At 40.5% G+C, this 72,089-nt stretch overlaps 1 protein-coding gene and 1 pseudogene across 1 annotated transcript; both read left to right on the top strand.

The window, feature by feature from the left end:
* The first annotated feature begins 4,521 nt into the window (after positions 1 to 4,521).
* On the top strand, positions 4,522 to 36,349 carry LOC137272061 (leucine-rich repeat-containing protein 74A-like). Its single transcript, XM_067804430.1, has 13 exons — positions 4,522 to 4,550; positions 6,567 to 6,949; positions 8,004 to 8,188; positions 8,874 to 8,981; positions 11,610 to 11,703; positions 12,352 to 12,401; positions 13,690 to 13,771; positions 16,310 to 16,395; positions 19,089 to 19,283; positions 21,255 to 21,350; positions 27,196 to 27,465; positions 33,156 to 33,241; positions 35,529 to 36,349. The coding sequence occupies exons 1-13, from the start codon at positions 4,522 to 4,524 to the stop codon at positions 35,950 to 35,952; spliced, it is 2,088 nt and encodes a 695-aa protein (XP_067660531.1). The 3' UTR covers positions 35,953 to 36,349.
* Positions 36,350 to 46,316: 9,967 nt separating this feature from the next.
* On the top strand, positions 46,317 to 58,345 carry LOC137272062 (uncharacterized; annotated as a pseudogene).
* Positions 58,346 to 72,089: the final 13,744 nt, after the last annotated feature.

Genomic DNA, 72,089 nt, shown 5'->3' on the forward strand with positions numbered 1-72,089 from the left:
CCACTGCCATATATCTAGAATACTGATGAATGCGCCGTTAATCCACAAAGAAAGACAGAAGAATTGAAACGTTTCAGGCTTTTATATTCACCCCACGTAGTTCGAAACTGTCACATTCCTCTGAAAGAGCTTGTGATATATTGTTTTCATTTCCAGATAAAGACACTCACACGGGTTTCTTTTCTCTAACGCGCTCATGTATGCACCCGGCTTTCAGCGTATCACGAAACCCATTTACGTACTCAAAGGTTAAGACTCTATTCCGCTACGCTCGTGTTTGATAACCATTCCACTGACTTGAGGAACATTTAATAGACGCGCTATTAGATTAAGGTTTAACTATAAGTTGTTGTCAGAACACCTTGAAGTTGTTACAATATCTGAATGACCAGGAAAGTGTCAGTTTAGAGTGGCTGGGTTATGACAAGTATTTGCGTGGACAATTTTCTGAGGTCAATGAAATGTCAAAGAGGTCAACCAGCAGAGTGATTACTAGGAATTTTTATTTGGTAAACAAAATATTGTGAGCGCACATTATAAGTATTTAAAATTGAAAGAAACACTTTGATGCAACGAGAGAAAACAGACCGTCGGGCAACAAGATAACACGTTCAATTTAACATTTTGCGCTTGTTTTATCAATATCTAACCCACTGTATGAGCTATTAACCCCACGATATATATGAAATGTAATCTTGAAACGGAAATGGGAGGGGGAACGGCCTAAAGAACATTACGATGATGGATGGAGGGGTGGAATGTTCGTGCCCATATTTATTTGCATAATATCTACATCAGTCACGTTGGGTGAGTGAGTTTAGTTTTACGCCGCATTCAGCAATATTCCAACTATGGCGGCGGTCTTTAAATAATCGAGTCTGGACCAGACAATCCAGTGATCAACAGCGTGTACATCGATCTGCGCAATTGAGTCACGTTGGGAATCAGCGAGCATTGTATTAGACATTATATATTTCTATAGTCTATTAAAGAATGCACTGATGTATCTTTAGGGGTAAGAAAAATGAAATGTAGTTCTGACTCAACCATCCAGACTTAGAAAAGAACGGACTGATATAGATCTTCGACATTAACGCAGTTTAGGTTCGAATCCATGATCAGGTTTCTAGACTGCAAAACGAATGCTGGCGTCAGAGGTGATTGCTTCCAACCACTGCCCGCATGCCAATGTACTAGCAAAAAGATGCCCTTTTCTGGTATCCCCAGCCGTGATATTGCTGGAATATTGCTAGGAGCAGCTCAAACCTAAGCTCACGTGTGGTTGGATGTTTGGTTGGTTGTTTAATGCCGCACTCCCCGACATTCCAGCTCTATGCCTGCGTTCTGTATATATTCGAGTCTGGACAAGACAATCCAGTGATCAACAGCATGAACATCGATCTACGCTATGGATGCAATAACATGTGTCAACTAGGTCAGCGAACCTGACCAACCCACCCCTCTTAAGACAAGCATAGTTTGCTGGTGGCCAGTTCTAACCTAGAATGTCACAGGTCCTCGCGTCTTGTGAAAATAGCAATGATTTAAAGGCGGCATAATGTGACCAGTTTATTCGAACTCAAAACGAAATATATCGGTCGCAAACGATTCAAATATGTGAACAACTGTGACCCTAAGCTTCTAAGAGTACATTACTGACTTTCCATTCCAAATCTGACTAAAGTTCAGTACTTTAAGGGTCAGTGCGGGCAACACAGCTATACCACCAATGTTCCACGTGATCAATACCCATAAAGGTCTTGACGATACAAAGGCCATGAGCTAAAATACGATTATACCTCGGCATTAAACTCTCCATACCAATCGCACAATGATTCTTCATCTAAATAATGCATTAACATTTTGTCCTCCACCAACACTATGTGGACTTCTGGGGCGTGAATGGAATAGAGTAACATTATTCGGCACGTGTGTCCATCACGACCTTGACCCTTGTCTTCTTTGTATGTTTAACTTTCGCAGACAAGCATGTGTTTACATTAAGCTACCTCAGCTACAAATATCAGTATTAAGATTTATTACACACAAACTTCATATTGGTCGGTTGGTTTGTTGTTTAACGCCTCACTCGGCAATTGTCCAGCAATATGGTGGCGGAGTGTAAGTAACAGAGTCTGACCAGACAACCCAGTGATCAACAACATGAGCACAGATCTACAAAGTTAATATCGACATACGATCTCCTCTCCAGTCAAACCTAACATCGCTTAGAATCAAGGTAATCAATTTAATGTATCGCCCTTTCAGGGCCAGCTTGATGATCACGATAACCACATTTCTGTGACGCTCAAAGTATACAACCTGCCAAATAAAACTGTTCAGATCAGTGATATATTAGTTGATGATTCCAAGTTTGTAGGGGGAGGATGCTCGCATGACTGGATTATTTACAGATCGCGGACATAAAACAACTGAAGGATATTACTGAGTATGGCTTTAGGAAAACGGAGCAAAGGGCTTGATCGGTGTTTGGGCCATAGATTGTTAAACGATGTTTCAGACAATTGTCAGATTGTGAGATATTGGTCTGATCATAAATTTCCACGGTATTCAGACGTAGCAAAGTTCGACTGACAGTAAAGTCCGAAGTTCGAAGCCACCGGTATGTCGCTAAGACATTCCCATAATGTTACAGTACAGTCTGCATTAGTAGTATGCAGAGTGGGTCTGGATCACTTTAAAAAAATCCAACTGAAAAACTTCATTTGTAAATAAAGTTATCCAGAATCCCCATTCTGTATACTACTGCATTTGTAAACAAAGCCATTTTCGAAGCTCTCTTTGCCCTAAGATAGTCGTAAGTTAATGTTAATGTATGGCACTTAAGATTATCTTCGCTCTGCGAGAGCTCCGAAAATCTATGCACTGATGTATTTATAAAGAGAACTATATTTCATCGTGAACAGTGAGTCAGTTGACAAATAAAGCTATATTTTTACCTGGAAAATACATGCCGACCTGGGAATAAATGACTGAGTGTGCATTTATGCTGATATATATTTAAGCAACATGACTGGAGACACAAGAAATAGGAGCCACGCAGTGTAGTTACGTGGTAGGTGTGTGTGCATGTACGTCTGCGCGCGAGCGCGCGTGTATGTGTGCATTGATGGACTGATGGACGGGGGTGGGGGAATGGAATGGACAGGGCGTCTGTGGCAATTTACAGTTATAAAAAAGGCAGAATGCATTTGTAAAACAACTTCAGTTCTAGCCTTCGGCACTACCACCTTTGGTAATACCGCTGGGCACTGTAGAACCATACTATAACTCCTGACAGCCTTGATAAAAATTGTAGCTGAACTAGCAGTTCATCGTTGGGAGCTGGAACTTAACCATCGTACAGGACATATTCTGACACTATCCATTAATCCAAAGTGACTGTTTCATGATAAACACGAGGAGGCCGATTAGTTAAGGGGTTACGTGTGATCCCCGGACGCCGACCCACTGCAGGTGACTAGCCACGACGAGGAGCACAGATTTGTGCGGATATTGTCTCGTGTCTCTCGAGTGGGGAGTCATTTGTCACCTGTCAGTGCAGTGTCCTTTCCGTTTGACGTTGTCTTTGTTTGGTGGTTTATTACTTCCCTTGTCTCTCGCAGAAAGCGACCAAAGCTAAGACCGGGACACAGTGCGTGATATTCCTTGTGCACACATATAAAAGAGGGATTGACGAAATGTTTGTGAACTTGCAATGACGTATACTGTCTGTAAACGCAATATCGGGTGTTTTGATCAATATCTGCAGTGGGCGATGCATATACGAAACCACGAGGGCATTCTGCTGATTATCTTGACTTTCCTTTGCACGTATTTATGACGTATACAGTTCACCTTTTTGCGAGCACCTGATGCCATCACTCACTGATAGTAATACTTAATACAGATTCATCGAAATATAAATCGTGCAATAGACTGCTAGGGGCAGAATAGTTTTTATTGCAACGGACTCTTTTCATTCTCACCCTACAGTTTAAACTTAAAAGCCAGCATTTCATGGGCCATTTAACGTGTCACATTTTTACATGACAAACATAAGTACATGTATATAACATATAGAAAGCCGTGGTGTAAAACGCTGGTCGTGGCTAAAGTATATGCATGAGAAACGTGGTCACGTTGAAGTCGACACTCACTTGTAACTAGCAATATCTCCTGAATGAAATATTGTGAATCGTCTTTTCCCTTTACCTAAATATAGATCATCTTTATGTCTCGGAATGAAAGGTCGCCCTCAGTTGACAGCCCTGCTTTGTTGAAGGTGAGGCGTCACACAGAATTTCTGTACGCTCAAGGGGTGTACTATTTGTCACAAACAACAACTTTTGTGTGCACTCAATGATACATTTTGTATACATATGATGGCACACCGTGTCATGAATTTACCAGAGGTGGAATTCTGCAGGCTTAAGAGGCCTTGGTGACAGTACGGTGGTCACACTAACATGTGTTGAGGATATAGTTCGCTCTAGTGGGAATACATACTCTTGTACCAAAATGTGGTCTGGAAGAAGAAAAATTGTCAGGTAGGTGAAATTATAGCATTAAACGCCTTTAAAGAATATCAAACAAAAATTTATGAATGCAGAGATAGCGTTTAAATGCCTGTCTGCACGTGTCACCGGAACCATGCATTCTGACTATTCTTCATACGTTTATACCGACTCGCAAAAATAGTAAACATTTTCGTCAAGAATATTATCAATCACCATATTCTTAATCTGTCTGATTACTGCATATTTTGAACGTTGTCGGTTTTGATTCTGAACATTGTCTGTTTTGACTGATAAATATGTGGTATTATGCCGTGCTCAGGCTAAACTTAGAGACAAAATATTTGAAGCAATGTCATATGAAAATTTGAAGCACTTGTTTATGTGAAGCAACAAAATAACAATTTACCGCTACACCGAATTTGAATGACAATACAAAGTGTTCCTGAAAGTAATATTCAATACATAACCTCATTATTCCTTTTTGCCTAATTTATAATTTTGTAATGTAGCCATGCCAAAATGGCAGTTTCCTTTCTACTGAGAAAAATGGGTGTAGAGTGAATGTTGTTTTCCACTGCAATCAACGGTGTTCAGAGTCTATCAAGGAGTTCTGTAGAGCGCAAAAACTTGATCAACAAAGACACAGCGCCTTACCCAAAAGTGGTCAAGTGAGGACTGTTTTATATAGAGTCTATATTCTTCCCAAATTACGAGTGGTTGAGTCAGTGTGGCTTTACTCGGCTTTTAGCAATATTCCAGCAATATCATGACTGTGGACACCACAGACAGGCTTATTGCACCGATATGGCGACTCGATTCCTAGGTCTTCAGCGTGACTACCCAGCACTTTACCCACTAGGCTACGGTGGCTACCCAACCTCACTCCAACATTTCGAGAACGGACAACATAGACTGGTTCCACACACAGTACACATGGGGAAATCCACCCGGAGTCTTGATGAATGAGTTCGTTAACGCCCGACCCCGAGTTAGAATTGGTCTTCAGCAACCCACTGTGTTGCTACCAAAGGGACTAGGGGGGTCAGGCTCGCTGACTAGGCTGATACATGTCATTGTATCCCATTTGCGTAGGACGATACACATACAGTTCATCACTGGAATTTGTGATGCAGACTCGATTATTTACGTTGCCATATAGGTAGAATATTGCTGAATGTGGCGTTAAAACAAACCAGCCAAGCTTTAAAGCCCATTGTACACTACCACCCAGGAAGACAAACTCATCCCAACAAATGAATCAATCACCCCTTGCTTTGAAAGTTTTTTCTCTGTCCCACGTCACAACGTTCCTTAGGGGATTTTTTCGTTACTAATGAAATTTGACGGCACCTTGGAGAAGACATAAGGCATAGTTATTACACAGTAGCGGCAACGAAACATTACCATAAAGGTTGTTAAATGTCTCACGAAACGTTCAATCATTCCACAACAGAATGACAGGAAACAATCCAAGAATACCGAAGTCATGGACCCGTATGTTCCTTTTGGGTGAGTGAGTGAGGTTAGTTTTGCATTCAGCAATATTCCACTTCTAAGGCGATAATCTGTAAATATATAATCGAGTCTGGACAATCCAGTGATCAATAGCATGAGAGCATGAGCATCGATCTACGTAAACGGGAACCGATGACATGTGGCAAACAAGTCAGCTAGCCTGACCATCCGGTCCCGTTAGTCACCTTTTTCGACAAGCATGGGCTACTGAAGATCAATTCTAACCCGGATCTGAACGGGTAATGTTCCTTTTGAATGAAAGTTGATGTGAAGGGAAAAAGGGTTTAACGTGGTACTGAAAAATGCTGTTCCTCCATGTGGGTGAGCGTTTAGTAACCGAAAGAAATACGTCCGATAATGAACTCGACGTAAAAGTGTGGGATTTACCGTGTTCGTGGCGCTGATACCGCTGAATGGTAGGAACCTCCGACAGAGTGACCCCAATCGGAACAGAAACATAACCTAAATCAACAAGATGGCATTACCATAACTGCAGCGTGTAGCTTTGATTTAATCGCTTTACCATTACAGGCGGAAGGCCCTGAAAGACGGTGCCAACCTGACGGCCATTTCGGAGGAGCCTGGTAAGGGCCAGGAATCTCCTAAGTCCATCCTGAAGGACCCTGACCGGAACATGGACAGCCCGACATCTGAGGCTTCCTTGGCCGAGACGGTTGCCCGGATGATGGATCGGGAGAAGACGTTCTTGACGGAGCTTGGCGAGGAGAAACCGACGAGCAGACGAGGCAGTGACTTTGACGGATCGGGAAGTAGCGATGACGACGACTTTGCTGATGACGTCAGTGACTTCGACGAAAACCACAACAGTGACTTTAGGCGGCGTGGTCGTAGGAAATCAACACCATTTGAGTTTGATATAGACGCTGATTTTAATTTCGATCAAGACGACGAAGGTTTGATATATTTTCTGATTTAACCTAGAAAAAAATCGCTTTATGTCAATGTTATACTTTGCCAACCACTTCAATGAAAGGCTGTATTATATGGTTTTATGATTAGCTGGTATTGCAATTACAACGTACATAGTAAACAAGCATTTTTATTGTTGCTATCATGTCATGGGACTGTTAATTATCTTAACTCATGAACGAATACAGTAATATTCTATACGTTATAAGGTCGTCAATAGTGAATACATTTAGGTGGTTATCATTATTGCGTATAGCTCAATCTCAACCCTAGGTTGGTTTTGGCTTTGCTTGTTTAGTCAGGATGAGATTGCGATAATCTTCAAAGATGCTGTGTGCGAATGGCTGAACTTAATGTTTTCATTGGTTTGTTTGGTTTAGTTCAACGCTTAACGCCATACTCAGCAATATTCCGGGTTACTGAAGACCAGTTTTAACTCGAATATTCACGGGTGCCTTAAGAGTATTCAGAAAAAAAATGGAGGGACATATCATCTGAATTTTAACGAAGGACGAGAAATGTTGAACGTGAATCGGTTTCTCTCAAGAACATTAGGTATGGAACATGTAGGCAAGAACCACATATTCCCGTGGACTGCACTCCCCATGTTGTACAGTAGTTACAGTACAGTAGTGTTGCAAAATTGTTTCAATCTGTGCGCTTCATAAAAAAACCCAACAAAACACGAAGCTTTCCGCCAGAACACGGTGTCATCGCGTATTTCCAGTGAGTGACCTTTCCGAGCAGGTTCTAACAACTCAACAGCATTAAGAAAACATCAGTTTATCTTATCCTTCCTACGTACACATGCTTCCAAATGAATGTCAAAGAAATAATTAGGCCGAAGTTATGAATTATAGGAACAAGCCCAACTAAAAGCTCACGGTAACATAAGGTAGAAAACTGAAGAATCTGCATATTCTTCAGCTGGTGCTCGATTCATCGCACGCGGTTTAATCGGGTTATGTTCTTATTCTCCACAAATCCTACAGATATCCGGGCATAATTCAAAGATCTCACCGCTTTGCGATATTTCAGAGGATATTCGACGTCGCTCGAAGAAAAGGAAGATTACCACCGATATCGTGTACTCAAAGGCGTGTGAGAATTGTCGCCTGCCGCCCTGTGGGGCCTTCAGAGACCAGGTGACTAAGGTCTCCGTCTGTCTCCGGGGTATGCATCTTGGACCCAAGGAGATCAAACCCATAGCTATAGCGTTAGTGGTAAGTACATATCGATTCCATGGCCGGGAGGTCATATAAATGTTCGTCCTGCAAACTATGTACCCTCCACACCTCCTCCTCCCTGAATATCATTTGTTCAAGTGTCGACAGCCGCGTTAATAAGGTTTTACGCCAATTTTAGCAACATCACACCTAGGACTACTTGAAATAAGCTTCACACACTGTACCCATGTTGGGAATCGAACCCTGACTTTTGGGGAAACAGGTGGACGCTTTACAACAAGACTAAACCAGTCCTAAATAAAACACGCACGTACAGCTAGTAACAGGTAAGACTGGTATCCAACGTGGGGTTTCATGGGGCGTTCAACATAATTTCCACAGAACCTCGACAAAGTCTGTCCAACCGACCCCCACCTTCACAGGTTGTTCCAAAAGCATAAAAACAAGACTACCATGTATTTAATCATTGGAACAATGTTTCTAAATAATTTTGGAACTGCATATATACAAGTTAAAAGCTTATTATAAACTTTGAAGACAAAAATTATGCAAATTTCTTTTAGAAATATTGTACTCAACACAAAAGGTTATGGACCATCCCTATGCTCAATATCTAAGTGTAATAAAGTATGAACTATTAAGAACTGTATTATTGAAACTTCAGGTTGTCCTGAACTTTTTTTTGGTTGAGTATACATCATGCATGCTTTCTACTTGCCAGAAAGACCGGACTATAGTGGAACTTGACCTGTCGGACAACAATATGGGTCCTATAGGGGTCATGTATATAGCGGAGATGATGCAAGCCAACAGATACCTTCTTGAACTGGTCAGTGGCAATAAGTGTGTGGGCTTGTTTAATTTCGCGTCGCTTTTTCATAATCAACCAATATCACTCTTTAACCACTAGGCTACCCTTGCTCAGTTGAGTAGGTCATTGGAACATACCCAGAGTTCTAAGCGAATTGGGTTGGTGACGCTTTGAGCAGGACTTCGGCCCTCTAACAGCATGACAGTTTCATGAGGAGTGAGTGAGTGAGTTTAGTTTTACACCGCACTCAGCAATATTCAAGTCATATTGCGGAGCTTCATGTGGAAGAAAAGCCAGAGTGTCATGGAGATTGTGTAGGATCACAGTACATCGCCTTGAGACTGTAGGTTTCACCGACCTGGTAAATGCCACTACATCTGCAGCACTTGGAGCTCCTTACGCATCAAACACAGAGATTAAGGGGAATACCGATATAACCCACTTACTCCAGGTCCCACTGAAACCGCCCACATTAACAAAAAGTTTTTATACGAAACACAGAAACACGTAATGCTAACGTCTGATTTATCTATTACCATGGTTGAACTAACGAGACTTGCACATAATCAGACACTTGGCACGCCAATGAACGTGAACTTGATTTTTTCTCATTTTAGTTTAGAATCGGTCTTGATCCACACATGCTTGTCGTTTCAAATGAGTTAGTTGACGACTGCGTGAATCGAGGCTCATGTCAGTCACTGGATTGTCGAGACTGGATTACCGCCAAGAACATTACCAACTCCACCGTTATAAAGTATGTCATGATAATTGGTGTTTTGATTGCCCAGAGTGAGTGAGTAAGGTTTTAGTGAGTTTAGTGATTTTAGACGTATCGTAGCAATATCAAGACGGGGACACCAGAAATGGGGTTGCAAACATGTATCCATATTTGGAATTGAGCCGGGTCTTATGTGTGACGAGAGGACGCGTTAACCACTAGGCTACCCTACTGCCCCGCGGCTGTGTCGAACCGGCATTACCCGACGTACTGACGCACATCCAGGTCAGAATGGACACAGCAATGTTTAATCCTGCACTTCACTGCACGTTGATATTTAAGACACCGTTGCTTAAACAAACAAGCTGTCGGAGTCTCTTCAAAGTTATGGCAGACTGAAAACCTCTTCTGATTATGGATCAATCGGTTGGCATTCACGGCCCTCCACATTCAACCGTCAGTGCCATTTGATGTTTTGTTTTTGGTTTTGTTCATTGTAGATATTGATTTTTCCGAGCTTTGACAATACACCCTCTCCTTGTTCAATGTTTAGACTGCGTAGATGCTGCGTTTTAAGCGTATTTTCTGCATTAATATCTCATTTCGGTTTATGCCTTTCCTGGCTGTTGAATTTCTTTGATTCCAGCTGATTTATTGTCAATATCAAATTTGACATTTTTCATCTGAATTTTGAAATATTAGTGCAGGTTCTTCATTTCCCAGACATTTTATTTTTACAATCTAAACACGTTTTTATGAAATATCGAGTTTATGGACGATATGGTTACACGTTTTATCCTCAGAATATTACAGCTGAGAAGTTTGTCTGTTTACCTGTAGTCTTTTCAGCAAGCCACTTTAAAAGTTACTGAATGTAAATAAACGGGCAAGGTTCATGGCACGTGTGTGAAGGTGCTGACACCTCTACGGTAGTGTGGTGAACTGTATTCATGGATTTGCCATGAGACAAAATATTGTCGATGATATTTTCCCCTCTTTGCCAAAGACAGCCACGTTTTCGTCGACTGAGCATCGTCTTTGTAAACAAATATGACATTGGCTGGTGAACGAATGAGGTGTTTATCTCGCTTTCAGCAATATTCAGCTACACTCGAAGCATCCCTGCTACCAAAGTATACACAGGGGATCAACGTCGGGTATTCGGTTTGAGGAGTCATCACACAATAAGTTGGCAGCCATGACATCCGCAATATAACAAAGAAATACAACCCCCAAAACCCCTCCCATTAAAACAGAGAAGTCCCCCAAAACAAACGAAGATATCTAAGCTGAGAGACAGAAAAGTGAGATTTGCTAAAAATATACACGAGTAATGTTGTTAATAACTATTATTATATTTATTTAATATGATATTTTAAGGTAATTCTGCCCATACACAGATGGACATGAAACATCCGTAAGATGACACCATATCTCCCCTGTTATACACCTGGCTAAACTATAGGCTGGGACGGGTAACCTGGATGCACGGGACGGGTGGGTAACGAGTTGGATCCGGGTCCCAGTCTCAATACGTGAACCTGTTGTGATCATATGACCAATAGGTTAAACAATGCAATATGTTATTCTTTAATGATTCAAAGGTTGTATTGTCTTTGATGATTTAGACATAATTTACATTCTTTTTAAATTTAATACATGGTTAAGATATTGAAAAATGTTAGCCTCCCAGCTAAAGAATTTATCGCCTTTTCTTCCAATTTTGAATTAACATAACGGGTATCCGGGTAGGGTAGGGTAATAGGGTAGAACATTTGAACCCGTCTGAGCCCTACTAGCTACCGTCTTGAAGCCATTATTGTTGCAGCAGGTTTCGCTAGTTTCGTTGTTAGTTTCGTTAGATGTTCGATGTTCGATTTATCTCTATAAATATTGAGCATTATCGACTGTGGTTTTATTTACAGAATCTGTCGCAGACTAATCCCCGTCGGAGCGGCCTGAACGCTCTGGCAGAGACACTGAGATTAAACAACTGTATACGGGTTCTTAAACTAGAAGGTAAGGTGACAGATACTGAAGCTGAACATACAAAATAAATTGTTTAACAATCGTATTTAAGTGTTACAAGTTTAATAACACTTACAGAAATTAGAATGATGGAGAGAACAAATTAAACTCGAACCGATTCAATGTTGGTATGGAAGGGGGGGGGGGGGGGGCGTCACTGAAATAATATACGATATATTAGCGCTATATGGAGGCGGTCTGTAAATAGTCGAGTGTGGAACAGATATGTGATCAACATCATGAGCATCGATCTCCGCAATTGGGAACCGATGGCATGTGTCAACTAAGTCAGCGAGCCTGACCACCCGATCCCGATAGTAGATGTATATATCCTGCATGGCCGAAGATGCTCTTTTTTTCATGTTTGTGAAATTGTGCACTTATGTGATGGTTTAAGAAACTATCATTTGTAGTAACAATGTAACGATAATGCCTTACTTGTCAAGTGCAGTATCTGAAAGAACCCGGATATCTCACGCAACAATCTCATCACGTGAGGCACATGTGACAACAAAGTAATAACGAACCAGTGATGCACTCACGATATTGTCTCACAGGGACATTGTTAATTAAAGTAACAAGAACAAATTGACAAAACCTACAATAAGAAATATTAATACTGACAATGTTTTTCTACAGAAAACGACATCGACCATACAGATGCATCTCACATCGCCAGCATTATCAAGGTAGGCGCTTATAAGTCTAAGGGGGGTAACTCCCCAATGACGAGCACACATCGTGTATAACTTTCAAAGCTGCAGGCCATTGTAAGTTTGCGGTTTCTGGAGGCTCTTTCTCATGAAATCACGTGACATACCCGTTTTTACAAAGTTTGTATGTTATAATCTTGTAATTAGCTTTGTGGTACTTCAGACCATCAAATGGGTGAACGAATAGTGATTTAGTCTGAGTTTGAAGCTGAACCTCGTTCTGTTCATCCTAATTTTCGAAGGAAGGTTGGGTGAACAGTTTACCGTCTCCTTCACGACTATATTATACAGTATTTCAACATGGTTAGGATGAGTTTGGTATTACGCGCTTTTAGAATATTGCCTTTTAGAATATTGCAGCAATATCACGACAGGATTGTCGAGATTGGCTTTACAGAGCTGGAATGCCGCCAAGAGCATTACCAACTCCACCACCATAAAGTAAATCATGTTACTCGATGATCTGGTTGCCAAGAGTGAGTGGGTGAGTGAGTATGGTTTTACGCCGCTTTTGACAATATTCCAGCAGCATCACGGAGGGGGACACCAGACATGGGTTTCATACATTGTACCAAAGTAGGGAATCGAAACCGCATCTTCGGTGTGACGAGCGAAAACTTCAACCAGCAGGCTACCACGTCGCCCCTTGCAAACGTTACTGGCTTCTTACGCTGAAACCAGGAGTGGAGTCGAACCAATTCCTGCGGCATGAGCGCTAGGCTACCCCAACGACCCCCGAAATAAAACACACGTTCACTTTTTCAGCTGCTTATTAAAAATCGGTAGCATGAAACTAAAATTTGGTGACAAAATCAAAAAGTTAATTTACTTTCTACATAAACATACTTTGAATTAATTTCCATTTGTAATTTTGTTTTTATCTAGAGTGGGTCGATCTTAAAACCAATATACTTTCTAATATAAAAAACCCACAATGAACCCTGCTGTCATTGGCAAAATCCCCTTCTTTCATTCTTTCTCCCCTCTCTGTTTACCCCCGGTTACCTGGTATGTAACGACATTGACTTAATCGTCATTTACATGGGGGAGCTATTATCCTCTTTCCGTCTGACATTTAACCCAGATGGGTAATTTCTTTTTTCCACTTAATTTTAATAATAAGACCTTTAGGTAAATATAAACCAGACCACATTCGTCTTAAATAAAGCTAACGTACTGCTGTGCTAGACGTTTCTGCATAATCAACAACTCAACCCCAGCAGGTGCCCTTTGAGTCTCGCTATGTGTCTGTGTTCTATTCCAGTCGTGCCCTAAGCTTCAGGAATTATACCTGGGACACAACAGACTTGGGGCAACGGGAGGGAAAGTCATCGCAGAAGCTCTGAGTAAGTTCCTGACCTTCAAGTCAAGCTCAGTAATTATTATAATATTCCAAAAAGGATTTTGCACTGATCAAAGCAGTATTCAGTATCACTGTTTGTTGTTGAAAGCCGTACTCCGCAATATTCAAGCATTATTGGCGGCTTTCTGTAAATAATGGTATCTGTACCAGACAATCCTGTGATTAACAATGTATCGTCGATCTTCTAAATTGGGATACGATGACAAGTCAGCGAGCCTGATCACCCGATCCCGTTAGCATGGTTTGCTTAAGACCAATTCTAACTCGGTTCTTCACTGTTTTTTTTTCTGTTGTCATTATTTCAGTTGTTTTCGGGTTTCCATGCTTCTCTTTTCCTCTAAATACGGCACATGTCGGGATACTAGGATAGACCTGAGGCTCCTTTCACGAAACAACCTTTACTAAGGTTACCCTTAACTGCTGTTCTTTAACATTACACTAAAGTTACCGTAATGACTTACTATCACCTTAAAGTTTTGTGAAGGTGGTCCTGTGTGCCGTTGTACAAACCGATCTTAGCGCTAAGGTGATCGAAATTCCCATACCTTAACAAAGTGAGTGAGTTTAGTTTTACGCCACACTCAGCAATATTCCAGCTATACGGTCTGTAAATAATCGAGTCTATACCAGACAATCCAATGATCAACATCATGAGCATCGATCTGAGAAATTCGGAGCCGATGATGTGTCAACCAAGTCAGCGACCCTGACCATCAGATCCCGTGGCAAGCATGGGTTGCTGAAGTCCTTTTCTACCCTGGACCTTCACGGCTCACCTTAACATAGAGTTACGACTGCCGTAGCGCTGTCTTGTACAATGACACCCAGGTCAATAAGTAGTTATGTTTTGTCATTTACAGGCTACAACACAGATCAGATTGTCAGTGTAGCAGGGCATATATTCTCCAAAGGAGTCTTTTTCCATGTGTAGATACATATTAGCAAACAATTCCAATTTTCACAAGTACGTTCTTTCCTCTGTCAGTTTCGGGAATATTTTCTTGTTTGAAAACGCTTTCCTCCGGACACCCAGAATCATGTATCGTTTTAATCACGTCCGTTGACTCGGTTGACATTAAGTTATTCGTATCGCAGTAGCCCACATCGATGCCCAATTCAACCACGGCATTGCCTGGTCCAAATGACAGACGAACCAATACTGCTGGAGTACCGCCCGAACTCGAAATGAAAACATCCATAGATCGAACTTCATATCATATTCCAGCGGGTTATATGTGTTCACTTGATGGGCAATATTAAAAACCCGAATCACTAATGTCGCCCGAAGACTAATGGTAACTCTCATATAATGTGTGCAAAAGAGATTCACTTCAACAACGCAAATCGGGATTTCACATAATATGAATTTAACAGGCGCTTCAAGCAGTAACTGATTTTGCACGGAAATCGTTTAATTGTCCATTTTATTAAGAAAAGCCCAAGACTTCAAAATACATATTACGTGGGATCACAGCCCTAGGCTGATTCCATTATTCGTAATTATTTTATGACTTCACTGACTATGATCAGCGCCATTTTAAAAGATTTGATTGGTGTTATCGAAGTTTTCAAAGACGGGAAACGACAAACTAGATTTCGAAACGGAAGCTAACTTTTGCAACTGTGAATGTAGCAATTCTTCGCTAGTCAGCCTTTTCTCTATTGTCTGGGTTTTATGTCGCTTCAAGCAATATTGCTGCGATATTACGACGAGAAAACCAGGAAACAGCTTCTTGTACTGTAGCAGTGTGAAATATTTTCAGTAATATTCTAAGGTTCAGGAAGGTTTCAACACACATATAAACTGTACTTTTACTTATTTTTAATGTTTGTTCGTTGATGTTGGTTCATTTCATAACACCGCACTCAGCAACATATGATGGTGGTTGCCGGTCTGTAAATGTTCGAGTCCATATCAGAAAATCCACAGAATTACATCAGCATCGATCTACACAGTCAGGATACGATGGCATGCGTCAACCAAGTCAACAAGCCTGACCACCCAATCCCGTTATTCGCATCTACGACAAGCATGGGTTGCTGAAGACAACTGTAACCCGGGTCTTCACGAGTTGTGTTCCTTGCAATGTTTCAGTCTTGTCAATGGTCCCTTTTAGTCGAGCTTGATGTGACATTCCGATAACCACAGCCTTCGAACGTTTGACCCTACTTGTAAATTCAAAGAAGTAGTTATGTTTTGTTTGCAATAAGTAATTTCTTTGAGGGGACGTTAAGGGTTCCGCTTCTACGTTATAACCAAGGAAGTATTTACAGTAAAGTACCAAACTAAAATCAATAACAATTAATTGCGTGGACCAATGTTCAAAATCAGAAACTCCTCACAGTGTCCAAGTGACAGATTTCTAATCATGCTGACAAGTTTTGCCTCTTGCAAAGTCATCGAACTGAGCACTCACCACTCAAAACGACAAACTCATTCGGTCCAGAAATTGTTTTTCTCCTCTAAACACAGCCTTAGTTATTTCCCATCCTTCTAACCATCTTTCTCTCAATCCGGCAGCCACAAGCACCGGGCTCCGTACACTGGACCTGCAGTGGAATCACTTGAGACGTGAGAGTGCTGTGGAGCTTAGCAAGGCTTTGGCGGTAAGCGGCCTCTCATCTTCTGGAACAGGGGCCTCGCTTTCTGTTTCCGTCACCCTTACCCCCTTAAAGCTGTTTGCCCTCCATGTTAGAAAACACTCCTGGGTCAGAGTCTCTCGACATTGGACCAACTGTCTGCTCTAAGGGGATTTTCTGGAGAACGCCACTGGAATGGGTGTTTGATTTTTAAATACATTTTATTTGTTGAACCTCAGACAGCATTGATTGCAACCTCAATTAACCCTGTTAGCTAGACTGGTAGGCAATTGCGTGATTATTCCCATGTATTACGTGATTAAGTGTATTTCAGGGTATACAGCTCGAATGAACTGATTGAACGTTCAATATCTGAGGAAGCAGTCCAGATTTTACCGTTGTGTGAACATCAATCAGGCGATGAACACTTCAGCAGATGGGGGTCGACTAGTAAAATATACTCCGCAAACAAGCCGCGTCTGAAATTTGCAGTGAGGAGTGAAACTATTTAATTACCAAATGTAGAGTTGCTTAGCGTCTCTGGCAATGCGGAACGGGCTTTTCCAGAAACGTTTTCAGAGTGTGGTCGTTTTTATTGAAATAATACCCAAATCAAGAATTTTGAAATGCCACTTTCCCCAGTTCAAAGTATGATTATTTTCCTCAAACCAAGACACGATACGGCTGATGTAAATCAATGCAGTGGTTTCGATAAATGAAGTCTCATCTAATGCAGCTTTGAACAGCATTCCAATAACACCCCTACGTGCACTCTACCGCTTATGATCGTAATCACGCCAAGGATCATAGCCACAGCCAATACCAGGTCGTTGGATCATGGTACTAGTGAGTGAATGAGTTAAGTTTTACGCCGCTGTTAGCAATATTCAAGCAATGTTTAAGCAATGTCACTGCTTGGCCTTGACACATTGCACCCTTGTGGGGAATCGAACCCGGTCTTCAGTGTGACGAGCGAACACTTTAGCCACTAGGCTACACCACCGCCCCGGATCCTGGTACTAAGGGACTCTGCTCTGCGGAAAAATTGCCTCAGCAGCAATACTGGAGCAACTATAAACTTCCCTATAGTTGGTTGAAAATTCTTTCCTGTCTTCTGTATTTTGCTTGTCCACAATTAAATTGCCTGCAGTGGTTCTGTATCAGTTTACCAGTACACATCTAGAAAAGCTGGAAGTGGCAAGATGAATGCCACTGAAGTTGTTACCTAGTATTTTGATTCTGAAAGTTAATATCTCTTACCTAATATAATATGATCTATATTATATTAGATACATATATTTGTTCATACAAACATTTCCATCATTTACATGTTAATGCCTTGCATCACCCGTTACAAACACTTGCAAAGGCACGCCAATTGTCCCCCTGTAAAGACAGAAACAGACATGCACGTGTTGTGTGTCTTGGTGTCAACAAGCAATGATGCTGGTTAGTTGGCCTGTCGGACAAGCATCACTGCGGTTGTCCGACCTCTAAGGTGTCCCTGAAGATCCGGATTAGAATCGATCTTCAGTACCGAATGCTTGTCGTAAGAGGCGACTAACGGGATCTGGTGGTCAGGCCGCGGACTTGTCATTGTATCCCAGTTACGAAGAACGATAATATGCTGTCGACACGAGTTATCTTATTCCAGCTGCGCAGATCGAAGCTCCTGCTGTTGATCACTGGACTGTCTGGTCCAGATTCGATTATTTACAGGCCGTCGCTATAGGGTTGGAATAGTGTTGAGTGCGGCGTAAAACTAAACTCACCTACACCGACCACTAGGGGCCTGACACCCCATAATTCAAGTGGAATTCCTTTCAAACCGACCTTAAACCGAACTGGCCCATGCACCCGCATTGGAATAAACGCTGACGCTTTGATCTGTACTAGTGATAGAGTGAGTTTACTTTTACTCACCGTCTGGAAATATTCCAGCAAGATCAAGGCGGGGCCACCACAAATGGGCCTCACGTATTGTACCTATGTGGGGAATCGAGCCCCAAAACACCCGACCCCCACCCCACCCGTGGACTGTGGCGTGACAAGGCTAATCTACCGCCTCTGATTTGTATGAAAGCGTTCCTGTGGTGTTGATCATGTTTTACAGGGGAACAAATGACGCGCCTTGGCATGTGTTTATACCAGTAATAAATGTGAAAATGTACTCTTGAATATGTAACATATATATATATAGATATATATATATATATAGATATATATGTAACACACACATATCTATCTCTCTCTCTATATATATATCGTGTGTATGTGTGTGTGTGTGTGTGTGTGTGTGTGTGTGTGTGTGTGTGAGGTATATGTAAGTTATAATGTTGGACAGCATAACATGAATCACGATTCATGTGATTTTGAGCAAGCATTGGGAAAATACAAAAGTCTGAAGTCAACTACTGAAGTCAAGAGACACTGTTCAAACAAAGACAGGAAGGTGTATTGTTGCCCTGTGGATCTAAGGCAAATCTGTTTGCAGAGTAACGTCCCTTAGTACCAGCATTCAGTGATATTACCCTTTGTTTACAGGAGTGAACGGGTGTAATTTTACGTCGCTTTTAGCAATATTCCAGCAATGTCATGGCGGGGGACACCAGAAATCAGTGTCACGCACTGTCCCTATGTGGGGAATCGAACCCGGGTCTTCGGCGTGATGAACAAACTCATTAACCACTAGGCTATCCCATCGCCCACTTTCTTTACAGAAAAACCAAGGCTTGAAATTGCTGAACGTGGCATGGAATGGTTTTGCCAAGGAGGGATGTCTAGCGTTAGCCAAGGCCCTGAAGGTCAATACGTCACTACAGGAGCTGGATCTTACGTGCAATAGAATCGACTACCAGTCCCTCAGCTTCCTGGCTCACGGGCTGGTGCTCAACAAGGGTCTCCAAACAGTCAAGGTACTACCATTATACTCCTCACTTTATCATCCGCAATTACATCAATCTATGAATACGTATGGTCTGTACCACGATCGCGTGTAAGGTCATGAATTTTGAGACATTTCTATACCTCTTATTTATTGCGGATGTAGAAATTGCCTATGATTTTGTGCAATAATTCATAGCCGATTTTCTTAATTGCGCGAGGATTTTTTTCGAACAAACTGGTGTGCAAAATTTTTATTTGTTGGTCAATGGCGTTGAAGAGAAGTCTAATAAGCGAAACTGTTTCTGAGTGGGATAACCATGTCAATCTGGTACTTCAGAACACTCACAATATGAAACAATAACAAAGCACACTCTTATGTGCATGCACATTTTACGCAATTATTGTGAAGGCAACGCATGTACCAATTTCACCTCCCAGATGTATACCTTTCACACCGAATGCGTATGGTGGAGAGCGACACCAGCTTCACTCACTGTACTTATGTGGGGAATCGAACCGGGGTCTTCGGCATAAAGAGCGAACTGTTCAACCTCTACTGAACACAATACCTAAACGTCATTCTCTTCATACTGAAGTAAAGTTTTAACTTTGAATATTACAAAACCCGATCTGCGGTGATCTCAATGAAGATCTTAGCAACAATGGGTCCGTTATTGCAGTCATTGTGGTGGGGCCAAAAAGACATATTGCCATGTTTTAACACTACTCCATTAGACCCTGTGTTATTATCGAGGGTAAAACGCGGCATTTGTCAGTATTTCATTAACGTCAGGGCATAATGTGCGAAGAGAGGCCAAACAGGTCGTACACGTGAGGCAAATTCCTCACGTGCACGGGTATGTCAACAGTGGCATACTGCGGTTCTGAAACTCGAACTCGACAATTACTTGTCTGAGAGTCAGAGACGCCGCTTAGCGAAATACGAAATATATACTGATAATATTTGCACATAAGTACTCACGTGTATGTTAGTTGCAGCATTATGGCGGGCTGCGTGGAGTCGTCTGTTTCACTTCTCCGAACGAGAGTCCCCATGTTTTATGACACTTGACACCTGCTACGCTCACGGACTTCATGCGTTCTCAGTGTGCTATAAATAACATGAACCTTGACCTTGGACGTACTTACGTCGTTCTAATACAATGTATATTTTAGCTGTTATTCATGAGATAGATTTGACATACTTTTTCTGTATTTATTTTTTTTTCATATGCACAATGGAGTGTACTCGATTTAGAGCAGGAAATCAGAGAAGTGAGTGAGTGAGTTGAGCTGAGTTTTATGCTGCTTTTAGCAATATTCCAACAATATCACCGCGAGGGAAACCAGAAATGACTGCAATCGAACTCTGGTCATTGGCGTCATGAACGAGTGCACTAACCACAAGGCTAAACCACCAGCCCGGATACCAATCAGTGTTAACCCAGAAACCTGTTTTTTACGCAAAAAAACACGCAAACAATATTTTGCGAGCGTGTTTTGGACGCATCGATTCTGATCAACTTAATTCTAAAAATTAACTTAAAATATAAAGATATAAAAAAAAATACATTTTGAAATGATTTTGAATTGTAATGAAAACACTCGTACAAAACCTACCGCGAACACTGCCAGTTAAGAGTTCGCAAAACTCGTTTTTCAATATTATTGAATCAGCTCCGGGATATCTACTTTTGAATACATTTCAGACGTACAGTAAGGCCGGATGTTACAACAAGTGTAAGTGACATGAAAATTATGTTTGAACGAATATTACACTAGAGCTTTCAGTGGTGCACTACTTGAGTTTGAAGGAAAAGTACCCCACGTTCTAGTGAAGGCACACCAAGCTCAAGTACTACAATACATGAGTGAATGGCGCAAGTTCAGCGGTAAGGGACAGTGTTACAATGACCTTTTTGTGATATTTGAAAAGTTGCGAGGGTTTTCATATAACTAATGTTTCATGTCGTAAAATTTATTTTTGTGTTATCCCCTAGCTGGGACACAACCCCATGACGACAGAGGGCGCTAACCAATTGCTGAAAGCGATAGCAGACTGCAAGGAGTCGACCTTGAGGGAGCTGTCTCTGGAAGTACGTGTTTTAATATTCATAATAATAGATGATATAGTGTGTGTTTTTTCGGATGTCAACCACTAGTGTGTATGAAGTAGGCCTTGTCACAGGTCGTGATGTTGCTGAAAAGTGATGACTGTGCCATAAAACAATACTTACTCAGTCTTTATTTGTGAGACGGGTGGATGGTTAAAGCAGTGACTTGACAAATGACCAACCATGAACATCCAGGTTAGAATTGGTCTTCAGCAACCCATGCTTGCTGTAAACGGGATCGGGTGGTCAGGCTCGGTTGACACATGTCATCGTATCCCAGTCGTAGATCGTAGATCGATGCCAATACTGTTGATCACTGGACTGTCTGGTTCAGACTCGATTATTTACAGACAGTCGCCATAGTTGGAATATTCACAGGAATGGTTGGTTAGGGATATGCTGACGACACAATGTGTTTCTCCGTTGTTCATTTGCAAGTACTATATTGATCAGCAAGATGATAATACCAGACCACAAGGTGTCGAGGTTGTATCAGATTTTCAAGAATGCACATAGACACTGGGCAGTGTCTCCAGCAGAGATTCTCTGTGATATTTAAGGGCGGAAGGTTTTCGTCTAAAACCCAGCGTCAGCCAGCATGGCCCAGCGTGGGATCGCTCTTAAGGCGGAATGTATATTAATCCGTACATCATAGGGACTAAACTTGACTATCCAGATCCAGTTTTCCAGCGTCCGTCTAGACGGTGTAATTAGCCACTTGCCTCAGTCAAAGACATGGTCTCTGTGTAATAAAGGAAATAATTCTTTGACAACGAGATGCACACATCATAATATTTGAGCTTTAAACAGCGTTAAACAAGGCTTTGAATCAAGATGCTCTACCACTCGACCCTGGTCCCAACCTTTAGTATTCTGTTCCGGCAATATCTTTAGCTTCATCGTCAGCCTCGATATACCAGATCATCATTTTTGTCGTTCAGCATGCTTACGAGCAATGAAACGTGAACCACCTTCTTACTCTTTAACTCATTGTTATGACTTCACGAAATCATATTGTCAGACATTTAGTTCAGTGCTATATGAAACTTTTTAATATAGTTCAGGCTAACCTGTCCATCTACCGGGGCGTGGGGTAGCCTAGTGGTTAAAGCGTTCGCTCGTCACGAGGAACACCCGATTTAGATTCTCCACGTGGGCACACCGTGTGAAGCCCATTTTCGGTGTTCCCCTCCGTGACATTGCTAGAATACTTCTAGGTAAATCCGTACTCACTTACTATCTAGTCCATCTGCCCATCAATATATCAAGACTGTTGTATACACTGCATGGAATGGACACATTTAAAGTTAAGTCTGTTAAGTTCACCACTGCAAGGAATGGATACATTTAAAGTTAAGTCTGTTAAGTTCACCACTGCAAGGAATGGATACATTTAAAGTTAAGTCTGTTAAGTTCACCACTGCAAGGAATGGACACATTTAAAGTTAAGTCTGTTAAGTTCACCACTGCATGGAATGGACACATTTAAAGTTAAGTCTGTTAAGTTCACCACTGCATGGAATGGACACATTTAAAGTTAAGTCTGTTAAGTTCACCACTGCATGGAATGGACACATTTAAAGTTAAGTCTGTTAAGTTCACCACTGCATGGAATGGATACATTTAAAGTTAAGTCTGTTAAGTTCACCACTGCATGGAATGGATACATTTAAAGTTAAGTCTGTTAAGTTCACCACTGCATGGAATGGATACATTTAAAGTTAAGTCTGTTAAGTTCACCACTGCAAGGAATGGATACATTTAAAGTTAAGTCTGTTAAGTTCACCACTGCAAGGAATGGATACATTTAAAGTTAAGTCTGTTAAGTTCACCACTGCATGGAATGGATACATTTAAAGTTAAGTCTGTTAAGTTCACCACTGCATGGAATGGACACATTTAAAGTTAAGTCTGTTAAGTTCACCACTGCATGGAATGGACACATTTAAAGTTAAGTCTGTTAAGTTCACCACTGCATGGAATGGACACATTTAAAGTTAAGTCTGTTAAGTTCACCACTGCATGGAATGGATACATTTAAAGTTAAGTCTGTTAAGTTCACCACTGCATGGAATGGATACATTTAAAGTTAAGTCTGTTAAGTTCACCACTGCATGGAATGGATACATTTAAAGTTAAGTCTGTTAAGTTCACCACTGCGTGGAATGGATACATTTAAAGTTAAGTCTGTTAAGTTCACCACTGCATGGAATGGATACATTTAAAGTTAAGTCTGTTAAGTTCACCACTGCATGGAATGGATACATTTAAAGTTAAGTCTGTTAAGTTCACCACTGCATGGAATGGATACATTTAAAGTTAAGTCTGTTAAGTTCACCACTGCATGGAATGGATACATTTAAAGTTAAGTCTGTTAAGTTCACCACTGCATGGAATGGATACATTTAAAGTTAAGTCAGTTAAGTTCACCACTGCATGGAATGGACACATTTAAAGTTGAGTCTGTTAAGTTCACCACTGCATGGAATGGACACATTTAAAGTTAAGTCTGTTAAGTTCACCACTGCATGGAATGGACACATTTAAAGTTAAGTCTGTTAAGTTCACCACTGCATGGAATGGACACATTTAAAGTTAAGTCTGTTAAGTTCACCACTGCATGGAATGGATACATTTAAAGTTAAGTCTGTTAAGTTCACCACTGCATGGAATGGACACATTTAAAGTTAAGTCTGTTAAGTTCACCACTGCATGGAATGGATACATTTAAAGTTAAGTCTGTTAAGTTCACCACTGCATGGAATGGACACATTTAAAGTTAAGTCTGTTAAGTTCACCACTGCAAGGAAACTTGAATACATACGTGTTCGGGGAAAACGTCGTCTTTCGATATTCATGTGTGGGGTACGTAAACTCATTTCATTAAAGACATATTTCCACTTACATTTTCTGCAACTGGCATGTTTTAAATTATGAACACATTTCAAGATCCGGTGCTTGAGAGGTTGCATGTCAAACATACAAATCAGTTGTAAGATCCGATGCTTGAGAGATTACACGTCAAACATACAAATCAGTTGTAAGATACGATGCTTGACAGATTACTCGTCAAACATAAAAAAATCAGTTGTAAGATACGATGCTTGACAGATTACACGCCAAACATAAACATTAGTTGGAAGCTGTCTCTTCTTGAGCGCCCTAGAATGCATCACCGTTATTGAACGATACGACTTTCACACACTTCAACAAATCATCATTTTTTATTAATTCTAAAGGTCAGATGGAACAGGCTAAAAATTTAGTCACCAGTCTTTATTTGGAGAATAAATCACATGCAAACCAAAGCCTAAGATATTTTTATCGGTGTAGATCGAAAGTCAGCTGAGAAGCAGAAATCTCAGATGGACAATGGCTTCTTTGAGTTTCAACATTTTGTCGATGATTAAAATGTGAAGTTATTCAAGAAGGGTCTTTTCTTTCAAATTTCCGCAATAATCGGTCATTACAAATACCCCAGACCTGTAGGGGCTTCGTTGAAATCAGGTATCCGTTACTGTTAAATGCTTTCAAATGTGCACATCGTCAACGGGATCAAGCTGCGTGGGGGTAACTACAGAGAATATTGTTTTCATGATAACCTACTTTACAAAATGCTCTGTTTCACAGTTAACTATCGATCAGCTCTATCTGAGGATCGTGAATTAAAATACTTTGACTAAATGGTCGACAGCTTGCTCCATGAATTCCGTCGTTGCGACACTGTCCGGCCTTTACACGAACAACTGGTATCTTCACTCAGTGATTCATAAAGGGACAATTAGGATAAAACCGGAAGGTTGCAAATTGAATGAAATCGGTTTTATGAAGAAATTTTTCACTTTACTGTTTGTCTTTAGTTACGACTGAATGATGCAACTATGCAATTGAAGAATTGAACTAACATTCATGGCACGATTGACCTTATTTTTGTAAATGAAAATGTTGTATCTGGTAAATGTACTGTCAGTTCAACTTTGTGAGTTTGTCTATTTTTCGAAACATAAAATGTTTAAGGAAAGTAGCTGTTGTTGTCATGGTGTTCAGCTGATGAGCACTGCGAATTTCTCTTTGCTCTGCTTCATCTTCGAAGAAAGAGTACCAAGACAAAATGGTTATGCTTCATTTTCAAACTTGACTGCCCGAGTTTGTATATTTTTTATTGAAAATCATTGATGTTTCCAAACTTGATAGATGAAGGGTAAGAGGTGCAAATGTGCCATTAGATGACAGTATTTCACGAAATAAAAATGGATGGTCCTTCACAATATTGGAGAATGAATGTCATTGTCGGTGTACCAGCACATTGGATAAGCGTTGAGGGGAGCATGAGAGAATAAGAATGGTAATAAATTATCAATTTATCTCCCTTCATTCAGATACATGCGTGCCGAGTTGCCTTTGGCAAAATGCTAAGTGCTCTATTTGCGTTTTCTTGCTCCCACGATGCACTGGAGCCAGATTCTCTTCCAATGTGTTTACCGGAAGTACATAAAACCTGTGCCTCGGTGTCCTACACTCACAGGTAATCGTTGTAAAGGTTTTAATATTCACGTCATGTGTTAAAAAGCGAACTTAAATTTCACATTAATGGTCTCGATTAACTGTCACACATATTTTTATTTGAACCGAATGCAATTTATTGCTGCTAGATAATATAATATTGTTTTTTATTTATTTTTTTAATGTGTGTGTGTGAGTGTATGTATGTGTGTGTGTGACTTATCCGTTGGAGGGTCCTATAGGATAAATCAAAGCCTCTCAGCCTAACGCTGAGTGGGGGAGTAAGACTATCCTCACTGTCAGGTACCTCTAAATGCCGTTAAAGGGGGCTTGGAGCATACTCGATATTGTTGGACTTTGGACTTTCTATGAACAAATGTCGCGAGACTCTTCTCGTTAGTCAAATGCATTGTGGAATATATTATAGGAAATATTGTACTTTATATAAAAATATATGTATACTCACCGCCTCAATCTGTATCTAATATACAATAGAACTCGTACAATCGGATTAAATAGCAAAATGAAACAAGTCCAGTCAGTAATTCACCGTCCCCATCCTGTCACTGCTGTCAAGCAAGCCACTGATTACATACACATACACGATTTTCGCCTCGCTTAATATACATAGCTAATATATACCGTTTATTACTCGATAACACGGGAAAGTGTCAGTTTCTGGACACGGTGTATATAAGTTAGCTGGTATTGGCTAGTTATGTATTGCCAGGGCTCATCTTGACATACGGAACCGTGCCTTTAGGTATAGTTTCCCATTACAAATTTATTAGAAAGTCATCTCCTTGTAAAGCATTCATTCTCACCTTAAGGTACACGAAATATTGGTTAATGTCAGTTCGATCCCTCCCCAGATTTGTCCTAGTATCTTATCCACTACATGTTATTGTGTGGCGCTTTTATTGCAGGTGTCAGGATCAGTTATCAGCACTTCCCTGGTCTCCAGTTCGAATCCTATATTCACACCGATTTTGATTTTTGATGTGTCAACATAAAACCCGTGTTATGTATTCTCAAATGTGGTAAACGTTCAGAACGTACGCCTTAGTGACCTTTCTCCCCTCAGTGTTAGAATCTGACTGATTGTCACTGTTGTTTAACTCATTAACTCACTCTATCACAAGCAGGGCGGTGGTGAAGGTGTGTGGTTAGAGTGTTCACTTGTCACGCCGAAGGTCCGGGTTCGCATTCATCAAGTCGCTCAATGTATGGAACCTGTTTCTGATTTTTGCTAAAGGCGGTGTAAAAGTAAACCCAATCACTTTGCCACTCCCTCCCTCCCTAACTTACCTGTTTACTCTTCCAGGATATTGCTGTCGATGGTGAGTTCATAGAAACCATGAAGGCCATCCAGGATACCCGGAACCTCAAGGTCATTCACGGTCACGAGATGAAGCTGGCCACTGGCTCTGTGTCACGTGACCATGACGGAACCAGTCTTCAGCGATGGGAACCCACGCTGGTTTTGTTTGAGTACATGAAAATGGACAACCTTCGTTTGATTGACATGTTCAAAAGTTTCGACGTTAAGAAGAGAGACAAGTTGTCCCGCTCAAACATTAAAGATGGCATCAATGTAAGTATTGGTAAAAGTTAAGAGATGGAATTGTGTCATTGGTTCGAGGAGGAATTGGGTCCCAATCCTGATTCGCTCGGACCATATTTCTAGGAGTTTCAGATCCATACACTTGCTCAAGGGATTTACCAACGCAGTACAAGACTGAGACCTGCATCACTTAAGGCATGTCTCCCACTTTAAGCTGACACCGGGTGGCATAACGGAATACCGTTCCAAGTTTCATGAAGCCCAACTCAGCCACTAACTGACTCACCGACTCACTAACTCGCCCATTAGGTTACTCACTCACTCAGTATTCTGATGTTGATCAACTGTCATATACCCCATGCTTTTGGTTTCAGCGGGTTTTTTTTCTGATGGTCATATTTTCCCAACGTCTTTGATGTTGTATCAGATATTGTCAACCATTGTATAAAACTAACAACATCGATGTGTCACCACCTTGAACAGTGGTTCAGTTATATCAGGACTTTGTCCAACTGATAATGATGAAAGTTATGGTTGTGATTGATTTTTGTCATTTAAGATTCCAGAACCATTCGACATTATACAATCAAACTGCATTCTATCCATTACGTTTGTGAACGAAATTCAACAAACACACACAGCATCTGATCAACTACTACCGTTGGATGTTATATTGACTGTAGTTATAAAGTCCTTGAAGTAATGACTTCAACACACATATCACATAGATCAAACAAGTACCAAGTGTTAATCATTTAGGCCATCAACGCCGTTAACGAAAGCAAGCAGTCTAGATGGCGATAGCGAGGTGGGATTTTGCCACGATTGTTTAAGTGGCCTAGATGAGGTTTGGTCTGATCTAACCCCGAGGCTTAAATCTTTACTTAATTGATTACATCGTAGGAACGCAATCTTAGAACTAAATAGGCTTTACTCCAGCGACAATAGGGAGCAGTGGGGCAAACAGCGGCACTGTGTCGTTGAAATGGTTGAAGCAGTTTTGTGACTCAACAGCTTGATCAGCTAGGCTCCGTCCTGACTCGAATGGGGTCTTCGATTGTTCCATATTGAACACGTCTCAGAGTATTCATTAATTGACCAAGAAACGGGAGTGGAAATGAGAAGTATTTCTTTTGTGAATACAGTGGCCGAAAGGATCCCGAAGATGCAAATCGAAAAATGTTTGTTCAACTCTGTAAAGTTTTCTTTGATTATTTTGAAAGAAATCCTATCATTGCCAGGTCGGTTTCAGTAATGGCTGTTTCATACAACCAGTGACGGAACGGTCCTTGAGGTTTTGACATACGTGACAAAGACCCTTCCGTTATGTCACTAATTGAATCAGTGAGAATGTTATAAAAGACACATGAACAGATTCTGACTCTTCCTGTCGAAAACCATCAGTGTTCCAATCAGTCAGTGGTGACCGGTCTTGTTTATTACTGATAACTTCTTGGCGTAAATAAACTTGAAGCCATGCGTTAGTTCAGTACTAGCTTTAACAAGTACGTGTTATTGCTGAACACTTCTCAATGTGTGAATGGTGGGCACAGGTTTCCGGACATGCGCCCCTCTTAGCGAACACTAGGACTCATCTCTGCGTTTCAGTGATCAGTGATCTATCACCAAAATTGTGCCTTTTCGCCAGATGTAACTAATGGGCTTCTGACGTAACACGTTGTTTTCCAGCGTTTACATTTCATATTTGAACGAGTTCAGTAAAACCCGCCATCCCATCGTTTTCAGTCTTCCCATTCGTGTAATGCCGTGGCCGCTTGAGGATTAACTTTAGCAGATAATTTGCCGTTGTGGACATTATTGCTTAACGTCGGTAGCATAATAGCATGAAACGTTCCTACAGTCACATATAATTGGCGATGCCTTATTCACACGGGCGTTCTAATGGCATAATACATGCAATTACCTGCAGATGCAATCGAGCAGTTTGAACAGCAAACACGGACGTCCGACGTAATGTTTGACCATTAGACATTAAAAGGAATGTGTTCTCGACGGATCTATTTTGTCTGAGGAACTGTTTTCAGTCTACTTGTACGAGTCAGTGTTGCCAGCACTGAATGCAACATGCCTGTCTCCAGGGCTGTAATATATACAGGTCGACCCTAAACAAGGATAATGGTAACTATAAACGCGTTTATCAGTGCTTTACACTACATAAATAACTTGTGATATTGTTGACCAGACTCCAACTTTGAAATGGTTCTAGCATATAAATCATGCAAGCCTTTGTTGAATGATCTGACTTCCGTAGTAAGTCTTTACGGTGAGTTCTTCCACAGCTGACAAAAATAACCCCGTGATAACGTCATTTGACATATAACAGAAATTATTGCGCTTGGTGTTTCCGACAATAGCTCCCTGGTTCAGGGTTTATTCAAATGATGGCATGTTTATATAGTGACCTGGAGTTATATTGATGAGCTAATACAGCCGATCAGCTGGGTGCTCCAGATACGTTGCACGCTACGTTCGACTCATTCACTGTCATACCTCGGGAGTTATTTGAACACCAACAACCAGATTTAACCATTGCACTTAAACAACATGTACACCTGAATTATCAGTCATCCCGCAGATGTTGCCTTCGTCAGCCATAGTGATAGTGTTATAAGGGAGAGGCCGTGTTCAACTTGTCATTGTCAGTGAAGGCCTGGACGATTGGGTAGCCTTGAAGAAGGGGTTAGCTTTGGCATAACGAAATATAGAGATTGCCTCCCTAAAATTGTTATGATTTTCTTCTGTCGCTGCCAGTGATACCACTAAATGTAATTGGAAAAATGATTCTTACAACTCAGGTCAGGTCCCTTTTCTGGTCGTTTAAAGTCGCAGTTGTCTTTATCTCAAATGTGTAGAGTTATAACCTGTACTTGACAACAATTATAAACATTATCAAAGCTTTTCTAGGCTGAGATCAGGAACGTTTGGAGCAAAATTCCCGGATGCACCGGAATGGTCTATGCAGCGAACAGCCGATTAATTTACAACTGTAATATCGCAAATAGGTTCGTGTGTTAATTACAAATGTAGGCCTCTACTAGGACAAACGTACTTTTATTGTGACGCACAGTCGTAAATCTGACAGCCTCAGACCAAAAGTCTCTCTTGAAATGAACAGCTGAATGTCGTTGAAAACGAACTCATGATTAAAACCATAAACGTTTATTTCATTTCGAATACAACATAAAGATCGTTGATTGTGGGAAGAATATCACCCCTCCAAGGACTTAGAATTATGTTAAAAAATGTTGGGGAATGAAATAAGGGAAGTAAAAATGAAGCCGAGAAATTTACAATAAAAAAAAAAGATTGCTGTCTATCGATGATATTGTTTCGGTATATTTATTTTGAAAAGTATACAGTTTACTTAAGAATGGAATTTTCTGTTTAACGTGTGTTACAGCGAATATAAAGATGAGTCCAAAGATAACAGCTGCTTTTGCAACATGATGACATGACTGACAGGCAGCAATCGTATGATTAAATCAAATTGTGAAAAGACGAAGGCAAAGAAAAGTCCTAAACCTCCATGACAAGCTGTTGTTCACATCAGCACGCTTTGCATAATTCCAATTGTGGATGCATATGGTACTTGTAAACCATGGGATGAAATTAAACACAGTATGTCGAATTTTCCCCTTCAAATCTAAAAGTAAATGACACACATCTATTTATACTGGTAATGCTCTTGGATTAGGCGCCGGTAAGTTAAAACACTTCATAGATGAAATTAACAGAAATCGATGAAACCAACTAAATCAGTTGTTCCCCCTGAAGACTGCCTTTCTCGAATGAGTGAGTGATTGAAAGATTTCGTCACAGTCAGTACACTGAAACTGTACGCTATGTACAAGCGGGCTGTACATTATTGAGGGCGTCTCTGGTGACATAGTGGATCAAAGACCAGCAACGACTGACGTCGGCGGTGTAATACACAACCAGTTGTTTTGTCTTCCGATTCCTAACCGGGCCGATGGTGTCTAGTATATACCAGGATGTAATCTTCCCGGCTAGTTTTCAAAGTTTTCAAAGTTTTCAGTTTCGCGAAGACAATCGTGTACACTTTTTGATAATATTGGTACTTTTATATCTTCAATGAACAGGTCGCAACAAACATTCTGTTTGGACTAGAAAAGTAAAACTGTAATGCTTGCGTTTTCAAGCTACAAGTTCAAAAGGTATGTGCGAATGTCCACTGTCGCGATTTGGAAAGCTGTGTTCTGATTAGTCAATCTCAAAGGTTACCTGACGCGACGTCTTAGTAGGGTTTGTTAGACTCAGTAAAGGAGTGTAACGTATAATACTGAGACTAAGTTTCCTTAGACTGAAGCAAGACCAAAAGCCAAGAAACTCCCATCTGTGGCACTCGGTCACCTATCCACCGACCCTCCGCCGCCACTATTGCTTACCTCACCCTGATTTGTGGCCCGTTTGTTGCACAATAATTCATATGATTTTGTTATCGATCACTGTAACTCTGGATAATACCATGAAATGCCCACTCAGTGACATTGGAATGCATTGAGTTGGGCCGAAATATATATCATGAAATATTGATGCATGCCTATCATACAAAAAGCAGATGTTCCATGCTATTGTTACGGTTAATTACAGAGACAAAAGGTATAAGATATCCCCCTTGAACCAGCAAAATATAACACAGACAAGTCTACAATATTCAATAATATATTGAGCAAACAATGAGCTAGTTGCAATCACAATACAGATATCTAGTACAGTGCATTTGACTCACAGATCTAAGTTAATGGGTCACAAATATAAAATATCTATTCACCAGATTCTTGACATTTACAGTGAGAGCAGATATACTAACTGCAGGTAGTTTAAATGAGAGTAGTCAAGCAGACCGTGTAAATCTTGAACGCAATTTAGATGATGTTGACAGACAGACCACGATAGGCGGAGGCACACAACTCCAGTATAATTCCGAGTGTACGTCTGTGTGTGTTTCTGTGAACACGACAATCAGCCTTTACATATACTGACTCAGTGTCGGGACATTGGAATAAAGCATAGCTTAATCACCATTCCCTTAGAACTTTCTCGATAGCCGGAAGTCAGCAAGATAATCAACTAGTCAAGGGAGACAACTCTAGAGCGCTATCAAAAAAGCGTGTCGCTAAAATACTAATGCCACTGAACGTATACCATGCGATATGTGACCCATAATAACTATCACCTAACCAGTGATTATACAGATTCGAAAAAACACACACTCGAGGCACAATACTATGTGTAGTATCTTCATGGGATCGATGTCTGCACAGGGACAAACACACCACGACATGCAAGTAGTTCCATCACCCGCTTTATTCTGACGTAATACACAAGTCACCACGTGACCTCAGATTCTAAAGCATACAACTACATCTCAGAATTATGAGAATACTACACTATGCGTACAGGTCAGGTCAACTGACTATAAGCCGTAACCTCTTGACACTAATCGTTACACTATTGAACACTGCCTTTTTTTAACCCCATACTGATGCCAATAAGCTCTTAATTGTCGCCAAGCTCAGGCGGTCGTGGCATGGCCAGCGAAATGTCTAAGACAGCTGTTAGCCCCGTCCAATCCCTTTGAAATAATGGGATTATATATGAAATCCCGTCTTATCTTATAGAGCGGTTTGACACACGCAAATAGTTCCCGACAATAACTGATCTTTTCTCTTCTCCAGACGCTGAAAATTCCCTTCACGGAACATATGTTGGACGAGATAATGGAGAAGCTGGATGTCAACAAAGATGGCGTCATAGACTTGGAGTAAGTGTAGATTCAGATTTGTATTGTTTGTTTGTTGTTTAACGCCACACTCAACAATATTCCAGCCATATGGCTACAGTCGGTAAATAATCGAGTCTGGTCTAGAAAATCTCAGGTCACATTCACTTTAGATAGCCCACTAGGATCGGTTTGTTGAGCAAAACCTTGGAAATTAAAGGCTGGACAAATATTTACTTTGCCGATGGTGAATCAAATTTTAGCTTATCAGCATTTTCTTAAGCTGATCATCGGGACATGGTAATTTCCCTGAGTATCATTTTGATGAATACGATGAAAATTGTTTAATATGACGATTCTATACGCTTAAGAATAATTTAGATGAGAGTTGCTTTCAAGTATTTAATGGAATCAGCGAGTTCTGCCACATTCAGTGAACGACATTTTCAGGTAGAGTGAAAGCGTAATAAGATTACAAGAAGCCCAATTTACAAAACTGTTTTGGCAAACTTAGCCATGCTTGTTTAACCAAAATAGGAAGCGATTCGAATTCACGTTAACCGAATCGCATCCTTTCAAAGGACAGCTTAATTTTCTCAAGTGAGATCCTTCCATGGTTTAAAACATGCATGCGTCTAATCTTAAGTGTAAGGTGTTTACAAAGATGCAGATTACCATTTGCAGATACAAAGACCCACGGTTTCTTCATATAGAATTAAATTAGGCCTTTGAATTGATCACTTAAGGTAAAATTAGGAAGAAATGCGCTGAGATTGAGCAAAGTCTAGGACAAGCTCAGGTGGAGGAAAATTAGAGTGGGACTTTAAGGCAAGAGGCGTTTAACCTAATCATAGATTGACTTTGTTTGTCAAATATATTTATCGCGAAGAAAGTGGGTGTTTGAAAGCAGGACCAAGAGGAAATGGGTTTTGGCCGAGAAAATTGACTGCCTCGTACTCAAACAGACACGCGCCCTGACGTGTCAAGATGCTTGACATTGTCAGGTTAGAGATTTTGGAATACTTTATGATAGAAAACTGGTGTATCCAAGTTGTGGGATATTCATTTCTTCTGATGGATATTGAAAGATTTTCTCTAGTGATTTATATCCCTTTCATAACATTATCAGTCTGTCTTATGCAGGATCAAGGAAAACATAAAACCACGGCAATTTGAATATCTAATGCTATCGCCAGAGATATTGTGACCGAAAGAGTTCATGAAAAGTTAGTTATTTTTTCTTGAAAGCAAATAGTTACATGCATGATAATTAACGCCAGGAATCAAACAGTGGTCGACGGCCGAAACAGATTTCACAGTAATCTGCCTCTTCACCCAAAATTCTGGCACTTCCGCTTTTCGCCTAACATACAATCACCTGAACCGGACGTTCCCCAACTGTAACCGAGCAAAAACATCAAAATATGAAACATGAAATAGTAAAGTTAAATCATCCTTGTATGTATGCTAAATTGGTTCTGGTGCTCAAATACAATACAAAGAATAAGCTGTAGTTAAAGAATGCTATTTGTAGCGTGAGTCAGAGCCAATGTGGAGTCAGAAAGTGAGATATGTTTGGTAAAACCCTCAGAATGATGCTGAGTAACCCAGGAACAGGACTATAAGGGTATTAGTGCTCACTGCCATAAAGTTCAAGTCGAGTTTCTTTCCATTGAAGTACATGTATACAATAACAGGTTAAACACTAGTCTGCTCATTGGCATGCTATGTCACAGTCCTTGTGCCAAATTCAACGGGCATCACTTCGCCATTCAGTCAAATTCCGGGTCAAAAATTGATCTCATGAGGCGTACACTTGGATCTAAAGAAGTGCTGTATGTCAGTTGTAATCTTTCCCTTTTTTATCATTATTACTGGGTTTTATTCTATTGACCCCATTTTGGTTAATCGGAACCAACTTTGATCTGTACGCCTTCTTCTTATCTTGAATGGCGCTTGGATAGAAGCCCGTTCACGCTCATGAATATGACCTGGTAGAGATTATCGATGCATTTCTCCAGATCTCCGCTCCGCATTCTTGTGTCTGTGATATAAATAGGGGAAATGAAGGGAGGATGTTACATGAAGAATTCAAAGCGTTTTCCTCCAAATTGGTCAAAGGGAGAGGCAAACATTGGGACTATGGACCCCTTCGCGGCTACAAACATAAATTGAGTTGGATAAAATATTGCCAATGGGACAAACAGAAAGTGACACCATTTCAGAAACAATGTTGAGAATGGGCCAAGGGTACGTTTAAAACTGGAAAGGAGTAACAGTTCACTGAAACGTGACAGGGTTTATCACTCTAATGTCATTGATTTTGCAGGGAGATGATGAAAGGAGCCAAAGAAATCTCTCGCTACGTCAACCAGCGAACGTTGAAGGCCAAGGCCAAGAAGAGAGAGGACATGGGCCTTGTCACTCTGAGACAGACTCTGAAGAAGATCATCAAGAAACGTAAGGAAGAGCAGGACCAGGCAGCACAGAACGCCAGCAAGGATAGACGGAACAGTATGATGGCGCAGAGTGGACTACCAGCCCTGGCGGGTATCGTGCGTAAAATGCAAATCAAGAAGGCAACAGGAGTGAGCTTGCAAGATCCCGCTGTGGCGGAAGTTGACGGCGTTGAAGGTATGGTGAAGTTGGCTGCGATGAAATTCAGGAAGAAGCTCAAGAAACCTTCACAACCAGCAACCATATCCGAAGATGAGGAAACACCGACTGCTGCCATGGCAACAACGATGTCATGACGTTCAGTTGTAGGAATGGTGACAGTAACCAGACGTTCTGTATCAAATATGCCATTCTTTCTCATAGAAGAAAACACGTTGTAGTAACAATGACGTACCTGTCTGCAACGCTAACGAGATGCCAAAAGTATGCGGTAATGTTGTCTCAGTTGCTACGTAACGTCGCACGGTTGCTGTGGCAAAAGCGAAATCCGGTGGACCCATGGCCTCCACATCTGAAGCAAGACAACAACTGTGACGACGCCTGAAGCTTGACGCAACTACAGCAACGGCACAGATTTACTCAAATAACCTTAACCTTGAGAAATTGTATTTTGCACCAGCTGCGATAGAACCTCGTCGATAGGAACTTCGAAAAATATCTGATAAAAAATAAATAGAATATTGTTTCATGACATCGCAACTCAGTCCATGATAAGAGAAGTAGAGTAGTTTGGTGGTGAAAACATGTGTTTGTCACACTGAAAGCCCGGATTGAATTCCCCACATTCTAAAGACTCATTTATGGTGTTCTCCGCTATAATGATACTCGACTATGGCTGAAGCAATGTGAAGGCTTCTCACTCACTCACCCACTCACTCACTCACTCACTATATAATACATACAACCATAATATTCAATACCATAATATATAATACATACAAGCATCAGCAAAGACAATACACTGTAACAAAAGCCCATTGTCTAAAGTGACATTAAAAGGTTAGTAATACCTAGATTATTTATTGATCGCCTTGGCTTGAAAAGATCGAAATGTATGAACAGTAATTATTTTAATTTTAAAAAGTAATTTTTAAGGGAAAAGCTGTAAGTGCTAGGTGAGTCCAAAACAGTGTTCAGTTATTCTGTCATTAATTCTTAATGACGTATTCTTTGGACGCTATTTTTGCGTTTTGCAGTTAACATAAATTTATATCAGACTGGGGGGAAAGGCAAACGTTAATAATTATTTTCAACCAGAAATTTCATAGGTGATCTATTTACACAATCTTACATTTTATCCACTTTTTGTGGGTTTTCAAAAGCCAGCTGTCAACTTAAACACAAACAGCAAGGCTTTACTTTTAGTATCTACTGATTCGTCACAATAACAGAACATCGCATGAGGACCTGTCCTAAATATGTGCTTATCTGGTGAGTCTAGTTGTTTGCCGCCTCAAGCAGTACTGAAGTCAAATGCCATGGCATTGATATGGATAAACGCCCCTCTCCTTCGACGTGACGAGCTTCCAACACCAGACTACCACACCGCCATTATCTCACATACCTTTCGAGTCTTTTAGGTTCGCGTGTACTTAGTCCAAGAAAGAAAAAGGCATCCTTAGTTTTAGGGAAATTATCTTCGTCTTAAATCATAAAAATATATTTTACTGAAAATGCTCAGTCAAAACATTTCATATCGCTGTACTTTCTAACATGAGAAAAAAGACCGATGTACCACTTGTTCGAAGGTTATAGATTTGTCAAAATGTCGTTCAAAAGCGTATAAATATCACAGTTGTCTTCCACTCGAAATGATGTAAACAACTTTCACATTCCTGGGGGAATCCCTGGGAAATTCTCCAACAGGAATAAGAACAGAAACCTTGTACCTGATCAGTTATGATCTGTTTTGAGCTCAGTATTTTGATATATTTAACAGCGAGTTTGAGTGCTCTAAGTTTTTCTGGCCTCGATCGATGTCAGTGAACAAACCAAAGAAATGCACTCCCAAACTACAAAACCTTGCATTGACTGACAGCTGAAAGTAACAACAGTAATCTATCTCGATATCCTTTTGACACATCCCTATATTCAGCTTTCAATGACCGGCCAGCAGATCAATGGTAGCCATCATTCATAATCGCGGCCGAAATTCGTAAATGTCTCCCGTCACTTTATCGTGTCCGCCATTTTGACATCCTCTATTTGATGTGAATGTATTACGGCGTGCCATCACTATGATTGACACACGAGGGTAGTTCTTTACCGACATTTCCCATCTAATGATGTTATTTGAATCTGTTTGTTTTAACAAAACAAAGTACGATGTTAGTGAAAGCAGTTTGGGCATGTCTCCTTTCCTTTGGGAAACAATTCTATCCCTGGTTGATGTACGGCTGCCATTTTAAACGTCCATAGAAAACATGAACGACAAAAAAGACGTAAACCTGTTCTTAAATGTCTTCATTACAAGGAGAATGAAGACGTTTATGGATAGACAACTTCTATCATGCAGTTGATGCGATGTTTCTGTGCATATTCTAACACAGTTGGCAAGCAAAGCATGTTAGAATCTGTAACGGAACGTCGCATCCATTGCAAGAAAGAAGTCTATCCATAAAAGTCTTCATCCTCATCATAACAACTTCTAAAATGCCTCTTAAAGAAGTCTTCATTACACCTTTAAAATATGCTATCCAGTTATCCGTATTCTTGTGAAGAACCTTCCTCCCCGTTCACAAAGTTTCAATTATTTATTATTTTTTCTTTTTATATGTTGGGTGCCAAATATGGACTTGATAATTATTAAATGATGTACATTCAATGTGTTATTAATTATGTGGCCAACCTTTCAGGTTGTTTCCGGGCTATCCGATTAGGAACAAATCTATTCTTTTTATGTTTTGATACAACCCTGGTTCTTCCTAGTATTTTATCATTGGGCATTTGTTTATTCTCGGACTAATCACAGTAATCAATGGTTGCATGCTATTGTCTTGTTGCTGAACGATGGCCCAACGCAATGCTCCAACAGAGTGCTAGTGATACAGTCCACTTTGGTACCATATGGCATCGCACATTAAATGAAACGCGCTAATCTAAATTTTATGTGTTCTGTCGAACGCACTTTTGCTGCACGTGTTTGATGACAGTAGGCAATTCTTTGTGGTGCTGTGCAATTGTTCTCAAAAAAAAGGATTGTTGCTGTCAAAGCTTGAATATATGTGGAAAATGTCAAATCGTTCTCCACTGGATTGCAATGCAATAGCATTGGGAGCTGAGATCTAAGACCATTAGGCACAGGGTGCAAGACATGTTACCGTGGAAACGCTGAACCACACCTGTAAAATGCGATATATATCTGATAAAATCCCCTAAAATTTACATAAGAAGAAAGGCACGCCACCCTTTATAACCCATCTCGTTTCATATAAGAAAATCCATTATTGTACAAATGCATGTATGAAAACAAATACTGTATACAGTTTATTTAACTGAGGGTATTAACTCTCAGAGTCCATGTGCAGTTTGTCATGATACCGCCTAATGATTATCAGTCACCACAGATTGTTTAAATAGGTGTTCCCTAGGTGTATGTGCTCAGGTGTGTATGTGTGCGTGTGTGCGTGCGTGTGTGTGCCTGGCGGTTTGGTAACCACAAGGTTAAAGCAAACACGCACCACTTTGTAGGCCCTGTTGTCGATGAAGCAAGCTGAACTGGGAGATAAAGATTGTCAAGATTCTCTATATTTACAAATTTGTGTAGCAGTGTTTTATTAATGCTGTAATTCACCACATAATTCATAAACATCACTCATCACATATTTCATAGACATCATTATCTGTTCAATGTTCATTTATTCCATGTTGTCTGTGTCTTGCCGTTGAATGCCACCTCTGTACATCTTCACCTTTTTCTTCTGTTTCTGGAGCCTTGTCAACAAGGATTTCCCTTCACTTCCTCTCTATTCTTAGCTACGTAACCCATTCTTTGCGAGTTTCTCTTTTCTATTAATAGGACACATCAAAGACTTCCTTTGATGTGCTACCTATGTTCTCGTTGGCTATTGTGCCCTCTGTCCTTACTTCCTTTGGCCACCTGTTTCCTACCTCACTTCACTGGCTGTTGCAGAGGTGGAAACATCATTTCCTTTTCCGGGTATGGCCAGTTTTCTAATCTGTTTCTATCTGCCTCTTTACTTCATAATTCCCTATAAAAAGGTGCAAAATGTCCTTTAAACAATAATAAAATATAATTAAAAGTAATATTTAATCAATAATTCTACAAATTTAGGAATATATATTATAATTAAGGTAAACTGTAAACATGGCTTCGACCATGTGCTTTTTGAATGTTTCAGTAACTTTATGCAGGTGCTTTAACGGGATATTGGATAATTTGCTGTGATATACACACTAGTTAATATTTACTGTGATATTTTGAACTATTTAACATTTAAATTTTTCAGAATTATTTACTTGGTTCCCAAATTGTATGACTTCACTGGCTGTTGCCGAGGTGGAAACATAATTTCATTTTCCAGGACTTGTCTCAGCAACAGCTTCATTCCACATTAAAATAAATCGTCACCATTGCCTTGTGTCGTCTTGAGCAGCAGCCCAGAGCCGAACAAATGCAACAAACACACGGCTGCATTTGGTATAATACTGTATTTAACGTCAAGTACTTTGCGGTATGCGGTATGTGTGTGTTATAGTTTTAAGTATTAATACATTGTCAGCACTTTATGCAACAGATTTACTGTATCTCGTTAAGTGTGTAATAATTAATTTTTCAGTCTTCTGTCAACAATTTATACAGGCCAGCTACAGCTATGCAGAAGCATCAACACTTTTAAAGAAACTGTGGAATTTAAGATTGTGTGGGTTTATATGGTATCGATTTTGAGGAGATGATACACTTATGACTATTGAGGGCCCTAGAGTTAAAGATTTCAGTCTTTAATGTCCGATAATTTATAGCAAACACAATTATTATTACGTTAGTAAGTTCTAAGAAAGAACAATCCATCGCATTACGTTTCGTTACTTTACCGCTTTCTTCAACCGAAATCCGATCTAGCAGGGCGAACTGCATAGCGGTCGGTCTTCCGAAAGAAGTGCTTTTTAAATACATACTTTCATTTGCGGTAAATCGGCCACAAGCAAGTCTAATATTCGCATACTTAAGCATGATGACCAAATGTACATTTATGGAAACGACGTGTGGCGATATAAATATCTCAAGACATGGAACTACACACTTATTTCAGAAGCTTGCATCGATTCTACAATACAGGAAACGATAAACAACACGCAGTCCTAAACCCTACTAACAGTACAAGTATCTCGTTACGCGAAACAGTTGCTAGGGAACATAAGAAAAGTACAAATCTATTATTAAAATAAATGTCAGAGTTGGCATGCCAATATCCACAACTTCTACTTTTGGTTGGATGACTACAGATTCTGATCAGAAAGACTGACATGCCGGCTATATGACGGCGGTCTATAAGTGGTAGAGATAGGATCACAAAATCCAGTGATCAAAAGCTTGAACAGCCATCGACGCATACGGTGACGTGTCAGTCAGGTCGGTAAATGATATGCTGGCGAAATTGTGTGTTCTTTCGTTGTTCATTCACTAGAACTACGGCAGAAATATCGACCACCAAGATGATAACACCAAACCACATGGTGTCGAGATTGTCTCAGATTTTCCAAACATGAATACACACGTACACTGGGCAGTGACATCCCCTGTCCCCTCCAGCAGAGATTCTGGGGCATGTTTAAGGGCGGAGGGTCCCCACCAAAGTGGTCAAGAGTGGGGTCGCTCTTTTTAAGGAATGACTTACATTAATACGTACATCATAGGGACTAAACTCGACTATCGAGATCCAGTTTTCAGCGTCCGTCTAGACGGTGTAATTAGCCACTTGACCCATCCAAAGACATGGTCTCTGTGTGATAAAGGAAATCATTCTTTGACAGCGAGATGCACACATCATGATATTTGAGCTTTAGACAACATACGGTTTGAAGCCGTCCGAACATTTGGTGAATGTAGTAAACACATACTATCTGTTGAGGCAATATGTTAGAAGGCGTTCTCAGCATCCACACACCAAATCATCACTAATGTCGAAACCTACGTGGCATGAATGTTGTATTTACGAGCAATGAAACACGAGCGAGTGGAAGCAGGTTAAAACTGCCTCATGTTTCAGCTGTATGCTCAACAACAAAAGTTACGTGTCACAAAAACACCTGTTTATTTATGACTGACTTGCAGTAAAGTCAGCAAATCTAAAGAAAGCTGGAACTCTGTCAACAAAGTTAAAACAAAGGGTATCAACAATTACAATTTATCAACTTGCTGTCTTTATTTTGTTATCCAAGTTGAATCCATGTTGTGATTATCCTGCTCAAAGACGTGACTTTCAAGCTGAAAATATAAACTAAAGGTATTCTGTTCCTACATCTCAGTTCGATCCAAAATAAAATATAACCATATGTAAGAGATTGATGTTGCGAGATCCACCTACATACCCTTTAACTCATCATCATTACCTCGCTATATTGTCAGATACTTAAACCAGTGCTATATGAAACTGGCTAGCATGGGTCACTCTGGCTAGTCCACCTGCCGAGACCGTGGAGTAGCCCTGTGACTAAAGCCGAAGACCCATGTTAGATTCCCCTCATGGGTTCATTGTGTGAAGCCCATTTCTGGTGTCTACCCGCATGATGATGCCTGAATAGTGATATAAGAGGCGTAGACCATTTCACTCCCTCTCTAGCCCATGTACCATCAATATCTCAAGGTTGTTTCATACACGGCACTGAATGAATTTATTTAAGGTTAAGTCAATAAAGTACACGACTTCAAGGAAACCTGAATATATACTTGGTTTAACACCAGATGATAACGTTCTCGTTCAATATTCATGTGTAGGGTACGTAAACTCGGTTAATTAAGAGCACCTTTCCACTTGAATTTTATCCAAGTGACATGTTTTGAATTATAAGCACATTTCAAGATACAGTACTTGAGAGAATACACGTAAAACATTAAAAATTAATTTGAAGCTTTCCTACTTCAGCGTCCGTGAAGGCTTCACCTTTATTGAACGATACGACTTTCACACACTTCAACAATCATTAATCTTTTACTAATGTTAAAGGTGAGGTGAAATAGGCTTTGACGACGAGCTCAAGATTATTTCATTAATACAGTGAGGTACGTGTGTTTGTGGCTGCTTGTCCGGGCAGATGCAGCAGTTTAACATGGACAGACAGACAGACAGTATTCCGGTCATCGTTTAATCCATTAGTACCGGAAACAGGGAAGGTAACGTCAGCCACCATTTTAAACGACTTTGGGTGTGATGCATCCAAGAATTTGAACCACAGACCTCCCCCCGTCAGGTTAGACGCTTCACTTCACAAAGACTAACGGGGTCAAGTGGTCAAGATCCCTAACTTGGTTGAAACATATCATGCTCTTGAAATCACCGGATTGTCTGGTCCAGACTCGATTATTTACAGACCGTCGCTATATAGCTAGACTATTGCTGAGTGCCGGCGTAAAACTAAACTCAGTCACTAATTATCTGTCGTGGTCTCATCGTACCTTCGAACAACATGTAACCTTACTAGTGTACCAAGTGGGTCATAATTTACCTGTATTATAGGTGAGTTGTTTTCACCTTTTATCTGCCACTGTTATGGAGGGCAATCATAATAAACACATTACCCCGCAGAATACCATTAAGGACAAGCTTGAAGCTTCATTCACAAAAGAATAACATTTTAGACTGATCTTTTTACATTACACCTTCATGCTTAACTTAAGTACACTTGTTACCGATGATGTGATAGGTGCATTACCGTGTTAGTGTCACCTAGTGTTTACTAGTCACCCGTCTTTATTTCGAGAATAAATCACATGCGAACAAAAGCCTCAGATATTTCGGGGTAGATCGAAAGTCAGCTGAGAAGCAGCAATCTCAGATGGACAACGGATTGAAATCGGAAGTTATTCAGGAAGGGTTTTATCTTTCAGTTGAAAAATTAACTTTCCTCAATAATCTGTCATTTAAATTACTTCCGATCTGCAGGGGTTTCTTTGAAATCAGGTATCCGCCGTTAAAGGTTTTGCTTTCAAATGTGCACATCGTCAGCGTGATCAAGCTATATGTGGGTAACTACTGAGAATATAGTTTTCATGATAACTGACTTTACAAATGCTCTGTTTCACAGTTAACTATCGATCAGCTCTATCTGAGGATCGTGAATTAAAATACTTTGACTAAATGGTCGACAGCTTGCTCCATAAATTCCGTCGTTGCGACAGGAATCCGGCCTTTACACGAACAACTGGTATCTTCACTCAGTGATTCATAAAGGGATAAGGATAATTAGCATAAAGTCGGAATGATAAAAATTGAATGAAATCGGTTTTACGAAGAAAATTTTCAGTAGACGTTTGTCTTTAGTTACGACTGAATGATGCAACTATGCAATTGCCAAATTGTACTAAAATTCATGACACGATTGACCCTTTTGTCTTGTAAATGAAATTGTTTTATCCTGTAAATGAATATGTTTTATCTGGTAAATGTACTGCCAGTTCAGCTTTGTGAGTTTATCTAATTTAAGAAAGGTATAGTGTTTAAGGAAAGTAGTTGTTATGTTGTTGTCATTGCGTTCAGCTGATGAACACTTCTGATTTCGTTCTGCTCTGCTTCATCTTCAAAGAAAGAGTATCAAGACAAAATGATTATGCTTCATTTTCAAAGTTAGCTGCCCGAGTTTGAAAATGTATATCTTTTATTGAAATCCATGATATTTCGAAACTTTTAACATGATAGATGAAGGGGAAGAGGTGTAAATGTGCCATTAGATGACACAGTATATCATGAAATAAAAATGGATGGTCCTTCAAGATATTGGAGAATGAACGTCATTATCGGTGTACCAGCACACGCGTTAAGGGAACATGAGAGAACAAGAATGGCTATAAATTATCAATTTATCTCCCTTCATTCAGATACACGCGTGCCGAGGCGGCTTGGGCAATATGTTGAGTGCTTTATCTATGTAATCTTACTCCCACGATGCAGTTCGCCATGTTTTGCCCTGGAGCTAGATTGTCTTCCTGTGTGTTTGATTCTGTACATCAAAACCGTGCCTCGATGTCACTGTTAATCGTTGTCAAGTTTTTAATATTCACTTCATGTGTTGAGAGATCGGACTCCGATTTCACGATAACAATCTCTATTTATTGTCGTAAATAGTTTTACTTGAATCAAATGCAATTTAGTGTTGCTAGAAATATAACCTGAGGGGCTGTGTATTATGAAACAATGTCTTAACTGCATTTGGAACTGACTGTACACAGAATCTCTCAAAGCAAGGTGATCTGATTTCATGACTTCATCCGTTGGAGGGTCCTGCAGGATAAATCTAAGTCTCTCAGCATAACGCTTAGTGAGGGAGTAAGACTTAGTCTATCTTCACCGCCCTTCAGAGTCTTTAAAGATCATCTCCTGGAGCATCTCCAATATTGTTGATATAAACTGTTTGTTTCACGCCTGCTTGCATACAGGAATTGTCCCATCAAGCAACAACTTGGTTTTATTCCAGATGTCATCAACATTCTGCAAAAGTATCACCTTTTACATTATCTAGACAACTTCATCTATTTCGGTGTGTTCACGAAGCAATCGTCATGGAAGAAGATTGTCAAGCAAACAGTTTTAGACCATGAGCTCTCAGACTGGTATGAGCGCCTCAGAACTGATCCAGACCTGAAGCATTTCTGCCAAATCCATCCATCTCCAACTCCACACCCTGCTTGACTATTAGCTTGGAGACGCCAGGAACTGAAGGATCAGTGCCAGTTTACGGTGCAGCTCTGTGCTCTCTGCAGACCATCCAGATTTGTCCATGGTCATTGTGACCTATGCGGCGAATCGTATGAGGATCTCATACAATGCCATATGTACCTGTGAGGTCAAAGCAGAAACGATCGACCTTGTGTGGTGCGGACTCGTCAACGTAGGTCCTGTGGACCTGAGTGTCAGTCTGCTTGGAAAGGCAGATCTAGACCTACATTGTTGTCTGCTTTCCTGCCTAATCCCCATGACCCTGTCAGATAACGATCTGTGGCTGTACATAGAGACTGTTGTGAAAGGACTATTCCCCCCACCTCTGTGCATAACTCTGGTTATCAATTTCAATGAACTCTAAACACTAATTTATCCAATTTTCGCATTTCCATGTACTCTCCGATGGAGGAATAAAAGTGTATATATCACAAGCAGGGCGGTGGTGAAGCCATGTGGTTAAAGTTATCACTTGTCACGCCGAGAGCACGGGTTCAGTTGATCAATGGGTACAATGTGTGAAGCCCATGAGGTTGGAGTAATCTTGCTAAAAGCGTGGTGTAAAAGTTAACTGACTCACTTACTCTGTCACTCCCTCCCTCACTTACCTGTTTACTCTTCCGGGATATTGCTGTCGATGGCGACTTCATAGAAACCGTGAAGGCCATCACTGTCATTCACTGACCACTGGCTCTGTGTCACGTAACCATGACGGAACCAGTTTTCAGCGATGGGAATCCACACTGGTTTTGTTTGAGTACACGAAAATGGACAACCTCCGTTTGATTGACATGTTCAAAAGTTTCGACGTTAAGAAGAGAGACGAGCTGTCACGCTCAAACATTAAAGATGGCATCAATGTAAGTATTGGTAAAAGCTAAGAAATATAGTTGAATGGAATTGTGTCACTGGTTCGAAAAGGAATTGGGTTCCAATCCTGGTTCGCTCTGACTGTATTTCTGGATAACGGAATACTGTTCCAAGTTTCGTGAAGCCCAACTCACCCACTAACTGACTGACTGACTGACTTACCCACTCACTCACCCATGCAGTTACTCACTCACTCACTCACTCGGTATTGTAATGTAATATTAATCAACCGTCATGGACCTCATGCTTGGGGTTTCAGCAGTTTCTTCTGATGGTCACATGTTCCCAACGTTAATGAGATCAGCTGGTGTCATCGGTGTCAACCAACAACATCGAACTATTTTATCACCGCCTTCTACAGTGGTTCAGTTATACCAGGACTTACATTTCGGAATGCCAACCATATCCAACTGATAATATCCAGCTGATGACAGTGATGGTTATGACTGATTTTTGTCACCTAAGATAATAGTATAGAACCAGTCGACATTATACAATCAAACTGCATTCTATCCATTACGTTTGTGAACGAAACTCAACACTTACACACAGCATCTGATTAACTACTACCGTTGGATGTTATAATGACTGTAGTTATAAAGTCCGTGAAGTAATGACTTCAACACACATATCACATAGATCAAACAAGTACCAAGTGTTAATCATCTAGGCCATCAACGCCATTAACGAAAGCAAGCAGTCTAGATGGCGATAGCGAGGTGGGATTTTGCCACGATTGTTTAAGTGGCCTAGATGAGGTTTGGTCTGATCTAACCCCGAGGCTTAAATCTTTACTTAATTGATTAGATCGTAGGAACGCAATCTTAGAACTAAATAGGCTTTACTCCAGCGACAATAGCGAGCAGTGGGACAAACAGCGGCACTGTGTCGTTGAAATGGTTGAAGCAGTTTTGTGACTCAACAACTTGATCAGCTAGGCTCCGTCCTGACTCGAATGGGGTCTTCGATTGTTCCATATTGAACACGTCTCAGAGTATTCATTAATTGACCAAGAAACGGGAGTGGAAATGAGAAGTATTTCCTTTGTGAATACAGTGGCCGAAAGGATCCCGAAGATGCAAATCGAAAAATGTTTGTTCAACTCTGTAAAGTTTTCTTTGATTATTTTGAAAGAAATCCTATCATTGCCAAGTCGGTTTCAGTAATGGCTGTTTCATACAACCAGCGAGGGAACGGTTCTTGAGGTCTTGACATACGTGTCAAAGACCCCTCCGTTATGTCACTAACTGAACAAGTGAGAATGTTATAAAAGACATATGAACAGATTCTGACTCTTCCTGTCGAAACCATCAGTGTTCCAATCAGTCAGTGGTGACCGGTCGTGTTTATTACCGAGAACTTCTTGACGTAAATAAACCTGAAGCTATACGTTATTTCAGTCTTAGCTATAACAAGGACGTGTTATTGCTTAACACTGTGTGAATGGTGGGTCCTTCCGGCAGGACAGGACATGCTCATCATTTCAGCGAACACTTTAACTCATCACTGCGTTTCAGTGATCTAGTGACATAATTATCACCGCCATTTTGCCTTTGCGCCTGATGGATTCTGTGGGCTTCTGACGTGACACGTTGTTCTCAAGCGTTTACAATTCATATTTAAACGAGTTCAATAAAGTCCACCATCGTTTTCAATCTTCCCTTCGTGCACTGTCGTTGTCATTTGAGGATTAACGTTTGCCGTTGATTTGCCGTTGTGAACAGCATTGCTCAACGTCGGTAACGTAATAGCATGAAACGTTCCTATAGCCATATATAATTGACCATACTTTATTCACACCGGCGTTCTAATGGCGTAATACATGCAATTACCTGCAGATGCAACAGAGCAGTTTGAACAGCAAACAGGGACGTCCAGCGTAATGTTTGGCCATTAGACGTGAAAAGGAATGTGTTCTCGACGGACCTATTTTGTCCCGGGTAACCTTCTACGCTTCTGAGTCTGTGTGGTCAACATTAACTCTAACATGTCCAGGTTTAGGGGTGTATTTTTATAGAGGTCGGCCCTTAACAAGTATGTGGTATAAATAAACGCGTTTACCACTGCATTACAGTACATAAATACATTGGTATTGTAATGTAATATTAATCAACCGTCATGGACCTCATGCTTGGGGTTTCAGCAGTTTCTTCTGATGGTTTCTTCTGATGGCCCTTAACAAGTATGTGGTATAAATAAACGCGTTTACCACTGCATTACAGTACATAAATACATTGTTATTTTGTTGACCAGACCCTTTAACTTTGAAATGGTTCTAGCTGATTAATCACACAAGCCTTTGTTGATTGAATGATCTGACTGTCGTGGTTAGTGTATGAGGAGAGTTGTTCCACAGTTGTCCAAAATAACCCCGTGATGACGTCATCTGATATTTAACAGAAATGATTGCGCTTAGGGTTGTGTTGACGTTTCCGACAAAAGCTCCCTGGTTCAGGGTTTATTCAAATGATGGCCTGTTTATATAGTGGCCTGGAGTTATATTGATGAGCTAATACAGCCGACCAGCTGGGTGCTCCAGATACGTTACACGCTACGTTCGAGTCATTCACTGTCATACCTCGGGAGTTATTGAACACCAACAACCGGATTTAACCATTGCACTTAAACAACATGTACACCTGAATTATCAGTCATCCACAAGATGTTGCCTTCGTCAGCTATATTGCTAGTTTTATAAAGGTGGGGCCGTGTTCAACTTAGCGTCGTTGTCAGTGAAGGTCTGGACGATTGGGTAGCCTTGTGGTGAGTGTGTTCACTCGCCACACAGAAGCCCCGCCTTCAATTTTCCATTCTACCTCCATTCTAAATAATATTATGTTCATATAAGTGAGTCCGTACAATCAAGTGTTGGTCAATGTCACATGTTTATGGCACGATGACTCACAAACGGTAACAAAAACAGCCCTACTGTTTCTTAACTTTTCAAGCAGGTTCAAATAGGGACCTTAGCTCATCACCAGTCATGGACTTTTACACATCTGTGAACGGTTAACGGAAATACTTGTTTCCAGAGTTAGTGAGTGCGTGAGGTTAGTTGTACACCGATTCTAGCAATAATACAGAATATCACGGCGGGAAACACAAGAAATGGGCTTCACACACTGTACCCATGCAGAAAATCGATCTTAAGTCTTCGCCGTGACGCTCTAACGCTGTCACCATTAGGCCACCACTATGCCCAATGGCTTCCAAAGTATAAAGTGAGCTGCAGGCCCATGGCGCCATCGACTATTTAATCAGTTGTCTTTGTTTCCCGTTGCTCTACTACTTTACATTGCATAAATAATCAAGTTGTTGCTGATAGATTGAATAAATAACCATGATTCACTGGAATGGTCTGTGTAGACAACGACCGCATAATTTACAACTGTAATATAGACAATAGGTTCTGTGAGTTAGTTACAACAATAGGTTATAACAAGGACAAGCATACTGTTCAATTAAACATGTTTGTAGCCAGCCGTAAATCTGACAGTCTCATACCAGGTGTCTCTCTTGAGATGAACAGCTGATAGTTAATTGAAACCATACAAGTTTATTTCATTTCTAATATAATGTACAGATTGTTGATTGTGGAAAAAATATTACCCCTCCGACGACTTACAAGTTTGTACAGAAATGTTGGAAAAATGAAATGAGGGAAATGAAAAATGAAACGAAGAATTTTCTCGATGACATTATTTCGGTATGTTTACTATGAAAAGTATATAGTTTTGTTAAGAATGGGATTTTCTGTTTAACGCGTGTTACAAGGAATATAGAAATGAGTCCTAAGAGAGCATCTGTTTTTACAAGGTAGCACTTGGAACAACATGAATGACAGGCAGCTATCGTATAATTAAGTCAAATTGTAAAAAGAGTTCGGTGAAGAGAACCGTTCCAACGAAGGCTCTGAAGGGAAACCTCCATTTCAATCTGTTGTTCATATCGCCACGATTTATTTTGCTATAGAAGCATATGGTACTTTTAACCATGGGATTAAATTAAACAGAGAATGTCTTTTGTTTTCACTTCAAATCTAAAAGTAATTGACACACATATACTTTTATTAGTTACGGCCGTGACTTGAAGCATCCCCGGATGCGTCAGTAAGTAAAAAAAACCTTTATTCATGAAATTAATAGAAATTGATGAAACGAACTAAATAAGTACTAACAGTTGTTCCCCCTTGAAGACTGTCTTTCTCGAATGAGTTAGTGATTGAAAGTGATTATGCCCCAGCCAGTACATTCAAACTATACGCTATATACAAGCGGGCTGTGCATTATTGAGGACGTCTCTCTGGAGTCATTGTGGTTGGAGGGATCGGCATCGATAGACGCCGTCGGTGTAATACACAGCCAGGAGACATTGTTGCCTTCCGATTCCTAATTAAGTCTGCTGGTCACCAATCTGGTTACTTATCCAGACATCCAATATCCACAAGGTTACAGAACTACGGAATGGCGTTTGTCAACGTGGAGCTTCATCGTCTACTATATACCAGGGTATACTCTTCCCGGTGTCATCAAAGTCATCGAAACCTTTCGCGAATGTAATCGCGTACACGTCTTACAAATATTGGTACGTTTTAAGCTACATTTTCAACGTCAACACAATTATCACGGGGCAAATAAATAGAAACGATAAAACCCATTGTTAGAAACAGATACGATCGTACAATTCAGACAATATCATGAGTATGTTTGAGTAACAATTAATTCTCAAATTCAGTTTGGATTGGAAAAGTTGAAACTGCAGTGTTGAGTTGAGATAGTTCCTCAAAATAATAGGTAAAGGGCGTTGGCTTTCCACTATCAGCTTCCCATGCTGCTTACCATACATATTTGTACAGGGATAATGGCGTAGCCTAGTGGCTATTGGCTAAGTGTTGGCTTGTCACGCCGAAGACCCGAGTTTGATTCCCCACATGGGTTCAATGTGTAAAGACCATTTTTGGTGTCCCTGTCTGTGATATCGTTGGAGTATTGCTAAAAGCCGCGGAAACAAACGGTCCCTCGCGGCCAGTGAACAACTTATAATATAGACTTCAGAGAGCAGCAAGGTCCCGCTACCGGTCCCGCAACCATCATTGTGTACCTTACCTTGGTTTGTGGTCCGTGTGCTATATACTAGTCCCATTGTAACAGGTTTTTCTCATCGATGAACACCAGTTCATAAATTACCCCTATCCGGCACCATAACATGAAAGTAGAGTGGAGTGGAGTGGAGTGACCCGAGCCGAAATATGTATGAAATATTACTGCATGCGACATAAAAATACAAACAGTGACCTAGAGATTTGAGGTCTTATGCTAAACTATATGTTCAGGTAAGAACAGAAGATGAACCGTAACCTGTTGATCCTAATGAATTAACATAAACTGTGTCAGGCTATACTATCCCGTAATAGGACCCGCCTTTGATAAATCGTTATTTTATTGAACATTGTGTTTATATGAGCCCCACACTGATGCCAATAAGCTCTTAATGGTCGCCCAGATCAGTTAGTCGTGGCATGGCCAGCGAAATGTCTAAGACAGCTGTTAGCCCCGTCCAATCCCTTTGAAATAATGGGGTCTGGATTCCAGTCTCAACACCTCAGGCTAGAGGGATTTCACACACGCAAATAGTCCCAGACAATAACTGATCTCTTCTCTTCTCCAGACGCTGAAAATTCCTTTCACGGAACATATGTTGGACGAGATATTGGAGAAGTTGGATGTCAACAAAGATGGCGTCATAGACTTGGAGTAAGTCTAGATTATTTTGATTTTTATTGTTTGTTTGGTGTTTAGCGCCACGCTTAGCAAAGTTCCAGCTATATGGAGGCGGAATATAAATAAGTTTTCTGGTCCAGAAAATCCAGAGACTGACATCACGATCCCCTTTTCCATCTTACGACAAACAAGGTCAATTTTAACCTAGACCGTCACTGGTCACATTCACTTTAGATAGCCCACTAGGATCGGCTTGCTTTAAAGGCTGGACGAATAATTCTGTTGACGACGGTGAATATAATTTTAGCATATCAGCATTTTCTTCAGCCTGGTCATCGAGAGCGGGGTAACTTACTTGAGTATCATTTTGACGATTAAGATGAAATTTGTTTCATATGACGATTCTATATATTTAAGAATAATTTAGATGAGAGTTGCTTTCATGTATTTTAGTGGAATCAGCGAGTTCTGCCACATCCCATGAACGATATTTTCAGGTGGAATGAAAGCGTAATGAGATTACAAGAAGCCCAAATTTACAAAACTGTTTTGGCAAACTTAGCCATGCTTGTTTAACCAGAATAGGCACCGATTCGAATTCTCGCTAACAGAATAGCATCGTACTCAAACAGACACATATTCTGAAGTGTCAAGATGCTTGTAATTTCGGCTTAGAGACAGGGCAATACTTCATGACAGAAAACATGGTTGTCTGTTTGTGGAGACAGTTTTAACACTGAGAGTTGCTGTCGATGTTTACACCACCTGACCACGTCTCCTTTTCTGCAGCAGAATCCGAGTCAGTCAAAGTAATAATTAACAATCGCTGATTTATTCACGAGCACATATGTGCCGCAGTGATCTCTCGATTGCTGTATCCCAGTTGTGGAATATCATTCTTGCAATGGACGATATCGCTGATGCACGATTTCCTTTCTATGATTTAATATGTTTTTCATAAACATTCTCAATCTGTCTTATATAGGGTCAATGACAACAAGAAACCACGGTCGATATAAAAGTGTAAATCTATCGTCAGACATATTGTGTGTGTTATGGGTCGATTGTTTGGTATGTTGCACCTAAAGAATGCATGAAGTTTAGCATTTCGCGGAGGCAAATAGCTAAATACATAATCATCAATGCCAGGAAACAATCAGTGGTCGTCTACAACGGAAATAGATTTCACAGTAATACGCCTCTAAACCGAAAATGGTATCACTTCCGGCTCCGATGTAACCTAACATACATCCATTCGAACTGGCAGAGCCATCATCTTGGAAATCAAGCCACGATAACGAGGCGTACAACACTATTATCAAGGAAAAAACATCATAGTATGAAAAATACGGAAGTACACTCATTCTTACGTGTATGCTAAACTGGTTCTGAGGTTCTGCTTAATACAACACAACGAACAAACCATAGTTAAAGAATGCTATGAGCATGTCACACAACTGACGTCAAGTCTTAAAAGTAATTAAAGTAGAAAAATCTACTTTTTCATTTGATTGTCATCGGTGAACGGTCGTGACAATATACAGGTATTCAATACATACTGATGTTTCCACTGGTATACTAGGTCACAGTCACGTACAACTTTTAACGGACACCACTTTGCAATTCAGGCAAGTGTACAGATGGATCTAAAGAAGTGTATGTCAGTCGTAATATTTCTATTTTCATTATTTTTACTGGCTTTTATTCTTTTGTTCCCGTTAGGATAATCGGAACCAGCAACGTTCGAGACGCTTCCTTCTGTAAACAAACAACTGCTTACCTTCAATGACGCTTGATTAAAAGTCCGTTCACGCTCATGAATAAGACCTTGAACAGATTATCGATGTATGTCTCCAGATCAGCTGACCCCGCCCCACACTCTTGTGTCTGTGACGGCCGAGGGGTATGTGAGATAAACTGGAGAAATGAAGGGAGCTTGTTATATGAAGAATTCAAAGCGTTTTCCTCGAGGTTGGTCACACGAAAAGACGAAATTGTAAGTCTGTATGTCTATAATCAGTTCCATTTCTGTCCATATCTTCAGGTCAACATGTCATATTTCAACCTGACAGCGACGAAATGACCACTGGCCACCGATGCGATAAGGAACTGCCAATCTATTTCATGGGCAGGGATAGAATTTCCGCTGGTTACATTGAAGATTCTGCAGATGCAAACCATTTAAAAGGAAGGACTTAGGAATCCCTTAGTTACCAGAACCTTCAATCTTTATGTTAGATATATGGATAACCGCTTCTTTCAATGACCAGAAATGACTATCCTTACTGAATTCTATGGGGAGCATGATCAAAGTGATCAAAGAAACATCTTAGAATTTACTAGTATCGTATCTGATCTGTATTTTCAAATCCGAAAGCCTCTGTAACAAGGTGTGCAACAAAAGGGAGAATTGCGACATGACAACAATCCATTTCCCTTTGTCGAGCTCAATGCCATCCGGCCAGGCTAACAGCGACTATGATCCTGAAATACTTAGGTACTGCATAGAAAGTACATGTTAGTTAAATTTCACGAAGAGATTCATTCAGCCCATTAAGAATATTTTAAAAGAAATTTTCGTCATTATTAGTGTCATCGATGTTTTTAGAATTGTCTTTTAAACATCATGGAATCTGCCTTGGCAGATATTCGAGACTGGTTGTCGTTTGACGTTGAAAGTTATGGTCGTCTGATAAAAGCTTTTCTCTGTTGTTATCTCTAATCGGATTGTTCCTTACTTGATCAAAAAGATTTCATGGTTCAAACATTATTCCGGACTTGGTAATAGCTTGTTCCGTAAAGTGGGTCATTCGATTACTAGGAAATTGCCCATGACGTTGATCACACAATATTGCATAATATTTACACATATTGAAATAAAGATCATGCAATATTTACAATCTAATTGGCTATGGCACACATTGTGTCTATAGCAGTTCCGGATCGTGTGATGTCTTAAAGAAACGAAATAAAATGAGCATTATTGACTGTTCCCAGTGAGGAGTTCATGCAATCCCCCTGCTCACCAATCCCCACCCACCCCCACCCCATCCGCATTTTTACACTTGACCGATTATCATCCAGCGTTTATGTTTTACATTTCCAACAAATGACCGTTTTTTAAAAACATCCAAAACTAGGTGTAACATCATCACATACGTTTCGGGTTCTTTGAAAACTATGTCCCCTTTCGCTACTACACATTATTTTAAATCAGGATTCGAATGTCTTGAGGCTACAAATAGCCGTCGAGTTAAATAAAATATTACCAATGGGACAAACAGAAAGTGACACCATTTCAGAAACAATGTTGAGAATGGGCCAGGGGTACGTTTAAAACTGGAAAGGAGTAACAGTTCACTGAGACGTGACAGAGTTTACCCCTCTAATATCATTGATTTTGCAGGGAGATGATGAAAGGAGCCAAAGAAATGTCTCGCTACGTCAACCAGCGAACGTTGAAGGCCAAGGCCAAGAAGAGAGAGGACATGGGCCTTGTCACTCTGAGACAGACTCTGAAGAAGATCATCAAGAAACGTAAGGAAGAGCAGGACCAGGCAGCACAGAACCCCATCAAGGATAGACGGAACAGTATGATGGCGCAGAGTGGACTACCAGCCCTGGCGGGTATCGTGCGTAAAATGCAAATCAAGAAGGCAACAGGTGTGAACTTGCAGGATCCCGCTGTGGCGGAAGTTGACGGCGTTGAAGGTATGGTGAAGTTGGCTGCGATGAAATTCAGGAAGAAGCTCAAGAAACCTTCACAACCAGCAACCATATCCGAAGATGAGAAGACACCGACTGCTGCCATGGCAACAACGATGTCATGATGTTCAGTTGCAGGAATGGCGAGAGTAACCAAACGTTAGATAACAAACGCGCCATTGTAGTCAACGTCAAAAACACATTGTGGTAACAATGACGTACATGTCTACAGTGTCGACGATGATTGGATGCCGAAAGTATACGGAATAGGTAATACATTAATACTGCTGTCACAGTTGCTACGTAACGTCTCTAGCAAGAAAACAACCTGTGACGGCGCCTGAAGTTTGACGCAACTACAACAACGGCACAGATTTACAGCCATAACCTGGAGGCATTGTACTTTGCACCAGTTATGATAGAATCTCGTTGATAGTGAAGTCGGAAATAAAGTCGATACATAATGCGTATAAGAGGAGTAGAGTAGTCTGGTGGTAAAAGCATGTGTTCGTCACACTGAAAGCGCGGGTTCGATTCCCCTCATGCGTAGCATGTTTAAAGGCCCATCATAGGGTTCCCCGCTATAATGATACTGGAATGTTCATGTAAAGGCTTCTCACACACTCACTAACTCACTGTTGATGTTCGACGAAACAGCTGTCTAAAAGTTTACCTAGATTATTCATTGATCACCCTTGCAGTTTTGTTTTTATAAGATTGAGGAGTGCTTGAAAAGATCGACATGTATGAAGTTAGTTATTTTAACTTAAAAAATACATTATTTTTGATGGCGGAAACTGTAAGTGCCAGGCAGTTGAGTCCACAGCAATATTCATCAGTTTCGCCAATCTCTGAAGGACTAATTCTTTGGACATTAATTTCTGCGTTTGTCAGTAAGAATAATTTTGTACCAAACAATTGCAAAAACGTTAAACGTAAATAATTACTTGCAACAAGAAACTCTCTTTTGGGTGATCTATTACACAGTCTTGCTGTTTATCCACGTTTTTAAGTCTAGTATGTTTCGTTCATTTTTTGCCGCCCCCAGCAGTGTTGAAGTCATATGATATGGTATTCATGTGGAGAAGCGTCCCTTTCCTTCAGTATGATTTCAGCATCAGACTAACCCACCGCCGTGATCTCCACGTATCCTTCGTTTTAGAGTCTTTTAGCGTCGCGTCTCCTTAGTCCCCAAAAGAAATAGTGTCGTTAGATTCGTCTGAAATCATTTAACAAAATACTTTGCTGAAAATGCTCAGTTAAAACAGTTTATATCGCTGTACTTTTTAAACATGAGAGAAAAAACCAGATGAACCACATGTCCTAGGGTTTATCAGCTTGTCAGAATTTCGTCCATAAGCGTAAATAACTCATTTGACTTCTTCACGAAATGGCGGAAAAAACCTTCCACGTTCCTGGGGAAAGTCCACCAGTAGCCTTGTATCTGATCAACTATGTCCTGTTTTGAGGTCAGTGTTGACTGGTGTAGTTGTTTTTCTGGCTTCGACCGATCTAAGTAAAAACATAGAAATGCACTCCCTCACTTGAATGTTGAAAGTTGTAACATCAACCTACCTCGATATGTGACTCATCCCTATATTCAGCTTTCAATGATCGACAAGCTGATCAATGGTAGCAATCACTACCAGAGAGGGATATATACAATTACCTGGTATTGAGCACCCATCAAACTGTGGATTGTAAACCCATGAAAGCTATTCGTCAGCTCAAGGCGGCGATATTTTATGAAGACCGGCACGTCCATAGCATATTTGTGCATGGTATCTGTGACGACTGTGACCATCTGTTTGTCAGATGTTTAGTTATACCATCTCTGCCAACAACAGATAAGAAGAGCAATCCTGATCATCACGTCTGGGTCTGCCTGTCCAAAGTAACAGGCCATGTCAACTCTGCTTACTGTACCTGTGCAGCTGGGTATTCATTCATAGCATTTCGGAATAACTACAGTCACTTAATAGTTTCCTGATAGTAGTTAAATTGTTGGGTTTTTTTTCGTTGTTACATCTTGGTTTAAATCTTCATCTTCTTAGTATTCACAAATGAATTTAATGGGTGGGTGATGCAAGTCAATTAAACATTGAATGCACAAGGTTAATTATTCGTATTCTTTTACAGAGCTGAATCCTGCAACCATGTCTCTGCTCTGCTCTATGTCTTGGTGGATATATCACAGAAGAAGGAAGCAGGACAACTCTCGTGTACCTCCGCCAAATGTAAATGGATGATCACTCGCGATCGAAAGCTTGCTCCTTTGACCACCGATGACCTACATCTGATGTCAAGTGGGAGGAGGAGTGTTTTAAAGAGGAAAAGAGAGGAAACTAGCTGCACAGTAACGTCTTCAAATGCTGACAAACCCTGTGATATGTGTCCCAATACAGGTATGCCCAAAACAAACATAAATGTGGACCGATTTAGGAAAAAAACTGACAAGTAATGAAAACAAAAAGAAATGTGGATTTGTAGTCACAACATGAGTTGTCAGTGATGAAGAGCAGATGGTTAATGCAGGATTTCCACAGTTTCACATGCACCACCAGTGGACTTTTGCTTTTGTGATAATGTTAATGTTTCATCTCAGAGTTGTCAGAATGTCTTTGAAAATTATGCTGAAATTATCAAACTTACTGAAGAAGAGACAACAATTATTGAGAGCATTACCAGGGGACAACAGAAGCAGGAGAATTAGAAGGAGGCAAGGATAACAAGTTCTGATTTTGGCAGCATTTGTCCACGGAGATACTCTACTGAACCAGAGAGACTTGTCCACCATATTTTGGGTTACGGTAAAGACTTTTCATCAGTCCATACGAGATGGGGCACTTCCCATGAGCCAGCTGCTCGACAACTATATGTTCTCAAGATGACTAAAGACCATCCTAATGTCGGGTAACACAGTGTGGACTCATTGTAAATCCACAGTATCCCTATTTGGGTGCTAGTCCTGATGGTCTGGTGTCTTGTGCTGACTGTGAATAGTGCTGTTCATCACATGGAGTACTTGAGATCATATGTCCCTCGGCACTCAGGGATCTTACACCTCAAGAGGCTGCTTCACAAACGGATTTCTTTTGCAAACCGGATGGAAATAAGAACTTGAAACTTAAAGAACATCACCCCTATTACTTTCAAGTTCAAGGTCAAATGGCTATCGCACAGAGAGAATGGTGTGACTTTGTAGTTTGGACACTGAAGGGTATTTCAACTCAGAGGATTGCATTTGATAACTTGAAGTGGGATGAAATGGTTCAAAAACTAAAACGTTTTTATGTGACAGCAAATGTGCCAGAACTCTTCTCCAGACGAGTGCATCGTGTTTTCTGTTTTCACTAGTATTACATCCAGTGACTTGTTACTGATGTTGCATATTCTCCAGTGATGGTACTATAATAGTTTTCATAATCTAACAACTTTCCTGTTCTGCCATTGTTCCAAGGGAATTTCAAAATTTCACATTATGCAGAACTACATATCGTTAGTAGAACATACATCAACAGAGGTAAAATGAGTTTTTAGTGAGGGCAGATTAAAGTAATTCCACTGATTACTGTAACGCGACATAGGAAACTTTCATTATTTCTGTAGCTGCAAAAAGATACGAAAAGTTGATGATATGTAGTGATAAATGAATTTATTTCTCTTAACATAAGTTGGAGTAAAAAGGCCTTTGATCATATTTGGTTGTACATTAATGAATGATGAAAATTGTCATAATGTGCAGCAGTTGTACATTGTTCTGTGTCAATTAGTACATAAATGAAACATTTCAGTCAATGAAACTATGTGTCATTTGTATATAAATATAATTAAAGAAGATCAGAAGTTACTATTACATGGGTTTGATGGATATAAAATAGCTTACTGTTACTGAAAGTTCAGTTATCCCACCATTAAGAAAAGTGAGTAAGTTTAGTTTAACAGCTGCTGTTAGCAATATCCCTGCTAACTCAGAGCAGGGACCACCAGAAACGGGCTTCACACATTGTACTAATGTGGAGACCCAAACCTAGGTCTTCGGTATGAAAAGCAAATAGGTTAAACTCGAGATTAACCCACCTCCACATGAAAAGCAAGCATTCAGTCATTTCTTGGAAATGAAAATTAACATCTAAGACTAGATTGATTACACTATCAATAATAATCCCTGTATTCATGATACAATATTTGATCTTGCAAATTGTCAAGAATTTCAGTCAAACACATGTACATCAATTGTATCAGAAACCTGGTCATGGGGGTACAATGGTGGTAGTAATATTGTCAGTGCATTGCAGATTTTCCATATTTTGTTCACAGTTGGAAGTTGGAAACAGTTATGGGAATAACATTGCAATATTCTAATTTTTTTACTCTTTCCATGTGTCTCTCTACATGGATTCTCAAATTTGCAATTCGTCTAGTTTTCTGAATTTCTTCCAGTGTCAATTGCTTTTTAATGGAGGGATGATTAATTGTAATCCTTTAGGGGTAGTTAGGTCAGATATTAGAAGTCCTTTATCAGCCGTTACTACATCTCCAAACTCTGATATAGCAGATTCTATAGTAATATGTCTGTCACTTATAGCTCCAGACCATAAATCTGACACAAAACTGACTACGCGTTTGGGAGTAATGCCAATTAAACCCTTTATGTAATATGGCTTTTATAATGACGATACATCTGTGATTGTCCTGCTACTGAATAAGGCTTCTCAAGAATATCTCTGTTCAGTCTATTACAACCTGTGTTTGAGGGTATATGTCTCCTTTTGGCATAGCAGCATCAATAATATCTCGATTTGGCCAGGAAATCAGAAATGACAGATTTTTGTACATGAGATCAATCCATGTGTTAACTGTCCGGGGACAGGTTGTTCTGGAAACATGGAAACGGTTAGCTATATCTACAACTAAAAACCCAAGTCGAAGTCTCATCAACACCATAAGAAACCGATCTATTAGTGACAATTAGTTTGGTCCTCCGAACTTTGATGATAATCTCCCTCATAAGCTTCAGACAATTCATCAAAAAGACATGAAACTGTATTTCCATCTCCCAGTCCTGCCTAAAAATTAACCAGCTCAGGATCAGTCTTTACATCTGCAAATGTCAGTGACGGTAGCAACACCTGTATACTTTGCTCGCAAGTCTGTGTGAAGTCTGTGTACAGGCACTGATCTGCTGTGGTGCCAATAGCTTCTCCTGACTGGAGATGAAGATGAACACTTCTGTACAGCTGCAGTCTGACATGATGCATTTCTTTGTGATGACATAGTGTTCTCTGGTATAGGCCCACAGTAGTCATGCAAGAACACAGAAAGCTTGTCAAGGGACCTGTAGATCAAGTAAATGTTCTCTGGTATATGCCCACAGTAGTCATGCAAGAACACGGAAAGCTTGTCAAGGGACCTGTAGATCAAGTAAATGTTCTCTGGTATAGGCCCACAGTAGTCATGCAAGAACACGGAAAGCTTGTCAAGGGACCTGTAGATCAAGTAAATGTTCTCTGGTATAGGCCCACAGTAGTCATGCAAGAACACAGAAAGCTTGTCAAGGGACCTGTAGATCAAGTAAATGTTCTCTGGTATTGGCCCACAGTAGTCATGCAAGAACACAGAAAGCTTGTCAAGGGACCTGTAGATCAAGTAAATGTTCTCTGGTATAGGCCCACAGTAGTCATGCAAGAACACAGAGAGCTTGTCAAGGGACCTGTAGATCAAGTAAATGTTCTCTGGTATAGGCCCACAGTAGTCATGCAAGAACACAGAAAGCTTGTCAAGGGACCTGTAGATCAAGTAAATGTTCTCTGGTATAGGCCCACAGTAGTCATGCAAGAACACAGAAAGCTTGTCAAGGGACCTGTAGATCAAGTAGATGTTCTCTGGTATAGGCCCACAGTAGTCATGCAAGAACACAGAAAGCTTGTCAAGGGACCTGTAGATCAAGTAAATGTTTTCTGGTATAGGCCCACAGTAGTCATGCAAGAACACAGAAAGCTTGTCAAAGGACCTGTAGATCAAGTAAATGTTCTCTGGTATAGGCCCACAGTAGTCATGCAAGAACACAGAAAGCTTGTCAAGGGACCTGTAGATCAAGTAAATGTTCTCTGGTATTGGCCCACAGTAGTCATGCAAGAACACAGAAGGCTTGTCAAGGGACCTGTAGATCAAGTAAATGCTCTCTGGTATTGGCCCACAGTAGTCATGCAAGAACACAGAAAGCTTGTCAAGGGACCTGTAGATCAAGTAAATGTTCTCTGGTATAGGCCCACAGTAGTCATGCAAGAACACAGAAAGTTTGTCAAGGGACCTGTAGATCAAGTAGATGTTCTCTGGTATAGGCCCACAGTAGTCATGCAAGAACACAGAAAGCTTGTCAAGGGAACTGTAGATCAAGTAAATGTTCTCCGGTATAGGCCCACAGTAGTCATGCAAGAACACAGAAAGCTTGTCAAGGGACCTGTAGATCAAGTAAATGTTCTCTGGTATAGGCCCACAGTAGTCATGCAAGAACACGGAAATCTTGTGAAGGGACCTGTAGATCAAGTAAATGTTCTCTGGTATAGGCCCACAGTAGTCATGTAAGAACACAGAAAGCTTGTCAAGGGACCTGTAGATCAAGTAAATGTTCTCTGGTATAGGCCCACAGTAGTCATGCAAGAACACAGATAGCTTGTGAAGGGACCTGTAGATCAAGTAAATGTTCTCTGGTATAGGCCCACAGTAGTCATGCAAGAACACAGAAAGCTTGTCAAGGGACCTGTAGATCAAGTAAATGTTCTCTGGTATAGGCCCACAGTAGTCATGCAAGAACACGGAAAGCTTGTCAAGGGACCTGTAGATCAAGTAAATGTTCTCTGGTATAGGCCCACAGTAGTCATGCAAGAACACGGAAAGCTTGTCAAGGGACCTGTAGATCAAGTAAATGTTCTCTGGTATAGGCCCACAGTAGTCATGCAAGAACACGGAAAGCTTGTCAAGGGACCTGTAGATCAAGTAAATGTTCTCTGGTATAGGCCCACAGTAGTCATGCAAGAACACAGAAAGCTTGTCAAGGGACCTGTAGATCAAGTAAATGTTCTCTGGTATTGGCCCACAGTAGTCATGCAAGAACACAGAAAGCTTGTCAAGGGACCTGTAGATCAAGTAAATGTTCTCTGGTATAGGCCCACAGTAGTCATGCAAGAACACAGAGAGCTTGTCAAGGGACCTGTAGATCAAGTAAATGTTCTCTGGTATAGGCCCACAGTAGTCATGCAAGAACACAGAAAGCTTGTCAAGGGACCTGTAGATCAAGTAAATGTTCTCTGGTATAGGCCCACAGTAGTCATGCAAGAACACAGAAAGCTTGTCAAGGGACCTGTAGATCAAGTAGATGTTCTCTGGTATAGGCCCACAGTAGTCATGCAAGAACACAGAAAGCTTGTCAAGGGACCTGTAGATCAAGTAAATGTTCTCTGGTATAGGCCCACAGTAGTCATGCAAGAACACAGAAAGCTTGTCAAAGGACCTGTAGATCAAGTAAATGTTCTCTGGTATAGGCCCACAGTAGTCATGCAAGAACACAGAAAGCTTGTCAAGGGACCTGTAGATCAAGTAAATGTTCTCTGGTATTGGCCCACAGTAGTCATGCAAGAACACAGAAGGCTTGTCAAGGGACCTGTAGATCAAGTAAATGCTCTCTGGTATTGGCCCACAGTAGTCATGCAAGAACACAGAAAGCTTGTCAAGGGACCTGTAGATCAAGTAAATGTTCTCTGGTATTGGCCCACAGTAGTCATGCAAGAACACAGAAAGTTTGTCAAGGGACCTGTAGATCAAGTAGATGTTCTCTGGTATAGGCCCACAGTAGTCATGCAAGAACACAGAAAGCTTGTCAAGGGAACTGTAGATCAAGTAAATGTTCTCTGGTATAGGCCCACAGTAGTCATGCAAGAACACAGAAAGCTTGTCAAGGGACCTGTAGATCAAGTAAATGTTCTCTGGTATAGGCCCACAGTAGTCATGCAAGAACACGGAAATCTTGTGAAGGGACCTGTAGATCAAGTAAATGTTCTCTGGTATAGGCCCACAGTAGTCATGTAAGAACACAGAAAGCTTGTCAAGGGACCTGTAGATCAAGTAAATGTTCTCTGGTATTGGCCCACAGTAGTCATGCAAGAACACAGATAGCTTGTGAAGGGACCTGTAGATCAAGTAAATGTTCTCTGGTATAGGCCCACAGTAGTCATGCAAGAACACAGAAAGCTTGTCAAGGGACCTGTAGATCAAGTAAATGTTCTCTGGTATAGGCCCACAGTAGTCATGCAAGAACACGGAAAGTTTGTCAAAGGACCTGTTGAGCAAGTAAATGTTCTCTGGTATAGGCCCACAGTAGTCATGCAAGAACACAGAAAGTTTGTCAAAGGACCTGTTGAGCAAGTAAATGTTCTCTGGTATAGGCCCACAGTAGTCATGCAAGAACACAGAAAGCTTGTCAAAGGACCTGTAGATCAAGTAAACAAACCTTTTATTTTGATGAATGCTTGTTTGTTTGTCTTCACCATCATCTGTGTTGGTTCCACTATCTTGCTCTTTGACAGCTGTCATAGCCATGTCAGTTCCCTCAGTTAGCTGTCCAAATTAATGTTTACCTTGGTTACATTCTGAGAAAATGGCAATGTCCTGTTCATGAGAGTAACTCAATATCAGTTATAGTTAAATCAAAAACCATGTTCAGAATAAAAAGAAAACAATAGAAACGTTTAAGATTTTTTCAGCACTGATAACCTTTTTAATTCAATTCATTTAACTTAAATTGATTTTTTCAAGTACTCATAAAACAGTACTTTGATGTTTAATGTTTTACATGAGTTACATACAAACCAATTGACAGTGAAATTTATCATAATTATGTTCGTAATTCGTACTTTGTGACTATCTAAATGCTAATAAAGAGGACATATTTCAAATTATTTCGTCGAGGTCATTTGGTAATTCTACTGTAAACTGGTCATTTACAAGTAAAATAACTTACCGAGCTACTGATGAACCTCTTGTTAGGAAAATATGATGGTATGGTGATCTCTGATGAAGGTTCCGCCAATCCCTCAAAATGATCAGAGCACACCCTTGTGTGCTTACTGAAAGAAAATTCTTTTCTTACAAGTCGTAATCGGCGAAGCCATGCTTGTCTTAAATCCTTCCTTAGGGGGACAGAATGGAGGGATATCGTCCGGGAACCAAGTTGTTTACTCCGGTGATTTTTACACACGCAACAGTATTGCTTCACCATTTCAGTAACGTCACGTCACGGCAAAATACTCACCGGAAGCGCTATCTTCATAATTGAAGAGCTAAATGCAAGGGCAATAACTCTAAATGACAACGACTTTTGGAAAAGTCGAATTACGACGTGCTGTCACTGTGACTGACACACTAAGGTAGTTCTTTACCGACATTTAATGATGTTATCATTTGAATCAGTTTGTTGTAACAAAACAAAGCGTGATGTTAGTGAGAACAGTTTAAGCATGTCTCTTTATCTTTGAGGAACTACTTTATTCCGCTATACACATGGTTGATATACGTCTGTCAATGTAACAGAAAACGTCAAAGACAAAACTTTACACGCAGGAAAAGGCATGAAAGGGTGAAATACGAATATATAAGAATTAACATTCACTTTGTGTAAGTCTATTGCAGTATGAACCATCAAACCTTAGTAGGCTAGAAAATCACGTAAGCTTGTTCGTAAATATTTCTTACTTACACCTAAGCCGTAGACAGTGGCATAAAACAATATTCTGCCTCAAGTCTGACACACTAAATTTTAAAGGTAGATTGTTTCATCATCGTAAAGTTAACATACAAAACTATAACGACAAAGCTTGAGAGCAACCAGTCGCAAGAATGGTCAAAATTACTTGAAATGATCCAGAGACTCCCGGTGTGGGTGAAAAGGGGCTAGATTCAAGCAATCAATCAATCGGGTAACGAACCCGATTTCTGACGAGCAGGCGCCTTCATCACCAGGCTACGTCACAACCCTAATTTGCATAAGAAATTAATACTTCTGGCAATTCTACAAAACTAAAGCGTATCAGGAAAAGACTTCATAGTGATATGAAACACCGAATAGCTTGAATAAAGCAATTCTCCGATTTCCCTGAGGAGAATCCTTATCTCAATCACGTTGCCATTGGAAAACGCAAGTTAACTGCTGGCATGAAGTACATGATTGTTTCTGTCGCGTGAGAGTTCCACTGTCGCCATAGACGGATATCAACCTGTAAACCGATAGCTATAAGCTGTCATCAAACACGGAATTATTGTTTTGTTTACGGGGGCCAAGCTGTGGTCATACAGACTGCAATATTGCGGCAGGGAGATAGCACCAAGATGTTTTAAGCTTTTGGTCGCATGTCCATAATGCCGACATTTTAGAAGTATTTTATCCATGTAACCGTTTTTGTTCTCGCACAAATCACAGTTATGAATGATTGCAGGGTGCTGTCTTGTTACAGAGAGAATGCCAATGCTTGACATCGGGTGTAATCCTCAAACATGTTGCCAGTGATACAATTCCGTTTGTTTTCTTGGCAACGCATATCAAAGGAAACCCGCTAATGTAAATTTTATATGTTCTGTCAAACGTGCTGTCGCGCGGGTTCGATGACAATCAGCTATTTGTTCTCAAAGAAACGATCGTTGCTGTCAAACCTCGAATATATGTGGACAGTATCAAATCGTTCTTTACTGGATTGCAATGAAATATTGGAACTGACATTTGTAACCATAAAACACAGGGTGGGAAACTTGTTATCATGGAAACGCTAAACCACACCTGTAAAAATGTCAGCTACATCAGAATCGTTGAGCAATAAACTCCTTATGAAGAAAGGAAAAGTATTCTTTACAACCCTTGCGTTTCTTATAGCAAATCTCGTAAGGAGACAAATGTGTGTATCTAAACAAAAACTTCATACAGTTCATTTAACTGAGAATATTATTTGTCAAAATTCATGTGAAATTTGTCATGATGGCGTGTAATGGTTATCAGCCACAACACCTAGGCTGAGGTGAGCGCTTGTGCGTGTGCGTGTGCGTGTGCGTGTGCGTGTGGGTGTGCGTGCCTCTGCCTGTCGTAAGGGTCAGACAGACAGACGGAGAGATATTATTTCAGTCTCACCTCATACAAGTTAACCTATATATACAAATACGTTGGGTAATCAAATGGTTAAAAGCATTCACGCACCACTTTGTAGGTCAGATTGTTGATCAAACAATCTCAGGTGAGAGATGAAGATTTTGATAAGACTCCCTATATTTACAATTTGGCTATGATACTGAATATTGTAATGATACAGTAAACAATTTAAGTACTTGATGCAACAGACTTATTGTTACAGTGCCTTTCATTTGAATGAAATGAGTTTCCATTGTTTTGTCAACCATTTATACAAACCAGTTACAATACTTCAGGAGAAGCAACACTATTAAAGAAACTATGAAACTTACGACTGTGTGGGTTTGTACGGTAACGACCTTGAGGAAATCATACACTTACGACAACTGAGAGAACAAATGTCTGATAATTTACAGTAAACACATTTATTATTAGTGTGTTCTAAGGAAGAACAATCCAAGGCATAAGGTTATGATACTGTACAGATTTCTTCGAGAGAGATCACATTCAGGCAAAGCGTTTCGTGACCTAGTGTTTGGAATCGCAGAACTGTCGGTCATGCGAAAGAAGTGTTATTCAAATAGTACATATGTTCGAGGTACATGGACCACACGCAAATGACAGTCTAATAATTGCATTCTTAAGCACCCCCAGATAAACCTAATCACCAAGTGTACAATTTTCTGAAAAAAAAACCCGTTCAAAGGTACATTTGTGGAAGCCGTGTGTGACGATATAAATATCTAAAGACGTGTAACTACATAATTATTTCAAAAGCTTTCATCGATTCTGTGATACAGGAAATAATAGACGGATCTCAGTTCCAAACCTAGTAACGGTACGTACAGAGTCAAGCGAAACAGTTGCTGGAAAACACAGGAAAAGGACAAATCTCTCTTTAACCACGTATGTCGGAGTTGTAAACCAATGTCCATAGCTTCTACTTTTGAATGAAATGACTACAGATTCTGATCAGAAAGTAACTTATCACTTGAAAGAATCTGGCATGTCAGCTATATGGTGATCTGTAAATAATCGAGTATGGATCACAAAATCCAGTGCTCAACGGCATGAACATCCATCAACGCATCTGAGATACGGTAACACGTGTGAACCAAGTCGGTGAGCGATGTTCTAATGAAGTTCTTTCATTGTTCATTCGCAAGAACTACCGGCAGAAATACTGACCAGCAAGATGATAATACCAGACCACATGGTTTCGAGGTTGTCTCAGATTTTCCCAACGTCAATTCACATTTACACTGGGTTGTAAAGTCCCTTGACGTGTCTCCAGCAGAGATTCTCTGTGATATATAAGGGTGGAGGGTTTACGTCTAAAACCCAGCATTGCCCAGCGTGGAATCGCTCTTAAGGCGGAATGTATATTAATCCGTACATCATAGGGACTAAACTCAACTATCCAGATCCAGTTTCCAACGTCGGTCTAGACGGTGTAATTAGCTACTTGCCTCATTCAAAGACATGGTCTCTGTGTGATAAAGGCATAATTACTTGACAGCAAAATGCATACATTATAATGTTTTAGCTGTAAACAACGTACGGATTGAAGGCTTTGAATCCAGACTGTCTACCACTCGACCCTGGACTGAACGTTTGGCATTTGGTGAAGGTAGTAAAACACTTACTTTCTGTTCAGGCAATATTTTCAGCTTCGTTGTCAGCCTCGGCATACCAAATCATCATCTGTGTCGAAACATGTTTAGCATGAGTGTGCATTTACGAGCAATGAAACGCGAGAGAGTGAAGTAGGGTTAAAACTGACTTTTGTTTCGGTTATGTACTCGACAACGAATGTTAAGCGTTCGTCACGGAAACACCTGTTCATATATATTGACCTTGCAGTAAAGTCGACAAATCTAAAAACAGCACGACCACAGTGAACAAAACCACATGAAAGTAGACATTAACAATAATCATATATCAATTTGCTGTCTTCCTGTTTTATCAAGAGGAAATGATCAAGTAAACGTTGTCATTATCGTTCTCAAAAACTTCATTTTCAAGCTCAAAGGTAAATTAAAGCTATCCTGTTTCTGAAGATCAGTTCGATCAAAAGTCAAAATTAATGATTATGTGTTGTTGCGAGTTCAGAACCACTTCATACTATTTCACTCATTGTTATTAGTTCGCGAAACCATATTTTGAGATAATTGACACAATCCGATATGAAACTGGACAACATACATGTGTTTCAGGCTAGCTGGGCCATCTACCTGGACGGTAGTGTAGCCTAGTGGCCTTCGCTCGCCATGCCGAAGACCCGGATTAGATTCCCCACATGGGTTCATTGTGTGAAGCTCATTTCTGGTGTCTACCCGCATAATGATGCTTGAATAGTGATGTAAGAGGCGTAAACCATTTCACTCCCTCTCTAGTCCATGTACCATCAATATCTCAAGGTTGTTACATACACGGCACTGAATGAATTTATTTAAGGATAAGCCAATTAAGTACACGACTTCAAGGAAACCTGAATATATACGTGGTTTAACGCCAGGGGAAAAGGTTCGCTTTCAATATTCATGTGTAGGGTACGTAAAACTCAGTTAATTAAGGGCACCTTTCCACATGAACTTTATCCAGTTGACAGGTTTTGAATTATAGGCACAACTCAAGATACGATGCTTGAGAGATTACACGTAAAACATTAAAAATTAATATGAAGGATTCACTTCTGAAGCGTCCGAGAATTCTTCACCTTAATACGACATTCACACGCTTCAATCTTGTATTAATGTTAAAGGTGAGGTGAAATTGGCACTAACGACGAGCTAACAGTGAGGTGGTGTGGTGCTTGTCCGAACAGATGGTAGTTGTTTGAAAAAGACAACTGAGACAGACACCTTGCAATAGTTTATGATTTATAACATGGATATTCAGACATGTTATACTGACTCCAATCCAACCTGTCCTTATTTATCCCCTTAATGCCGAAAGCAGGCTGGGTAACAAGAGAAACCATTAGCAAAGCTTTTGGAGTGACGCATCCGAAGATCGAACCCCCCACCTTCCATTCTCAACGTCTGGATTCCGGAGGATCTACAATACTTCGTAAGAGATATCCGCATTAAGGATTACGAGTCATCATTTTCATGATGAAGTCCTCAAGTTCGCTATATTAATAGTCCCCCTCAGAAACAGTTTTTCAAGAGTCCAGGGATGTATTTTACATTCACGCTTAATCAAATTCGGAACACCATTTAGGTACGATGACATACGGTAATGTAGGTCAGGTTTTGACCCCATAGAATTTGTTCTACCCACAAACCTTTAAAGGGGTCAATCTGACTTTATTTGAATTGCGGACATTATGACCTGAGATTGAGTGAGTTTAGTTTTACGCCGCTTCCAGCAATATCACGGCAAGGAACACCATAAATAGGCTTCACGTAGATCCATGTCTATCTGGTGGGGAATCGAACACGGATCTTCGGCGGGACGTGCGAACGCTTGAACCACTATGCCATCCCACGATCCCCATGGAGTTTACAGTTCGCTCCTATAGACATACGTTAAGCTAGAGGCACAAGGGGGCACTTTATTTATTTTTATAGATGTATTAGGTCTAAGACTGCATAAACTAAGGGGCAAATTAAACGAAGTCGAAGTCGAATTGACTGATATTACAAATCGATAAATCACCATTGTGAAAAAGGAAAATGAATTTTAATAACAGGTGATTGGGCAATATGCATGTTGCCCGTTAGATTACATCTGTGGTCTGACAGATAGATTGTCTGTCGGTTGCTTCAGTCGTTGGCCGCGCTGAAAGACGGTATTTGTTGTTACCCTGTCCAGTGTTCGGAATCAAGGGAATGAGAGACAAAGACCGGTCGCTCACACAGAAAGCCAGCAGAAAACAGAACACCGGCATCAGCCCAGTACAAACAAACCACAGGCAGCGATCATCTTGACCGCAACTTTCTATTACATTTTACCTTGGGTAACAAACCAGGTTGTTTATAGTCGGTGCGATATATTTCATATCTTGTCAATGGTGGAAGCTGCGCGTACATGCAGATTGTTTTGGATTTCTGTAACCAGTTTGCAAAGAAAGTCCAACTGTCCGTGGCCGTCAGTACCTACCTGTATCTACCTGTGATGTAGCATCTGTGTCGTGCCATGTACCTTACCGTAATGCACCAAGTGGGTCCCACGTTATCTGTAATACTTTTCTTAGCTGTTATCTACCCCTGTTATGGAAGGCAATCATAACATCATAACGTTAAGAACAAGCTTGAAGCTTCATCACTCACAAGAAGAATGTTCAAAACATTCGATTTGGAAAAAATATCGAACGGCATATGAGGTGCATTCGAACTGCATTCTATGAATCCTTACTGCAACAGATAGAATTTGGGATTCGCATTCTCATAAAGCTTGAAAACATGTTTACTTTGACATTCCCTTCCGAATTTGGTTCGAATTTTGGAAATGTTCTTTTCTGACTGATTCTCTTGATTCCTGTGAATTCGAAATAAGTGTGAATGAGCATTAAATCAAGTAAACTTGTTTCCGGTGATGTTTCCATCATTGCAATTGTCATAGGTACATTACGGTGTTAGTATAATCACTTGTTGGTGAAGTGGAGCGACAGTTAGCTTGTCACCAGTCTTTATTGCGAGTATACATGCCAAACATTTCAGATATTTTAACTGAGTAGATCGGAAGTCAGCTGAGAAGCAGCAATCTCAGATGGGCAACGGCTTCAGCAAGTTTCAGCATTTTGCCGACGATCGAAATCTGAAGCTATTCAGGAAGGGTCTTTTCTTTCAAACTTCCTAAAAAAACTGTCATTTAAAATACCTCTGACCTGTGGGTGCGCATCGCCAGGGGGATTAGTTTGCACGGGGGTAACTACGGAGAATATTAGTTTCATGGTAACATCCTTTACAGCCCATTTCTGGTGTCCCCAGCCAGTGTGACATTGCTGGAATAGTGCTTAAGGCGGTGGAAACTAAACTCACTCACTTACTCTATTACTCACTTACCTGTTTACTCTTCCACGACACTGCTGTCGATGGTGAGTTCACAGAAACCATGAAGGCCATCCA

This window comes from Haliotis asinina, chromosome 2 (genome assembly GCF_037392515.1).
Source record: "Haliotis asinina isolate JCU_RB_2024 chromosome 2, JCU_Hal_asi_v2, whole genome shotgun sequence".
Taxonomy (NCBI): domain Eukaryota; kingdom Metazoa; phylum Mollusca; class Gastropoda; order Lepetellida; family Haliotidae; genus Haliotis; species Haliotis asinina.

Excerpts from the sequence above, each read along its gene's own strand:
- LOC137272061 (XM_067804430.1), top strand. The coding sequence starts at position 4,522 with ATGTGGTCTGGAAGAAGAAAAATTGTCAG. Across the intron at positions 11,704-12,351 it reads ACGGGTTCTTAAACTAGAAG|AAAACGACATCGACCATACA; the intron begins GTAAGGTGACAG and ends GTTTTTCTACAG. Across the intron at positions 16,396-19,088 it reads AGCTTAGCAAGGCTTTGGCG|AAAAACCAAGGCTTGAAATT; the intron begins GTAAGCGGCCTC and ends CTTTCTTTACAG.